The sequence below is a fragment of the Larus michahellis genome, chromosome 4 (assembly GCF_964199755.1).
Source record: "Larus michahellis chromosome 4, bLarMic1.1, whole genome shotgun sequence".
Taxonomy (NCBI): Eukaryota; Metazoa; Chordata; class Aves; order Charadriiformes; family Laridae; genus Larus; species Larus michahellis.
Genome location: NC_133899.1, coordinates 75,409,919 through 75,482,007, shown reverse-complemented (window position 1 = coordinate 75,482,007; position 72,089 = coordinate 75,409,919). Strand labels below are relative to the sequence as shown.

General features: G+C 39.4%; 1 protein-coding gene across 8 annotated transcripts; it reads left to right on the top strand.

Moving 5' to 3' along the window:
• The first annotated feature begins 29,775 nt into the window (after positions 1-29,775).
• Positions 29,776-60,213, top strand: TOLLIP (toll interacting protein). 8 transcript variants are annotated; one of them, XM_074585654.1, is made up of 9 exons: positions 29,877-30,006; positions 31,068-31,137; positions 32,045-32,258; positions 41,674-41,823; positions 45,191-45,373; positions 46,897-47,049; positions 48,444-48,534; positions 52,494-52,514; positions 56,718-60,213. In XM_074585654.1, exons 4-9 carry the CDS (start codon positions 41,785-41,787, stop codon positions 56,930-56,932), a joined length of 702 nt encoding a protein of 233 aa, XP_074441755.1. In that variant the 5' UTR covers positions 29,877-30,006; positions 31,068-31,137; positions 32,045-32,258; positions 41,674-41,784; the 3' UTR covers positions 56,933-60,213. The 8 variants fall into 8 exon arrangements, with proteins under 8 accessions (XP_074441754.1, XP_074441753.1, XP_074441761.1 ...); XM_074585655.1 differs by lacking the exon at positions 29,877-30,006 and adding an exon at positions 30,310-30,562; XM_074585660.1 differs by lacking the exon at positions 52,494-52,514 and having other exon boundaries at positions 29,875-30,006; positions 32,093-32,258.
• Positions 60,214-72,089: the final 11,876 nt, after the last annotated feature.

Genomic DNA, 72,089 nt, shown 5'->3' with positions numbered 1-72,089 from the left:
ACAGACCTGTGGCACAGAGTGATAAAATAATTTACCCAGCATCATTTGAGAGGTCTACAACTGAAACATGGTTGAAAACAAATTCGGAGTTCCAATTCAACAGCCACAACACAGCGTTCTTTCTCTATTTCTTGAAAAAAAACGTGGAATCTTGGGACACTCAAAAGCAAAATAACCCCAAAATTCTTTCTGCTAAAGCTTAGTGACTCAGTATGTGTCATGAAGTCCATCTGATTATCGATGACGTGAAATCAAGCTGACTATCTCAAAGGAGACAAGTAGAAAGAATTTTGCTCCTAAAACAGAGAGAATCATGAAGAACTGAAAACCAAAAGGGTCAAGATACCTTTCCTGTTCCAATTATAGCAAAAATTGTACTATCGGTAACAACAGTTGAAGATAGTTGTTACTCATAGGCACTCTGGATAGGGCTCTAGGTCACATAAACAGGAACAGGGACAGACAGAGTCGGACAGATGAGAATAAGATATTTAAACACAGGAAAAGATTTAGGTCTATGGACAAACTCTACTGAATCCTACTGTTGGAGAGATCCTTCTGCAAAATATACTTGTTTATATATGGCAGAATTTTTGTTAGCTTTTTGACAGCAACTCGGTCCTGTGTGAACCTAAGTCAGATGTTTGAGTACCAAAAAAATTTCTACCCCACCTGTAAAGATATGGATAATTACAAGTCAAAAACTTCTTGCCCTCTCATGCAGAAATCATGCTGGTATCTCTGCCAGCATTAGTAATGGTACAATGCATTTAAGCTATTCCCAGCTATCCATAAAACTGTGGAAAATAATGTAGCATGTTACCTTTGTGTTCTGTATTGTCTAAGGCAAGGTCTTGAAAACAAACGACTGACTTCAAACATGGAATTTCATAGATGGTTCTCCTAGCTGGCCAGTAAATCTTGATCTCACAGATTCGCAGTAGTGAATGATTGTCTATACAGTGACACATGTATGGAGGGCACACTTCCATTGGTGAGGTCTGGCACCTCCTCTCTGTACACCAGATTTCCTTTTTATCTCCTTTCACCTCCTGCTCCGTTCTCCTATTCGTAGGGCACCTAGTGCAAATGTATGTTACCACCCTCTAGTGGTCAAGGCGGCAAAGTTAAAAGTCCTTTTACTAAACACAGCTGGGGTAGGGGGTCCTGAGCTCGGATTGCAGACAGGTTTTGCAGCTAATGTTCTTGGGATCTGCCCTAAAAATGCACTTGTCTGACAGAATAGAAGCCTGTAAGCGTGTGAACAGATCCATTACGCACCTGTGGGTTCTTCTAGCTTGCAGGGTTGGGTCCGGTGGAGTTCCAAGTAACAACTCTAATGCTAAAACAGGCCACAAAGTTCTCTTTGCCTACATCTGTGGCTCCTCAGAGAATGGAGCCCCTGTAAATGGCATCTTAAAAATTCTTCTGGGTCTTCTCTGTGGATTGTTTAGGTGTCTGCATGACAGATCCCTGTGGCTGTATCTAATCATAACTCACTGTCAATCACTTTTCAGCATTGGCAGCATTGATTTTCTATTATCAGTTCTAACTCCTTGAAGTATTAGTTTAATATATAGCATGGCATGAATACTGTAGGGGTCTGTAAGTATAAGGAGACAAGCTCAGATCTTCAGCTAGTGTAAATTAGTATCAGTACCACCAACCTCATGGACCATACTATTTGAAGTGAAATCTTATTAAGCTTCCTGTGCTTTTTCACTGAAAGAACTCTTCTGTCCAGTGAACTTTTAGCTTTCTATTTAAGCAAAGCTACCAGTAAATTGACACACACTTGTTTTCTTCATTTTTAAAAATTTTAATGGCTATTACCTGAAGTTCCTTAAAATACTTAAACAGCACATTTAAGCCTCCTTTGATCATGAATTGGTTAATCACATGAAAACACTCTACAAAAGACTTGAACAGAGCTTTCTTGACTGGACTAATGCCAAAGCTATAAACCAACATCTTGGTGCTGAAAGCTATAAACAGCTACATGAGAGGCTTAGGATTGCATCTTAAGAACAATTTGTATGCATTATTCTGCATAACTGTACATCTGGTGACAATGGAAAACATGGTGCATAAACAGGCACAGCCAGGGATACAGACAATAAATTTGGGTAATCACTGGCCTTTTCTGTATTGAAGCTTTTGTGGTTCCCTCTAACTGTCAGACTACACCAGTACAAAAAAACACTAACAGAGCCTTCTAGGGCAGACAAGGAGTCAAAAGCCGCTAACAAATTGTCTTTGTTACTTTGGGGAGGAATGGGTAAAGGTCATAGGACAGAATAGCATCTGTGGGCTCTCTCACTTCCCTTCAACTCCTGTTATCTGCAAGTAACAAGATTTTAGCTTTCTCTATCACTGTCACCGTGGAGACCATGGATCCCTCAGCTGTGCAATGCAGCCTGGTACCCACCTTTGTGAAACCGAGAGGGAAGTATCCATTTCAGCCTGCCAAAGCCACAGTGTGGTTGGCAGCATGGGACAAAGAACAAAAGTGAGAAATAATCACTGGAAAATGATTGCAGTAAAACGACTTTTATGCTATGGTATCCTTTTCCAGTAGTAGAAAGAGAAGTCTCTCTCCACAGCATGCACTTCATGAGTTCCCATTGCTGACAAAGGTATTTTTTTCCACAGAAATATAGAAGCACCAATTTCTGAGGAACCTGGATTGCTCTGGAACTAAAACATTCTGCTTACAATGCATAAAGGCATTTCACAGCAAGTTCTGTACTGCAGAAATCAGAGTGCAGGATGAAAACACAGAGAAGAATCTTTCTTTTAAAAAAGGTATACCAAGGTGTTTAATTTCTTTTGTTTCTTTTTTTCTCAAGCCAACCTCTAATTTGGGGTAATGAAAATTAGAGTGGTCCTGGGTATTTTCAGTTACTCTCAGGTCTGACATGGCTTTTACCTCAGGACAGAGAGAGGTCCAATTAGCATATGGTGGAGAGTCTGATGTTTGAGCTGTAGGTGGTGGTGTTGCTTTATGGGATTTTAAGTTCAGTGAGGATGGACTACTTAAAAGGACATAAATAGAAGCAAATTGGGGTAGCTAATGAATCAATTGCCTTCAATTGCTTGACAGTAGTCACCTTTCCTTCATCCTCAGTTGGTCACACAGCTTCTTTTAGAAATGTGAATAAATGTGGAAGTCTTGTATTTCAACATGATTTAGAAACAGAGGTAGAATAGCAATGCAAGTATAAGTGGACGTGTGCCAGTCAAATAATGGGAGATGTTATCGTTATCAATTCAGTGCTTAATGACAATTCTTTTCATCATTTTTTCTTTTTGATGTAAACTCATTCTTCAGTTATGTGGTGTCTTAGATTTCAAAATACCTTTCACAGTAGCCTTTGTTTTGTTTTCAGTCAACATATATGCAATTTGTCTTGCAGGCAGAGTCTGATCTAACACCCAATAGAGATAATTGACTCGAGTGAGTTTTGCATACACAGGAATGCTATTGATTCAGTGTTTGTATACAAATTGAGGAATTAAACCTTACACCTCTATAAACCAATGCAGCCACTGTTCCCATTTACAGGAATTTTGACTTACCTCGTGGATTAGAACTTGTCTGTAAAATCATCCATCTCACTTCATTAGTAACTTATTCTGAGTTACAGCACCATATTCCCACAGATTTTTGATGGCAGAAAGGAGACAAGCACCGAGGCCTCTTGTTTTGCTGCATGAAAAAATGATACTTTCAGGTCCAACCTGTAAACTGGGACCAAAGTGGCTTCCTTGTGGGGAATCAAACTGACAGACACACGGGGATATTGTCATTCTCTTCAATGTAGCTGCTGCCAGGTACCTGTCAGTAGAGCTCTCATACCCCACCATCACTTGTGGGCAGACCTGTGGCCAACAAGTCAGGGATAAAGAGGAAGAAAGCTACTTCTCCCCTGCAGCTGTTGATATGAAACCATATATGAGTTCATGTTTTGCAAAAAAAAGGTCTCCAAAACCCAAAATAATGAAAACTGTTATTTGGGACCTCTGACATGTGAACAAAGGACTTTTCCTACAGCCTCTGAGATTTGGCAGTGGGCTGGTGTCTCCCTGCAGCATTGGAGACTGAGGCATAGTCCATCTCTTTGCTCAACACAGTAACTTAACCACAAGGGCATGAGACAGAATGAGTGGAGTCTTTGCAAAGATTTACAGATGGAAGATGCACTATGGAAAGAGTGAAGAGAAAGCAGGAATACATAAAGCAAAATGGAGCTCCCTGTTCTTTCTAGAAAGAATGTCATCTTCACTGTCCTTTTGTCTAAAGGCACCTTAAGGAGCAACAACCTGAGAAGGGCAAAGTTTGACAAAAATTTTGAGGATGAGGAAGTGCTCAGGATCCAGAGAGTCATAGACACAAATTCAGTCACACATTTAAGTGCAAGCTTGGAATTAAGAAGTTGGAGTGCTTATTCAGAGCAATTTTCAGACAAGGACGCTACTTTGATGTCATTCTTGGGACATTCATTTCAGACATAGTGCTTAACCTAGGTTTTTCCTCCTTCAGCGTGCTCTGAGGAAGCCTGCATTGCTCCCAAGTCTTTTGGGGATGCAGAAAAGAGAATATGAGGATATTGGTATAAGGAACTGTCAGTCTCTTAGGCTGTAATTTTGTTTTTCTTCCCTGGTGACAGAGCTTTCTGTGTCCTCCTGGCAGACACTATTCAGCTTAATCATCACTTAAACTGCCAGTTCATTACTCTCATGAGTCTTCACGCCAGCTAACAGTTTTAGAGTTGCTTTTCCCTGATCAGACTAAGACATTCAGACCCCTTCTTCATTTTCCTTTGCTTGATCTCCACAAATGCTGACACATGCTAACTTGACTCAAGCTTGTCGCTAACCTAAATAATCATAACAATTGCTAACCTCCATTTAATGTCTTCAAACAGGGGATATTGGTAGGTTTTTGCTATCTGAGAAGTTTGATGTATCTGTGTTATTTGTCAGGAAGGTCATTCAAATCCAATTCAAAAGTGTCACAGATGACAGACCTCTGGTAGGATGCTGGTTTTAATTAATTTTACTTAATCTGCTTAATGGATTTACTTGTAAGTTATCAGAAAATTCACTCAGTTTATATGCTGTAAGTTTGGGGATGATACATGAAGTCTTTTTACATACTGTATACAAGCTGATTCCTTATTTTTTAAAAAAAACCCAATGTTTTGGAATTGTATCCAGCAGTGTGTTTGTTGTTTTTCATGTGAATAACACTATCTTCATCACTGAGGTTACAGAGCCAGATAGCTTTAAAGTTGGTAAATTCCCAAGTTTAAGCTGATTGTAGAGCAACATAATCACGTCAGGATATTTTTTTTTCAGTTGACCATACCTCTTTTAGTAAGAGTGTTTAATTTTAGCTAACAAAAATTAATTTCATTATCATTGCTGACTGGTTAACAGGTCTTACTTATTTTCTGAATATTAATCAAATCCTTATAAAAAGACCGTTATTAATTTCCCTGTGGGTTTTCTTGTGACAGTCATCACTGTACTATGCTAGTACTTCACACTTTTTTCCCTACGACGTTCTTGTTAGATTAGGGGTTTTTATTCGCATTTTCCAGATGGAAATTGAGACAGAGTGATTTAAATGCAAATTGTTTATTCACTTTGTGTTGGGCAGTATAAATTAAATACTTCTCATTGATGCTAATTTTAGCTGCAAATTCTTAGCACATCTGATCAGATACTTAAGGAGCAGGAAGCAATTAATGAACCCATGTCAAATATGTGACTTCTTATCTTGCAGCATGTTATCTGAGGACTATCACAGAGGCAGGGAAAGAATACAGTTTCCCAGGGTATCAATGATTACCTTAAGCACGAGCCCATCCTGTCCTCTTCTTTAACATCCCCAGCCCCATTTGCTATTCACCTTCCAGCCTAGGCAGCAAATGGGGGAATATCATGTAGAAGCAAGGAACAGCCGTGAAATTTAAACCAGCATATATAAAGAAAATGAAAGAATTGGTATTTAGTTGTAAAGAACCCAGAGCAATTACTTATTAAAGTTACTAAAACCAGACAGACTACTTAACTCCCCAGTTACTTCATATGCTATCCAATAGCTGCATTGCCAAATGGGGCCAAATCTCCGCTTGAACTGGTATAAAATATCCTTTGAAACAGATGCATTGATTTATGCTTCATTTAGGTTTGTGCTGACAGTGAGAACCTGGCCTAGGAATACTCAACTCCTGACTTTGAACACACCCTCTGAGGACTACTGAGCGCACAGGAAGACAATGGCTGGTATTAATGTTCTCTATGGCTAAGTGGAGAAAAAAGATGGAGCAGGGTTGCTGTGTTGCCAAGACAATAGGAACCATAAATCAGTAAAAATTAGGAAAGATGTAACTAAAATAAACATAAATTGAGCTAAATAAAAGAAACAGAAGTAAAGTACTATAACAGTGGAGGGGTGGGGAGCTGCTTGTTTTCTTTTCTATTTTCCCTGTGAATTCACCAAAAAGAATATTGATGAAGAAAGGAACTGTGGCAAAAGCAATAAGGCATAAAAAAATGTGACTCTGTATACTTCTCTGATTGATTATGGTTTACATCAAAACCTAATATTGTTTATACTCAAGTGAGATGTGACTTACTATTCCATGCATTTCTAGTATGACTGTCTTTGTATTTACTTGTTTAGTGAAATACGGATCTTGGGACCTTCACAGTGCTCCTTCTTCTGAAGAAATGCTGTGAAATGGAAGGTGAATATGCTCAACCATGCTCATTTACTTTTGTTTTTAATTAATTTTTTTTTCAGTTTTTAAAAATCAGAAGTATATTACATCCCAAACATTATATGAAAGGTAACATGTGGAGGCGCAAGTAGTCATAATAAAAAGCTCTTCAAATTAAAGTAATAGAAAAATACTGAACAATTATGCAAGGCATTCAAGATTTATCTAATTCATTGCATGGAGATCATACTTCTGTAACTCTGTCTGCTTTACGAAAATATTATTCTATACAGCAGTTGTCAATGTTTAATTAGCTTGGATTTCTTGTAAGGACTTTTGCTATGGGTGTTCCTTTTAATAGGTCTGATCTAGAGCCACTAAAACTAAATGGGAATTTGCCAGGTGCCAATGCTTTGCACCAGAAGAGTATTACTCTGCGTCTTGCCCCAAAGTACATAGCAGTAATTGAACGGATATAAGTTCATAAAAGCCCCTGTGCAGAGGAGACATAGGGTAGGCTCATTCCTACCCTGTGAACTACAGATATATGTAATTTGTAGTAAAATTGCACTAAGCAATTCCTTTCTCTCTTACAAAATACAGATTTCATTCAAGTATCTCTGGCCCTTACGCCATCCCTGTGAAAAGCATTCTGTCTGTGACCTTTGATTTATAGTCAGAGAATTCCCACTGAAGCACCCCTAGAAATCTCAGCCAGGACAGTTGTGAAGGAATCAAGAGGCAGTCCGTCTGGTAGCCATATCCCATAAATTTAGGGATTTACAGGTTGATCCTAGTATTTTAAATTCCATTTAGAAACCTAGTGGCAGCTGCTACAGACACAGAAATATTGGTATAATAATAATTTTGTCATGATGCTGCTTTGAAAATTGGTCATAGAATTGTTCCTCAGCTTGAGTTTCCCAGGGGCATTAAGGTAAAGTAATGCAGCTGAGTAATCTTGAAGTGATAGAAGGAGGGATTACTCTGGCAGGGATTACCTGTGGAAGAGAGAGTCACACTCTTCTCACCAAATGCAGATGAGAATATTGATAATAAATCTGACTGAGAAAAGCCTTAGCATCCTTCTGTTTTACCTAAGCAGTAGAATTCAACTGACATCTTTCCAAGCTAATGAGGCCATCACATAGGACACTTTTGTGATGGCTATGCAGCCCTAGAGAATCTAACCCAGTCTTTAGCTGGTGTAAATCAGTTCTGTTATCTCCTCACTAAATTGGCAAGTACTGTCATTCCCAAAGCCTGCAATAGCTTCAGGAATCAAGCTGCCATCCCTAACTTTATATGTCTGCTTCAGGACAAAATGAAAGTGCTTCTCTTAATGCCTAGAAATCCCCTGTCCTCACTCCGCTCATTATTACAATGTCTTGAAATTCAGCTAGAATGCTTAAGTAACTGAAGAATAATCTCAAGAGATTAAGAGATCTGCAACAAAAACAATAGGCAAGTGATCCCTAGAGTTGGGGGCTTTGTGACTCTTCTTTTGCTTATATAAGTCCAGAGCAGCTTCACAGAAGTTACAGCAGAAGAATGAAATAACAAAAGCATCCAGCCCTACAATTATTGCTAATTACATCTTTAAAAAGGAGGATTTTCCAATGTAAAAGAGGAATTTGAAAGTGAATGGAAAGGCTTGTATGAGTTTTGCCACAAAAGGCTCTTCTCTTTCCTGTTACCTGTTGATCTGTTTTTGCATCAGTTTTTGTGGTTTGGTTTTTTTGGGGGTTTTTTGGTTTTTTACTTTAGTGACCTACTTTCATCCCATATCGGGAAAAGATTTGCGGGCTAACCTTTTTACTAGACCTCTGTAAAAGCTGTAAATGATGGACATACGTTTATAAATCTGGACATAGTGGGCATAGACTTTTCTTCCCTATAGACTGAAAGCTTCTTCACCTGTTCAAGTACAAGTGTTTAACGTACGGCTCCAGAGATATCTGTGCTATCTCTATAGACAGGCAATTGCTTTCCCCTTTCTTGGCAGTCAGTCATTTCACTGTTGTGCTGGGCTGAGCAGACACATAGGTCTTGGATTTGCCCAGGCCAGAGATTAGATCACATTTAAGTGGCACTGCAATTACAACATTTTCTTTTCTTCCCCCTTCTCAGCTTTCATGTTTCCTTCCTGCATGGCCTTCTTCAGCTTCCAAAGTCTGATAATTCCTTGCTTCTGTTTTAAGTAGCCCAGCCCAAAGCATTCTCCTTTTCATAACCTGTTTCTTTCCTAAAATGACAGATATTTTTTCTCCTCTGTATCTTTTCCAGTCTTCGTTTTCTGTCTATCATGACTTTCAGTCAGAACTCCTGACAAATCCTCTCTCACTGTGCTCCCAAAAACCTGGGGTTTGATCCAGTGTTCAGCCATTTTACCTCTGGGCTTCCAGTCCTGTAACTTGGAAGATATAGCAATAAAGCAAGCACAAATAAGACTAATCCCTGAAATGGACTAGGTAATTCTCCTTCCTATTCTCCCCCAAGGAAAACACATTGACATTTTGAGATAAGTTATATTCTGGCTATATAAAAATAAACTGAAGCTTACCTATAAAGTTTCTAATGGCTAGCACTGAGGGCTCAGAGGGCAAAAACTGGGATGGAACTTGCTGCAAATTCATAGTAAATTTCTCTGGGTAATGGCAGGGAAATCATTCTTCCTCTATATAAGCAAATCTTACTGTGCTTAGGTGCTCTGAGGAAAGCTAATCCTGGGCCTGATCCGTGTTATACTAGTGTAAATCAGAAAGAAATCATCTGAAGTCAGAGTTACAAAAATGCATAAAAAAAATCTTTAATTATTACTAAGGCCAGGAACCCTGTTATGAAAATAGGGACTGAGCCTCTGCCTCCACGCATTTGGCATTTCTAAACTTGCTAACGTGAGGAGCAATGTGATCTAGCAGGCAGAGGACAGAAATAAGAGCTGGGAAGCCTTGACTCTGTTCCTGGCTCTGACAGTGACATATTAGGTGACAACGAGCAGATCATTTTACTTTTGCAAACCAACACTTCCCCTTTCCCATTTGGTCTTGTTGGTCTGTAAATTCTTTGGTCTCAACAGGACCTTCGAAGTATTTTCATAATGTTAAGTAATAAACTGACCCTTGCAGAGACTAATTCTAAAAGAAAATTAAATGGGACTTACATACACTGAAGTTACTTAAGAATCATGGAAATAACATATCAAGGTATTGTTATTAGCACTGGGATTACATAACTGCAGAGCAATGAGGCTGTTTTGTTACCCCAAGACCCATTTGTCACCAACAGTCACAATGTTTTATTAAGATGACAAGAGATCAGTCTATCTAACTTGCAATTAGAGATTAAAAAAAAAAGCTTGACAAAAGATCTGACCTTAATTTAAAAAATTAACACTGTGGCAAAAAGCAAACGAAGTGCATTTTCAGTTTAATTAAAATGCCACAATTACAATGTAAATAATTGTGGTTTATTAATCATCAGCATTCAAGCTTGAGACTGGAGCAATACTAAAGATAATTAAGTTGCTGGTGCTGAGTATGGTGCCTTAATAATTACATAGTAGTTAATACAGAATGCTAACTAAAACTGGGAAGTTCTGCATAGCAATTATGTTATCTAAGGCTGCTAATTAGTTATGTTAATTTAGAATTACTTTAGTTTCCTGTGTAGACTGGGCTTGTTAAACTGCAAGTCCCATTGTTACTTCTGCCATATGTAAGACAACTGGTGCTCTCTTTTCCTTTCCATTGAAGTTTACACAACAATGTTTCACATCGTCAAAGTGGTCTCCGAGGGAGACAGATCCTACAGAATCTTTTACTGTATTTATTAGTTATACATCTAGCATGTGCAGGTAGCAGTATGTTTATAGCTCAGGATGCTTAATCATGACAAGGACCCTTCTGATTGTTAATGTCAAGGCAGAGTCCACTTTTTGAAGTCGTTCTTATTAGTCCTATTTTACAGACAGAAAAAACAAGGTTATTTTAAGGGATATGAAGAGAATGAGGACAAGAAACTAAGCTGGTCCAGAGATAGACCAGAGGTAGAGTAAAAAAGACATAGGTAATTCCTGCTTGCAGTCATAATATGGAGGAGTGTATTTTAAGGTGTGGGCTCCTGAGTCAGGATATGGGCAAAGAGCTGTGAAGCCTGAAATGCCGAATCAGTTGAGCTGAATGTAGTCTAAAGTAGACGTTGCAAATAGCTTGAGTGCACAAGGTCTCAAAGGTAAAAAGGAATTGAGAAAATACCCTGCAAGGGAAAGTGAACTGCTCAAAAGGCCCCACTTGTCGATTTAAAATTTTCCAGAAATACAGAAATCAAATGGAGGAAGATTAATGAGTATTTTCCCTGTGTCTTTTCCCAGCTGTCAGAAAAAGGAAGACAGAGGTGCAGCTTTCTTTCAAATAAACCTCAAGTGGCTGGGAGTTAGTAAACTAATGTCCCCATCTCCTTTTACCATCCCATGATAGGGTGGTTGCCCTCCAGTTTGAGAATGGGGGGCATTTCTTCTTTTACACCCTCCCATTAGGTTGTTGCAAATAGCCGTAAGACCTCCTCTCTGCCTTCTCTTCCTAAGACTAAAAAAACCCATTCCCTCAGCCTTTCCTAACAGCTTTTATGCATATATATGCTAAGATCCACAAGGGCTTTGGGGCAACCTCCTCAATTCAATCACCTAAATGCCTTTATGCATCATGGCCTGATTTCTGAACACCAGACAATATCCTCTCTCTCTCTTGGAGAAGTAAAGTGCTTTGCCCTTTTTGTGAAGTACCTTACACAAAACCTTATTCGCCTGATCCTTCCATTCCCTGCCTTTTTGATCTTCGTAGGGATCAGTATCTGTATTGAAAGGGCTCAGTTTTGGGGCCAGTTCTGTTTAATATCTTTATCAATACTTTGGACGAGGGGATCAAGTGCACCCTCAGTAACTTTGCAGATGACATCAGGATAGGCGGGAATGTTGATCTGCTTGAGAGTAGGATGGCTCTAGGGAGGGGTCTGGACAGGCTGGATCGATGGGCCGAGGCCAATGGTCTAAGGTTCAACAAGACCAAGTGCCAGGTCCTGCATTTGGATCACAACAACCCCATGCAACGCTACAGGCTTGGGGAAGAGTGGCTGGAAACCTGCCCGGCAGAAAAGGACCTGAGGGTGTTGGTCGACCTGAATATGTGCCAGCAGTGTGCCCAGGTGGCCAACAAAGCCAGCAGAATCCTGGCTTGTATCGGGAATATTGTGGCCAGCAGGAGTAGGAAAGTGATTGTCCCCCTGTACTTGTCACTGGTGAGGCTGTGCTTCAAATACTATGTTCAGTTTTGGGCCTCTCACTACAAGAAAGACATTGTGGTGCTTGAGTGTGTCCAAAGAAGAGCAAAGAAGCTGGTGAGGGGTATAGAACACAAGTGTTATGAGGAGCAGCTGAGGGAACTGGGGTTGTTTAGTCTGGAGGAAGGGAGGCTCAGGGAAGACCTTATTGGTCTCTACAACTACCTGTTGTAGCGAGGTGGGTGTCAGTCTCTCAAGTAGCAAGTGATGGGACAAGAGGAAATGGCCTCAAGTTGCACTATGGGATGTTTTGATCAGATATTAGGAAAAATTTCTTCACGGAAAAGGTTGTCAAGCACTGGAACAGGCTGCCCAGGAAAGTGGTTGAGTCCCCATCCCTGGAGGTAATTAAAAGATGCGTAGATGTGGTGCTGAGGGACATGGTTTTGTGGTGGACTGGGCAGTGTTAGGTTAACGGTTGGACTCAAATGATCTTAAGGGTCATTTCCAACCTAAATGATTCTATGACACTATGATTCTATTCCTTCATGTCTTTAAAGAAACAATATGAGTGTGGCCAACACGGATTTGCAGGGAATGTGCCTTTTCCTTTTCTCCTTTCTATTGGCAGAGTAAGGGATACGAATCAAGATTTTGTGCTAATGCAGCGGCAACATTAAGAGCTTTAAACCCTGATTTTATGTTTTCTAACACATGTTCATCTTCTGTGTTAACTGCTTCCTTGTATTGTGAGGGTAAGTTTCTAACGTTCAAACATGTTGCTCTGAACTTGTTTGAAAAGGCACTATGGCTACAGGGAATCTCCAGAGACAATGGGACAAAAGAGAACAATGCCTCCCTCTTCACTCAGCCTTTATGCATGCAGGAACTATTTTTAATATTACAAATTAATACATATGGGGACTCAGCAATAGAGTGTCAGCAGCACCTGAGACTGAAAGTTGCAGAGAAGCAGGGCTGGCTGCTCTAAGGTCTCTGTTGCCTCAGGCAAAGCAGCAAATCTGTGTGGCATCACCCACACATCTTTACTGGACAATTAGCCGTCCCTAATGTTTTGCTGCACGTGCTAACCCCATTGGTAGGGCTGGCCTTGCAGAGAAGATAAATACATCAGAATAGCTCAGTAGCACTCTATCCCACAACTGTGAAGCAGTTCCTTCACAGCTCAGAGCCCTGACAGGCATCAGATTTTGAAGGTGTGGCTGCTTTTACTTAGGTTTTGGTTTTTTTTCTTGCGGATGTTACTAGATTTTGATCTAGGCCTGAAGTTCATAATTTGTGTCTGTATATTTTCATAAAACATCTGATTGAGGACCAAGTTCTGTTCCAATTATTCCTATATAATATGATTCAAAAGTGTTACATGGGAAGGGATTAATTTAGTTCCACATAGTTTAGGGCCTCATTATGAACTTTGAAGTCCACCCAGGAAGTCGTCAGAGCTACAAAATAATGTTTTTTACCTTCCTCAGGAAGCTACTTGAGTGGAGATATGAAACTTAATTCTGCCATTATTTTCTTAGATTTCTAAGCTTGTTTTTCACAGAAGCAAAAATGATTTTTCAAGGAGCAAACACTGTTCAGAGAGGCAGAATTTTCTTTTCTGTGGACAACTTTTCACAGTTATCCGTAACTCCAGGGGCATTGAGACCACTCATTCAAGCTGCTCAGTAATTTTTATTACCCCAGTTTTACAGAATACACAGCTTTCAAGACAGACTGAAAAACTCACGTATGCTGTCCTATACAAAAAACACTCCTTGCGTGTAGCCAGTAACATCCCTTGCAGAATGACAAAGCATTTTGTAAACATCAGCTAATTACATCACCCCAGGACGTATCTCAGCTGCAAATTTGCAAACAAGGAAACCAAGACCCAGAAGGTTTAAGTAACTTGGTTAAAGGAAGTTTGTGGTTAAGACATACTCTCTAGGAATCTTTACCAAGTTCCTCATCCTCTAATTACTGAGCTGCGCTTCTGAAGGGATTCTCCCCCAAAACAGTGCTACTTTACAGCCGCTCTCCTGGCTACCTTCTGCAGACCATACGGTCCTTGTCTGAGTTTGGTTATTTTCGTTGTCTGTGGCATGGTCAGCAGAGGCAGTTCATCTCTTTGTTGTGCATGTACGAGCAGGAAGGTCTCTTAGGAAACACTCACATATCACTTGCTATCTGCATGTGTACCACCGCAGATATGAGCACTTCTGTCCAGGAAGTTTTGAGGTGAACCACTTTACAAGTCACTTCTGCATGGGAGCTTTGTCTAGAAAGCAGGAATGCAAAGCACTCCAAGGCCTGAACTGCCTCTGACAGATGAGCCGTTTCCAAATGCTTTTTTATGTACCACAGCGTACGAGCAATTAACACAGTTCAGCTGATGTGCAGCAAGGTCATTCCTAGCTTGTTTCAGTATCTTCAGCCCTAAAGCCCCAGCAGAGCATGCATTGGGCCATTTTGAAAATTTGGGCTTTTGTCTGAAGACAGGTCAGCCTACATCTGCTTCCCCTTCAAATCTCCCCCAAACTACAGACATCTGGACTTTTTCAAAGGCATGGAAGGCAATTTGGCACGCACCTCCAAATATTTCCCAAAATCTTCCCCACAAACCTTTAGAAATACAGACCCTTGTGCTCATGCTGTTCTCCATGTGCTGAAATAAGTGGAATTACACCACTGTAAGATAGAAGTGAGGGGAGGAAATGGCCCCGTGAGAGGCCCTTCTGGATAGCAATGGTGAAAATGAAGCCGTTAATCATCATACTGCATGGTGATGAGACTCTGCTGCCAGGCTAATAAATACTCTGATCCAGCATGGTATGGATGCGCAACCAGATGTGTTCTTGTCTGCAGAGGGAGCAGAGGGATTTCAAGGTCTGCAGTGGGTCTGCTGGAGACAGAGGAATTATTAACAGTGTTAGCAATTTGAATAGTTAAATTGATGAGGGGCTCAGGGAAAATGTCAGTAAATTAGAAATCATTAGAGACATTTTGAAAAGCATTAAGGTTGAGAATTTCGTTAAAGGACGTGTTTATTACAAAGATGACTGAACCCTGTTAGAAATGAAAAGACATTTTGTAATATCACTTGACTGAAAGAACAAGGGCATACATATGTCTGTAAGTACACACACGCACACACACACACATTCACATACAGTGACAAGCTTTTAAAAGAGCAGTTTCAGACAAACAAAATGAGAGCAAGAATTTGAACAGGATGGGGATTTGAAACAGAAGCTTTTAATTGCTTCCTGATTGCTTGGGTCAAGTGTTGAATATGATAAAAGGGAAAGCAGAACAACATGATTTTCTGTTTGATTCTCCCTCCTGCTGTTCTCCGAATGGAAGTGGTGAAGCACTGAGGAGGGCAGTAGGGGAGACAGGGGTCTGGAGAGAGGAGAGAAAGAAAAGGCTTCTCATGACTTTATACTTTTGTGCATGAAAAATTTGAAATATTGTAAAATTATTTTAAGAGAAACGCGCTGCTGTATTGTCTGAATGTCATAAACACTTTTTTTTTTTACCATAATCAGCAGAAATTGCCCGTCTCTATAATGTTTTCTAACCTCTTGATTAGCACAAAGTTAATTTGGTATTTATCAGTCCAAAGCAAGGGGAGCATGAAATTAACTTAGGGCCAAATCTTCTTTTCCTTACTTCAGCAGCTTCCTTTTGACATAAACAGTCATTTTGTTGAATAAGGAATGAGTTTAAAATATATGAGGACTTTATGATATCACCTATTACGGAGTATTTCCATGTTATTCAACATGGCATTCTTCTTTTGTGCATTTTATTCCTCCCTCCCCCAAAACCTTCTGAATACTCTCTTAAATACAATAGGTCCCGTTTGTCTCTGGTGTAACTCTCTGGCTTTCCAACTTCCTGTCAAATAGAAAATTAGAATTTTGGACTTCCATTCTAATAATAACAATAGATGAATTGATGTTGAATGTAGATATTCTTTTCCAGTTTTATGACAAGCCACAGTGGTCCAAGGAGTACCTTCTTTTGGTTTTGAAGTTTGAACATTTTTATCCTCCTCAAATTGTAATATTCCCACACTGTTGTCTACAGGAGTTTGTCTTTCTCTCCTGCATCTAATATAGAACACAGGTAGGGAGGCTGCACTTCCGAAACAGTCACATAGAGTCTTCAAGCGGCAGCCTGAAGCCACCTGAGGAGTCATCAGCAGGGTTTTTCAGTGATTATCACTCTCCTTAGTCTCCCTTGGGAATTGTGCAGCTGGTGGAGTGCTGCTTTCCTGAACGTTAGCTGTGATGAACGCATCCTGTATGGGTTAAAATAAGTTGGGACATAACTTCATATCCTCCTAACAAGGAGGTTTTCTTTCCATAGAAATTCATTGCACATTTCTCCTTCTCTCTTCCCTTTTTGCTTCTTAGTGAAGCGTGTTTTAAAGGGACATTGTTAGAAGATATTTTAATAGAAGTGAGTTGCTCTATACACGTCCCAAACTTAATAAAAACAATAAGGACTTTGCACACTGAAAACGAGGCTAACAAGCCCAAACTTTACAATGCAAAACATACCACAGTCTTTCTTGCTGCTTCTCCCCCTGTTTTCCCTACAAGATTAGTGGATGCTCCCATTCACGAGACATTTTAAAAGGGCAGTTTTTTGAGGCTGCTTGGAATTGCCTTTCTTGATACACCTGATATCCCTACAGAAATCTAATTTGCAGCATGGGGCTTTGTAATTTCATGCTAGAACAGCATAAAATGGAAGAATAACTCATCCAGAAGCAGGGGATTATGTAACAGTAGTGAAGGAGAATAAGCAGAGACAGTGAAGATCCTTTGGAAAGTTGTATTGCTGGCTTTACTGTGCCATACACCTGCTAATTGATTTCAAAGAACAGGGACATACATTGCCAACAGGTGGAAGAAAAGAGAGGGGGAAAAGCTTGGTATTAATACAGCTCACCTAAATGCACTCAGACAAAAAGGTATATTGCAGCTTGAATGAAATCATCCGGTATTGCCCAGGCTCCATCTCATGAATTCCTGCTTTTCCTTCTCCTTTCCTTTCCGTTTCTTTTCCATAGTACTACAGACTGGGACAAAAACAGTATCTTTGGTGTCACTGGTGTACTTCAGCCATTCAGAATGAAGAATGAGACATTTGGTGTAGAGATGCGCACAGCCTGTTACAAGTCACATCAAACAAGAGCCGCCCGGTTGAGTGCTGGGAGAGGCATACCACCCCACATTAGGGATTTGGTATGAAAGTGTGCCGAGCTAATGGAAGCTGTGGGCTCTGCCCCAGAAAGGACACTCACTAGCAAAGCAAAAGAATGGCTGACAGACACACTGAAGAAACTTCGAAAGTTGATGATCTGGACTGGGAAACCTCATTAGCTATTCCAACACATGGATGCTCTAAAGGTGCCACACCACTGGAGAATAGGGTAGCCAGCCATATACAGACCACTTTTCTTGTCCTGGTATCGGAGTACGTGAGGATGGGACTAGAGTGACAATAGCAATGACACTCAGTGCTGTATACAGCTGTTCTACGCTGCTCCTTAACTTTAAAATAGCCACAGTAGAGGCACAGATAAAATATGCTGTCAACCAGGAGAAGAGGGTACACTACCACAGGCTCAGGCTGGAGAAAAACCAAGGAGCAGAATTGCCATGGATAGGAGCAGGAGATGGGTGGGAGACCCAAGTAGATAGGGGAGGAGGAGCTCTGCTGCAAGAATGCCCCCCTAGGTCTTCGTTCACCCTATCATTTTTTTAATCCAGTATGAGTTCCCCCTGCTGCTGCTAATGGTATGGGGATTGTTATTTTATTGATCTATCCACCATGATTTCCATGTTTGCCTCCTAAATTATCTAAGAATCTGGTGTACAATTCAGCTGCAATTGCTCTATATCAAAAATGTTCTTATCACTACATCATCTGTCTAGGTGCCTTTTAAATTTTTTGGTTTTCATGATACTACAGAATACTATGTCATCTCAAAATGGAGTCACTTCACTGTTCATAAGAGTTCTCTGAACATTCATTCAGTAAATATACCAAAAGAATCAGTCCTAGCATGGTACCTTTCACCAGACTCAGTTAATACTTATCTGTTTTGAAAAACGATCTATTTCTACTCACTGTTTAACTCTTAACTAGTTTCCAATGAAGGCGTTTTACCCTAAAGCTCTTAATTTTCTTAATAACACCTTCTGGTATTTTTTTTATCACAACATCTTGCAAGCCATGGCCGCCTAGCCGGGGCAGGCAGCTGGGAGCCATGGGATTGTGACACCTGCACTCTGTCACGCTTGGGCAGGCTGGAAGCTCTCAGAGCACAGCAGTGCCCTGCCACCTTGTCCATGCTTTCTTCCTCCAACATGAAAACCTCTCTGGTTAATAAACTCTCTTTGACAAATGAAAACTTGCAAAATCAAAGATGGAGGCTCAGAGAAACAGTGGCACAGCTGGATATTGGCGATTGGAATTTACTGAAAGAAAGTGCAGATTTGAAGGATGGGTACAGTTGACTACAGTGCAAGCTGTTTGAGGAAATTAGTAGGAGACCTACACAGAGAAGTGGATGATGCCAGGGACACAGTGAAAGACCAACAAAACAAAATCAAACAATTAGAACTGCAGAATAAAAATTTGGATGAAATCAAGGATCAATTGAAGGCAGAGATCATGGAAATGGTCTGCCAGATTTCTGCATAGTGAGATAATAAAATGTGTCAAAAGGTATGTTAGAAGTGAGGAATAAGTTTGAAAATGGGACTCATTTGGAATACTTGCAAATCAGACTGGAATTGAAGGAGAAACAGTTTGAGCAAGAAAAGCTCTGAGCCCACCATTAAAGGTGAATATCAGAAGAACTTGGCAAGCTCAGGGGAGTTCAGAGGAATTGCATTGTGCAGATGAAAGGACAACTAGAAGAATTAGCTGAGGAAGCTGCACTTTTGGCAGTAGTGAATAAGAACAACCCCTGGGCCTTACTGCATAAGTCTGCTGAAGCTGAACTTCTGGACGTCTCTCTCCCTTTGCTTAAAACACGAAATTTCTTCTGTTACATTCAGAATATCTTAAAGCTCTTGCTGTTAGTAACAGCTTGCTTTGGACTTCTCAGTTACTATTTTATCAGCAACAACATTCCGCTATTTTTTAGTGGCAGTATATTTGATATACCGGTGCAAATCTTGTACCCATACTTCATTTTTGAAAACGAAGGGCTATTACCATTTTAAGAATAGCTATAAAGGCTCTGCAGAGCTATCCACACCAATTTGGTGATCTCCCCTTGTACTGGTTTTGGATATGATAAAGTTAAATTTCTTCATAGTAGCTTGTATGGTGCTACATTTTGGATTTGTGATTAAGACAGTGTGGATAACACAGAGATGTTTTCATTATTGCTGAGCAGCGCTTACGCAGCATCAAGGCCTTTTCTGCTTCTCACACCGCCCCACCAGCGAGTAGGCTGGGGGTGCACAAGAAGTCGGGTGGGGACACAGCTGGGACAGCTGAGCACCACTGACCACGGGGATGTCCCATACCATATGATGTCATGCTCAGCAATAAAACGGAGGGGTGGAGGTTGGTATAGGCTGCCGTGGCTCAGGGACTGGCTGGGCATAAGTGGGTTGGTAGTGAGTAATTGTTTTCTTTTGCATTACTTGTTTTTCTTGGTTTTGGGGGTTTTTTGTGCGTTCCCCCCTCCCCCCCCCCCCCGTTGTTTATACTTTCCCTCCCTCCTTTTTTTTTTATTAACTTCTCTTTATCTCAATGTACAAGTTTTCCCACTTTTACCCTTCTGATTCTACCTCTAATCCTGCTGGGGGGGGAAGTGAGCGAGCAGTTGCGTGGTGCTGAGCTGCCTACCAGGGTTAAACCATGACACCCCTTCTGTGCGTTAATACATGGGTTCATGTGTTTTTTTAGAAATCAAGTAAACTTTAGGTTCTGAGCATAGCCTTTTTTTTAAGTTAGATTGTTAACTGTGATTATATTTTATAGTAGATAGCTGCACGTAGTAAAAACTCAACCCAGAACTCACTGCCTCGGGCAAAGGAGACGAAAGAATTGCAGTTTCTGCTAATCTGACGGAAAGTGGGCAATTGGCAGTACTTGATCCTGGAATCCACATCCTTACTAGGTTGCCAACTTCTAAGTTTTTTCACCTATGGGTCACATTGCAAAGCATAGCTTTGCTCCAGACTTTGAGGAAGAGCATGGAAGAATTTAAAAATGTGGGAGGGCTTAGTATGTTAGTTGAGGTTGATTAAGAAGGGCTTTTATTAGTGGACATTAATTCAGACGGTGCATATTTACATTTGGCTAAAACCTTTTGTTTGTGCATCTAGAGACAATAGGCTCAGGAACTTTTTAAACACAAATAAATAAATACACGCCATTTTGTGGATGGAGAGTTAAATCCTAAAGACCAATATGGCAGCTGGCCAACTGGTAGTCATGCAGAGCCCTCGGAATTATCCCTGACATTTATGCACAAAGCAGGTAGACGAAGCTTGCCAGGCAGGAGCTAGCAAACAATCAGTACACTGAACAAATATGATACAGCGAAAAAAATCTTAGACGGTGAAGGGAAAGCTGTGATTCCAGGACATCATTTTCACTGCAGCTTGTAGCAGTGGCAGTGGAGAAAAACTCCAGAGATGAAAAGGCTAGAACAACCCCTTCATCTCCTTGGTGCCTGTCCTGTGTGACAAGTCACCCTTTGAAATCGGAACAGATGCAGTCTAGAAGAGGAAAGTTTGAGCATAAAGAGATCGGGCAATGCTCAGAGGTAAGGTGAAGTCAGAACAAAGAAGGTTTCTATTTAAGATGCTGAACTGTGACTCAGAGGGACTAAATTTTCTTCCTGCATCCTTCCTCCTTTTCCTCTGGCAAATCACTTAATCTCTCCATATCTCAGTTGCCCAACTGAATAATGAGGCAGTAATATTAAATAGCATGTTTCTCTTCATACTTGAGAGAATTTGTTTGTTTGTTTGTTTTAAACTAGAATAATTTTACAGAACTGAAGGAGGGAATGATAAGATAAATAATTGAAGGAGCGAAGTGGAGGGGGCAAAATGGAAGGAGCTGTGGCAAAGGCTGAGGTAGGAATCTCTTACCCTGGATCAACAACATCAGTCAGAACAGTACGCATAAAATGGTTTAATCAGAGAAAATGCCTGGTACAATTAGGACCCAATCTAAATAGAGACCTTTAAGTACTATTGTTATCGGATGCTCCTAGTAATGAGAGGTGAACTGTCTGTAAGGGGGTATTTGTGCCAATACTGTATTGCCAATACCTGAACTGTACTGCCTGGCAATTCATTGACAATTGCAGCTATGCAAAGCCAGATGGATGTTACTTCATTCTTGTTGCCTGGTGCCACAGGGAAAACCATGAAAAAAACAAACGTTCAGTGGGATCAAAGTTAAAAAAGAAACATGGTCACAAAGAAAGGGTTCCAGAAATATGTCGTGAGAAGAGTCACAGAAGATAACTCTGCGATGAGGTAGATAGATAGCTTTGTTGCCCTCATTCTTGAACAGATCTTCTCAGCCAGCTTCAGCTGCTGTCCTGTATGCGTAACACACGTGAAATCTGAGGGTGGCTTACACAGAACTTTAGAGGCTTCTGTAGAAGCCAACAGCAGCATTACAGCTTGCAAAGGTATTTACAAAATACATTTTACAAAATTGTTACTTCGCATAACACATCAATATGTGGTGAATTATGCACAGAGAGAAAACATCTCTTTCTCTGTTTTTGATAAACTGTTTCAATAGCAATATTTACAGGTCATACAAAAATACAGTTCTTCTGTTAAACCAGCAATAAAGAACCAGAATCAGGAACAAAATTGCATATGCAGCACTGTCCTTTCTACAATTTGCAGTCTTTATGAGTGATGTATAAAAGGCTCAGATAATCCTATGATGTTTCTTTCCCATCTTTATTTTAGGGGAAAAAAAAAAAAAAGAAAGAAAAAGAAAATTACGTGCTTGGTTATAACCAAAAAAAGCAAAGTCATATTTTTAATTCACACATTTTTCTTGTTCTTAATACAGCTGTAGGGCTGAATTCCTGCAGGGGAAATCTGTACAATTACAGTCAGATGACAACACCTTTCGGTTGAAGACACCATGTGCCAGAAAGCACTACACAATGCTATAAGCAGAAGGAAAGCTGAGCAAGAAGTCACTTGAAACAGGTATGTGAGCATATGTGTTATACAGATACATTATATCTGTATGTTATACAAAATTTTGCTTTCTTTACAGTGTATTACTACTTCAGTTAAAACCACACTTACAGCAGCAATTCATTGTTTTTAAGCAGCTCTTTTCTTAATCTGAAAACTTCACATGCTAAGATGATGAAAACTGGCTTGTCTTACCTGCCTTATTTCATTTTCACTCTTTGATTCAATTCATTACTTTTTCTGGCTTTTTCTTTCAAAGTGCATTCTTGCAGACAACTTGAAGTGTACGTGAGGTCTCCTGAGGGCTCATATGCACACATACTTCTGCAGTTATCCTAACTAGAAGACCCTTGTGTGTTAACGAGTTAGTGATCTACAGAACAGCTAACCCGAGAAGGTGCAGGCTTGTGCTGTGCTGTACATTCAGCTTGGTATTCGGCCCTGTGGTGTGCTGCACGTATCCTTTGGCCACAGGGGAACCCTGCCCTGCTAATTGCCATGAAGGAGCCTGTTGGCAGCTCCCGTGTGGCACTAGTGAGTACACCGCCCACATGTCCTGTATCTTAAAACACGCTTCCATTTTTCAAAGTTTTTCTCCAGTCTGTCAGATGATAGAAAGGAACGAAGTACACTCCCTAAACATCGGATTTGTAATTTCTTCCCGTAAATTACATATATCTATTACATATTGCAGTAAGTGCTGAAGACCTTGATCAAAATGACCTTTTGTGCTAAACACTCTGTGCATGTTTATTGACACAGAGAGCCTGCCCTTGAGCAGGCAGAACTGTAACACACAACAGGTGTGTTAATATCACCTTGTTTGGGAGTGGAGAGGCAGTGTGGTGAGATCATGATATTGAGATCATAGAGCCTATGGAAACCGAACTTATATCTTCAGCAAGTCTAACAAGATGAATATTGCTCTTGTGTTTAAAGCAATTAGCTTTAAACACAAGACCAATACCTCATTAGAAGTCTCCCTTGTAAGGAGAAAATTCATTTTCTTGTGTGACTGAACACAAAGGTGACACCTTATAAGGTGACACCTAATGATCAGTGAACAGAAGTCGGAGTTGTGAAATGCTTGAAATATTTAGCTACATGTGTAGACTCATCCAGTCCAGATGTTTGAGAACTCTGAAGCTACAGCTGATTCAGTATCTAATTGCTTTTCCTCAGCGCTGTCTCTAGTATCCTAACAACTTTGAGGTTGTTGGAAGAAACCTGCTGGAAAATTGCCAAATGTGCTGCATTTTCAGAGGTGCTATGCTCCTGCAGCTCTTGCTGACTTCCCTGAGGCTGAGGTAAAGCAGCTCTGCAGAGAAGCAAAACGGCTGTCCCTCCCTGGGCAAAGCTCTAGACCCTCTTTGTACATCAGTGCTGACTTCAAAGGAGGCTGAGGATATGTCCACAAAGAAATCAGACCCAGGAGGTATAAGAATCCTTTCACTGGAGGCACCAAGTGTATTTCTGTGCAACTTACCCTGGTCCCCGTAACCTGTCACATTCAGCAAGAAAGGCTCTGGAGGAAAGATGGAAATAGAAAACCAGACTATTGTGTTATTTGAAAATAATCTTTTCCAAAGGGAACGTAGGCTAGGGACTTTTAAGAAGATGGGACTTCAGAGCTGACAAGTGTATCTAGCGTGTCAATGTGGTAATGAAGTTAGTTCTGCACTGTTTGGAAAACAGCAAATTTCCTTGCAAGGTTTGTGATTAAACATCTAACAGAAAATAATTATTTCCTTGCAGGCACTTAGGCACCAAATACAAAGACACAGAGGGAGAGCCAGACAGAAAAAGAACCTGCTAAATATCACTATTGAAAGCCACTATTATTGTAGAGTCCTCATAATATTCACTGTTAATTATAAAAACCAGTATCTATAAAATTGAAGTACCCAGTGGATGAAAGTAGGACATTTAACTCGCTGAATTCCTTCTTCCTTCAATCCTTTTACACACAAAAAGAATTGGTGCTTATTCTGTAAAAAACAGCAGTTGGAGAGAGGAGAGAGAGAGCATATTGGTTTGCACGTATGTCTTCTTGTCATGTTTGCATGTATATCTTGTTATCGTGGAGGAGCAACAAATTAGCTAAATTACAAAAGAGAAAAACTGTTTTTCTGCATATAAGCAAAGATTTCTATAATGAACTTGAGTAAGCAGAAGAGCAATGTTTGCTTGCTTGGGGATCGAGTGGGAGAGAAAGAATTTCTGCCTATTACTATGAGTGTGGGGAATTGTACCTTACCTGAACCAGCGGGAAATGTTTGTTATGTTGAGCAGAAATTCACATTTGCACTACTTGTGCCTACACAAAATATTAGATCAAAGGGAAATGTATGAACGAATTGAGTATGATGTATTTGGAAGAAATCTGAAAAAAAATTGGGCTTGTTAGCATCACTCTAAAATAATATCCTTAACTTCTTGAAGGAAGTTGTCATTTCTTCCTTTGTCATTTCACCCTTATTTTTCATTGTTTCTCTCCTTCTGTGTCTTAATTTATTATACTTATATATATATGCTTATACACTTCATTTTGGTGAGGAGAAGTTTGGTGAGCGAACAAAACCAGTTCCTTCCTCTTCCTACCTATTTATTTTCTTCTCTAAGAAAAAAGAAAAAAGGAAACAGGAAAAAAGAGAGGAGAGGAGAGGAGAGGAGAGGAGAGGAGAGGAGAGGAGAGGAGAGGAGAGGAGAGGAGAGGAGAGGAGAGGAGAGGAGAGGAGAGGAGAGAAACCCAAAACAAATACATGGAAAATCGTACAGCACATGAACAAGATTCCTACAATATCTGCTCACAGACTGGCATGGTACTAGGTACAAATACGGATATCACAACTGAGAATGCTGCATGTCCTCCTTCTGTGAGAGTAGAATGGTAAAATCTAAGTTGCTTTAGTCTTTATTTTCAAACAACGACTTCTGAATTCTGTCTTTTTAAAGATGAGGCGGGAGGGAGTTCTCCTATTTGAAAAATAATCTAGTTAAAAAAGAATAATCTGATTAAATAAAAAAGATGTGAAGATTTAATTTGCTAGACTTCTCTCTAGAGAACAGCTTCTTTTTAAATAAGCAATTGTCAATTCACAATTACTGCAGGCAGGTATTTTTGCCAACCAACCATAACATGTATACATTTGTAGAACAACTTCAGGAGGAGTTAAGAGGATTCAACTCAACAAAAACAAACAGGTCACCACACTTAGGCAAGAATAATGAACTGCAAAAACATAAGGCGGTGAAGGACGAGCTAAGTAACAGCATGTCAGGAAAAGATTTGGATGTTAACACAGATCATAGGCTGAACAGGAGTAAACAATGTTACGCTGCTGTAAAAATGGCAAACCCTTACTGCAATTTATAGCTAGTGTTATCATCTACAAAACATTTAGTAATTCTTCAGCTCTCCTTGGAGCTGTTTTTGCCCCAGCTGGGATGCTGTGTCCAATTTTGGATATGTCAAAGAAGGTGTGGTTCTATTGGGAAAAAAACAGAGGAAGACAACAAAAACTATCAGGCTTCATAAAAGTATACTTATAAGGAAAGGCTGAAGGAATTGGGTAAAGTTTAGACTGACATACATCTGAACAGCTGAACTTCAGAGAAAAGAAAATTAAAAGGTAAAATAGTATCAGTTTTCAAATACAGAAAAGATAATTTCAATGAGAGGAACAAGCTGGTTTCAGTGTCTATTGTGTGCAGGACAGAGACACTTTGCTCTCATTAACTGCTCATCTCTTTTGGAAGTGCTGTCTGGAAATGGACACGTTACCCAAATAACACTGAATACAGTCTTTGCACTACTACAATTTTCCTGGTGCATTAAAAATACACTTAAGAAATACAACTTGGGAAAAGCATGGCGGAACTGGAGAAAAGGGAAAAAAAATCTTCCTATGATTGTAGATTGCTCTCCTCCTCTGAAGCAGCTGCTGTCTGAAATTGTTTTCAAAGAACTTTCTCCTCACGTCTGTGCTGAATGAGCCTATAGAAAAACCTGGCACGAGCTTGATTTGAAATGAAATAACTCCCATTTTGGAGTGGACTGTGTGATGAAGATGTAGTTATAAAATAAATAATGATTCAGCTCTAACTTTCAATTTTGTCCTTATTAAGTTGCTCAACCAGGTGTTGAAGCCAATAGAATTTGCTTTTCCTCTGTTGGAAAGCTATTCTGAGTGCAGCGTGACTGAAGAACAGCCACTTATTAGCTGCTCGGCAGTGCTCTCGGCTTTTCTGCTAGAATCCCCCGCAATTGCTCGAACAACACTTTTGCCAATACTCATCTAGCTCAATCAGTAGCTGTAACGCCGGGGTATGAAATTATGCGGTGGTTGCGATGGTGGTAAGTTGCCTGCTGTTTAACATCTCTGTTTCATGGCCTGGTGTTGGGAGGGATGCAACGCTGATTTTGAGCTTCGGTTTGTATTAAATTCTTTCTCTCTTCAGTCTATCCAGTTGAATTCCCTTGTAGTTTCAGTGCAGTATGCATCCTGGCTGAAATTCCTGGGTAATGTTGTATGCTGTTAGAGTTGCCATGTTTCACGGGAGCTATCTTTCCTTCCTAATGAGGGACGTAATCCTTCTGCAGCCCAACTGCATTGTGAGGATTATTTAAAGTTTGTGGTGCCCTGTTAGTACCTTGCATGCTATTGAAGTGCAAATTATTGTTTGTTACAGCCAGTCTGAATGCCATCTGGGATTTCCATGTTATTGTTTCAGCTCCGTTGTACACCACCAAGCTTGAGCTGGTACCATGAACAAAAGATTAGCGTTGCACTCTGTTGTGTGTTTGGTGCTGTGTCCAGCGCCTGTGTAAGGCCACGTACATCCTGAGAAGCTATGCTCAGCACACCAGGACTCCGGGGGTGTTTCTGTAGTTTGAAGCCTGCAACATCCCTTTCCTTTTTCTGCACTTCTACTCTGGTACCGGCTGGATCCACAGAGCAGTGGATCCCTTTGGCCTTCTCCCCTGGTCACCTTTACTTGCTATTAACTTTAAGTCAGCTTTGGGAGACTGCGTAAGAAATGATGGTGGAACTGGGCTCTACGTTTTGTAAAATATGCTTTCTCCCATGCAAAGGTTCCAGCAAAGGTAACAGTCAACTTTGGCATTTGGCCTGGTATTGAGGAAGCAGCACGGAGAGCTCAGAAACACACGCTGCCTCCTACCCAGCCAGTGGCTGGGAGCAAGGAGATGAGGTTATAAAAAGTGTGAACAGAAAGCTATAGGTGAAATTTGAGGGAATATGGGGCTTACGACAAATCTGTCAGAAACAAAGTTAAATAGAAAACTGTAGGAGAGTGTCAAAGCAAAAGAGGGTGGAGAGGAGAAGCAAAAGAAGTAGAAGCATTTAGGCAAGAACAGATAGGGCAATGGAAAAAAGGGGAAGATTTGGGTAGGGGAGATTCTGGGAGGGACAGATGAAGAATTGGGAAGAACAGAGAAGAGACTGGGAATTAGAGTGAAAGAATGATACAGGAGAAACTGACGTCTAAATTTTTATTACAAGATAAATGCAATTTATTGTCATTATAGCTTCTTTAATTACCTTTCAATCTTTTCTTTAATGATGCCCATATGTTGCAAATAACAGGGTTTTATGAATTTTCTTCTCTCACCTTTCCATGGCTTACATTCCCACTTTAATTACTACATTGACATCAAATGCCTTGCCTAATGTTTTTGCACCAGTGCTCCCTATTTGTGGTGATCTCGCACTCGGGGAAACAAAACCACCTGTCTCTCCAGGTCGAAGGCTACTTGCTGTTCTTGTGGATGTCCACCAGATGGCAAAGCCGCTATTTTTGTAGAATTTCCAGGCCACTTTCGATACTAATTTACCCTAGGCAGAGTGTGGGCTTGTTTAACAACAGATCCTTTACTGCATAGATTAAAAATAAGTAATTAGCTTCTATGTGGATTTCCTGGGAATAATAATAAAACAGGACAATAAAAGATGCAGTTAGAAAATGGTGGTGCTGGCAGGAAGGCACTGTGTTCACTCGTCACTGTGTATCTCTGTATGACGAAAACATGTATCAAGAATCTCTGAGTTAATATTACTAGGTTTTTTGTTGATATAAATTGTATAGAGACAATAATGTTTTCTCATGTCTAATCTCTTTGACATTGTTGTGACTAGACCAGGCCTTAGAATGAAATCCACAGTAAGTAAAACTGTAACTGCCCGTGACTTACCTAAAACTAGTTTCCTAGCTCGTGCGGTTATAAATGTAACAATAGCAATGAGGCTGGTTAACACACTTTTCCCTCCAACTTGCCCCCATGATGTCAAGATTGTAATTATGGAGATATGCACTGACCTTCTTCCCTTACCTCTCTGGGGCTTACTTACTGTTCTAACCATGTTGCTATCATTTAATAATAGAAACTCAGTTGAACATATATACAATATGTAGAAATGGAGATGGAGAGTTTCCTGAAAGAGGCTACACGTGGATAACATTTGTTTCTAACTCTATCAGTACACAAGCTTTGTACAGAGAGGGCACATATCTGACATTGTAAGATGCTGAATGTTCTTAATCACTTAGCTTAATTTTAAATTGCACCGCCCCTTCATACAGTGCACTATCTGTAGTGATGATTTCCTTCTTAAATGGTTTTGTAGGTTGACCTGAATTCTGCTTCCAGCTGAGGAACCGTATGCAGGGGTAAGAGAGCAACGTTACAGTCTTTCTCTTCAGCTGGCTGGCTGACTTACAGCTGGCACCAACTATATATTCGTTCAATGGCTCCCAATCAATTACATCCTGTAGTAGTCATTTTTCCGAGTATCAAGACACAAGTAAAAAGATGAAGCCGTTCTCACTCCAAGTAGATGTCAGGGTAGTGTGGAAAGGAAAAAAAAAAAAAAGCTGGTGCTATATTTGGAGCGTTCCTAATTGCGCTGTTCTATTTCCAGCTGCCGAAATCTGCGCTAGAATTTTAATTAAGGGCTAAATTCGTGCAGCATACCCTAACAACAGGAAACAGTTATGTTATTTAAATAGGCTTTGAAACGATCAGATTTTATCTCCCAAAGCAGCACTCGGCTGAATATTAAAGCTGCTTTTGTTCTTCTTGGAAAGGGCTGCAATGGCTGGGCAAGCTGAAGGAGGTCGCCGTGCCCGCTTTGGAAAAACCATCAACGGCGGGCAGGCCGGGCGAGGCAAAACACCGCTTCCTTACACACGTCGGGGGCGAGGAGCGCTTCACGCCGTCCCACGCGAAACCTCCGCCCCCTTCGTCTTCCAGCGGGGCGGATGCTTCCCCTCAGGCCGGCGGGACGCCTCCGCCACCAAGATGGCGGCCTCGAGGCGTCGTACCCGCCCCGGCTCCTCCTCAGCGCCGCGGCGCCCCCTAGCGGCTGCAGCGGCCACAGCGGAGCACAAGTGCGCATGCGCTTATCGACGGAGGGGGGGCGAGCGGGAGGCGCGGTGCGCCTCCCGCTCGCCCCCCCCTCCGTCGATAAGCGCATGCGCAACAGCGGACGGGTGCGTTGTGTTCCCTCCGCGCATGCGCACGGCGCCGCTTTGGCAACGGCCGGGAGGGGGCGGGGGAAGAATGCGTTGCTGCAGGCACGCCCGGGCGCTGGGGGCGGGGTCGGGGGTCAGCTGACGGGGCTGAGTGACGGTTAGCGGCGGCCGTTGGGATCGGTAACGGTAGCGGCGGCGGCCTGGCGGGGCGGAAGGAAGGGTCTGGGTCCGAGGGAGGCGCCATGGCGACCACCGTCACCACTCAGCGGGGTCCGGTGAGTGCTGCCGGGTGAGGGTTGGTTGAAGGGGCCTCTCCTGTTAGTTCTTGCGGCTGCACCGCCTTGGGGTGGTGAGTCCCGGCTTGGACCCTTCTGGGCTCCGGCTTGTGTCCGTCTGCCCCTCGGGCGGTGGGCCTCGGTGGGAGGGTGACTCACCCTTGTCTCCTTCCCTTCCCCGGCTCGCGGCCCGTGGCGGGAGGGAGAGGAAAGACCTCTCTCCTTCCCCAGGCTGCCGCGATACGGGGGGAGGGGGGCGGGCGCAGGAAAAGTCCTGGTTCTTCTCCTGCTTCTCCGCCTTGCGGAGAGGAAGAGGGGAGGGGAAAATCCCTCCTATCTGCGCGTAGGGCTAGAAGAGGCAATTCTGCTCGTTCTTTGTTTTAGGGCCTTCCAAAGGAGCGAAGGGCTTAAACAAAACCAGAGCTGAATCTCGTTCTCTTTAAAGCAGAGTAGAGCTTTATGTTTTCGTGGTTGGGTTAGGGAGATTCAGGTATCTGTCTCTGCAATTGCCACCTGAAAGCTGGGACGTGAAACGTGCTGAAATACGCATTCACTGGTAGTATGTAGGCGTGTGTGTTGCGGGGGTGGTGGTGGGGAGAGGGCTGAGCAGTCTTAAAACCGATTTAACAGTCTTCTGGGAGTTAATGTTGCTAGCTTATTGGGAATGTGTTATTGTCTAGTTTTGCCCTGGAATAATCTTGCCCCACACCAGGTTGTTCTACAGTGCGGTGTATAACTCTGCAGTATAACGTCAGCTCTCGATTGATGTGTGGTTCCTGTCTGTTCCTCCTATCTGGAAAGATCTGGTAGTAATTGACAATACGATGTTGCTCTGGAGGTGAAGTAAGATTTTCTTAAACAATAAATTTAAAATGTTGTATTTTGCTTCCTAGAAGCAGCTGAATTTTTTGAGTGTCTATGCAGCCTTGATGAAAGACCAGAGGAATGAATAAACTCCTAATCTTGAAAACTGCATCACTGTCTGTTGTTATCTCATGACAGTACTCTTATGTGATCATCGACTTAATTTCTTAAAATGCCTTATTTGTCTGGTCTTTCAGAATAGATTCCTTTTACAATGGATTGTGATGGTTATTCTGTTGGAATAAAACTTCTAAGTGGAGAATTAAGGTAAAAAGAGTGAAATAAGTTTTTTGTTCTATCTTTATGGTATCCTGGAAAGACAAGGACTGCTGTTCTGATTGAATCTGTCACAAATTAGATAGTTGCTATCCCCAAAGGCTTGGCGTTTGAAAGATGACGCCATGATTGCACCCAGATAGAATTCTGTCAATATGTAAGAGGTTGTAATTTAAAAAAGCTCAAAATAATATAAATGCCTGAAAAATAATGAGTTTGTTCAAAAGTAACTTCCAGTCATCCTTTAGTTTATGTTTGGAGAAGGTTGCAGAGATTAAGGGAGTTGATAAAAAACTAAATGGTTTGGCTAAAGCTGAATAGTAGGCCTGATTGCAGTCCTGGTTTGTGGAGAGATGAAATTATGCAAATATTTCTATCTCTGAAATGGAGTAGGGTTTCTTTTTGAGAGGAATCTTAATTGCCTGTGGTACTAAACACCTTGTTGATATTGAGTGGAATACTTTCAATATCTGCTTGTTTTAGCTTGGTGAAATCCTCTTCCTGGGTTTAGATAAGATTTTAGTGAGAACCTTTTTGGATGTAGCTATACTCTTGCAAATGTTTGAATATCGTAACTGCCTAGTCTCTCTTAAATGTTTTAAAGGAACTACATCTCAATGCTTAGAATGTTATTCTTCCACGTCTTATTTTAGAATTATCCAGGTACTCCTGTATAATCCCTTGGCACTATTTTGTTACTTAAAATTGATTTAAGCCTGACAAATGGAAAGGTGTATGATGATTTATCTTGTACCACTTCGGTTTTCTGTTTTTTGGGATTTTTTTCTTATGTGTTCCTAACACTGTTGTGTATACTTTCCTTGTCTTAACCACTTTAGAGATTTGAATGTTCTCAAACGAATGAATAAACTGTGCAATATTAAACTGCCATTCACAGGTGAGGATGCTGATATGGTACATGCCAGCCTTTCTTAATTATCTCTAGAGTGGAAGATAGAATTCTACTTGTTTCTATATATACAACTGCATTACAAATGAATAGCCACTAAACGGTGCTAAAGGATTGGGAAACATTTTCTCTTTAGTGCTGCAGAGAACAGTTCTGTCTGTGTTTCAACAGGCAAGAAAATACTCAAGGTTGTTTCTTGCAGGTAAGAAAATAAAATATACTGCTGTACTGTAGCCAGTCTTGTTCTTATACTTGTACTTTCTAGTTTGTGATGATGCTTATTTGGCAAGTAATTAAAAGTTCCAATTGGTGTTTAGTTTTTCAGATGAAACAGAACTGGAATTCATCCTGTGTGTTACTGGTAAATATTCTGCTAGAATATATAGTTCTCTGACTATTTTCAGGATGTAATGGAATCAGTGTGTTTTCACATTTTGTGATCTTTTTGAGAACAAAACACGTTTTGAAATGTAAACTATGGCTGAATATATAAGGGCTGCTAAATGATACCTTTTCCAAGTGAGAGACATTAATGAACAGTTTAATCAGGCTTCAGGTTAAGTCTGAGAGACCAAAACCTTATATTTGTGATTCCTTAGCTAGCCAGGCGCGCCCAAAATTAATTTCCATGATTATTCACCATGCTGGCAAAATATGTCAGGTCCTCCAAAATTAGATTGAGTACCAAACTAGGACTATTTAAATTTCTACTTCTAATTTCCCTAATAATCACTACTGTGATGATTTGGAAGTGTTCTAATGGGCAGGCTTATGTTTATGATTACTTCTCTCTTTCTGTCCTAATACTGTCATTTGACTATGTAAGTCTTGCTGTCTCTGATTTTACTTGAAGTTTTATTTTGAGACTCTTCAAAACTTTGGTATCTTTTTCTGAATGATGGTGACAAAGAAGCAATTAGTGTTTGCATTGTTCAGTATCAATATGTTATGCTGTCACATAAGCAATTTTTAATACAAAATCCTATCACCAGAAGAATTGTGTTGATAATTCTGGATATAATTGAATATTTTAATAGATATTTTGTTTCTTATTAGAACGTCGATATATGTAGTATTAAAATCCTGATCCGTGAAGGTGGAAATTTCATAAAGACACATTGTTGCAATCAGTTTGGATTTCAGAATTTGTTTAAAAAGTTGGGGGAGTAAGATGTCATTGAGTCGTTATAAGCAAAATGTGAATTAATTTTTAAGTGCTGTGATCTGATCTTTGGAGCATGTTCCTTTATCAGAAAATGTTGAGAGCAGCATTGGTAATGCTTTGAAGTTCTTGCTTTCTAGCAGATGAGAGCAGTGCCTTAAGGCACTAAATGGCTTATTTTCTGTTGCATCCAAAGACATTTTCTTTTAACCAAGACTTGGAGGAAAGAAAGATCTGTATTGGTATGTCTAGTAGTAGTGTAGAAAAAGGAGGAAGCCTGTTCTTGGCATTGATGGCAATTCTCTTCCTCCTTAATACTTATCCCAATGTGAATTCATGGATTCACTTATTTTGAGCTGTTTCTATGGCTTTTCCACATGTTATTCCTCTGTTACATTGAATAACAATGTACCAAATCACATAGATCAAATATGCTATAAATGCTTCTTGAATTTGAGATGTCTATGGGCACTCATTCTATCTTTTATTTTTAACTCGTGTTTGAATATAATAGTTACTGCCACACGTAGCAGGAATCCAAATTACTGTTTTAGCGAAGAAGGGAATCTTTTTATTGTAGTTAGTGGTTCTTATTGATTTCTTCTTTGGTAAAACTAAACTTTTGGGTTTTGTTATTAACAGTTGTGCTTTTGCACTGTGGAATGTATTTTGCACATATTTAAATGTTAATGTCTTGGACAAATTTATATTTGCTGGGAAAATCCAGAGGCAGCAACTTATGGCAAAATGGTTAGTCAAGACTAAATATAGATGCTGTATTTGGGGGAAAGGGAAAATAATATTACAGTGGTGTCTACCGGTAAAGGCTTTATTATACTGTAGTCATATGGAAGCAACAGAAGTGATAAAGTAGATGGGAAATATCTGACAAAAAGAAAAAAATCATGAGAATGGGAGAAAAAATGTCTGGTACCTTGCAGTCCATGACACTTTTATTTTGGTGACATTTTAAAAAAACAGCACACAACAAAAAAACCTCCCAAAACAAAAAAGCAAAAATCTGTAAAATTAATGAACTTAATTGCTATTATAGTCTTTCCTTTGTCCATCTCTAAATTCAAATTCTGAAGTAGGGCCTTTGACTACAATTCTACTAGAGTTTTACTGGGAATGTGTCATGCTGTAGCCTGAGTTCTGTAGAATCATTCAGGTTAGAAAGGATGTCAGGAGGCCATGTAGTCCAATCTCTTACTAAATACATGGTCAGTTTTTAATTCAGACAAGGTTGCTCAGGGCTTTGTCCATCAGGATCTTCCAAACCTCTAAGGTGAGAGTTTTTGCAGCCTTCCTGTGCAATTTTTAGTTGTCCCTGCAATTACTTATTTTTTTTCCTCCTTATTTCATGTCAAACCTCCCCTGTTTCAGCTTTACAGTTGAGGTCTCATTTCTTCTTGCCTTGCATCTCGGAAAAGAACCTGTCTCTGTTTTTTTTAAAAACCTCCTCAGCGATAGCGTAAAGCTGCTATGAGATGCATCCTAAGTTTCTTCTATTCTAAACAAATCCTCAGCCTGTCCTCACAAGTCTTGTGCTATAGTCCTTTTCATGGGCTGTCTTGGTGGATCTTTGCTGGGCTCCCTCAAGTTTATAATTTTTCATGTACTGCTGGGCCCTAAACGGGTTGCAGTATTCCAGCTGTGGTCTAATGAGTGCTGAGTTAAGGGGAACAATCGCTTTCCTCAGCCTACTGGCTAGGCTTTTGTCGATCCAGTATAGTATGCTGTTAGGCTTCATTGTTGGGAGAGTGCTCTGTTCATTGATGTTTAGCTTGCTCTGCACCAGGACCCGTATGTTTTTCTCTGTAGAGCTGCAGCCCTGCCAGTTTTCTCTAGTCTGTACCAGTGCCAGGGGATTTTTCTCTCCAAAGTACAGGACTTTGCACTTGTTGAATTTCCTGAGATTCCTGACAGTGAATTCTTACAGCTCTCTGGTCCGTTGTCCTGTCCTCAAGTATGCTAGTCATTCCCCCCCCAAATTTGGTGTCATCCTCAGAACTGATGAGGGTACATTCTGTCTTCTCCTCTGGTCACTGATAAGGAAAAATATTAGATGCATAAGTTAGTCTCAGTGTAGACCTCTGAGAAACTTTTTACTTTTAACCAATCCCTACTGTCATTAACCATGGAACTTCAACATCTGAGCTCAATGATCCAGCCAGTCTTTCATCCATCCAGTGGTCCACCCATTTGGATTGTAATGACCCAGCTTTGATACCTACCACTCCCTCCTTATTCACAGATTCTAATAATTTTATTGTAAAAGGCAGTTGGACTCATTAGGCTTTGTTTTGGTGGGTGTTTTTTTTGTTGTTTTTTGTTTTTATTTTAACTCTTGGTAAAGGCTGGCTATTCCTAGCCCCTGGTTTTTCCTTTGTGTGTCCGGAAATGGCTTCCAGAAGGGCTTACTCTATGAATTTCTTGGCAACTGGAGTGAAGCTGACCTGCCTGTTCCTCAGGTCATCCTTCTTACCCTTTTGAAAGCTGGGTATGACATTAGTCTTTCTCGAGTTAAAGGGGACTTCCCCTAATCTCCATGACCTGTTAAACAAGATAGAGAGTAGCCCTGAAAAGAATACCGGCTATCTTTTTCAGGACCTCTGGATGCATCCTGTCTGGTCCCAATTTCTTCTTTAGCGTTCAGAACATAGTTCAAAATTCTCTCTCATTCATTCACTTATTCCTTCTTAAAAACAGTAAATCCATTTAAAGGAGAATGTTTAGAACTCTTTTGAGTAGCTAGGTGTTTAAAGCTCTTTAACATGAAACTTCTCTGAAACCTAATATCAGAGTTTCTTGGTAATTGCTACTGTGAAAACTTGAGTAATGATTCCCTGGATGTATCATGTCTCAGTGTATGATAAGTCAAGGCAGTTGTGGTTGTCTTTGGCTCTGTGGTCCCTTTCCCTCCCTTATCTAGGTACCAGTACTCACATGATCAGTTAGAGAGGTAAGGGGTCCTGATGGCTTCCCCTCCTCTTCACTTTACCACCAACCCTGTTTAATTTTCTTCTGATCAGCCCCCTGCACTAGTGTACTTTACAAATGCCTTGGCACCATTTAGCGTTGCACAAGAAATGGGGGAGATGAAACAGGAGGATGAGACTGAGACAGCCCAGTCCTAAACTAGCTCGAATACCTGTAGAACATCATGTAGAATCACAGAATTGTTTTGGTTGTAAGAGACTTTTAAGATCATCAAGTCCAACTGTTTTGCATTGCCAAGTTGCCACTAAACCATGTCCCTCAGCGATACATCTACCTGTCTTTTAAATACCTCCAGGGATAGTGACTCAACCACTTCCCTAGGCAGCCTGTTCTAATGCTTGATAATGCTTTCAGTGAGGAATTTTTTTCCCAATATCCAATTGAAACCTCCCCTGGCGCAATTTGATGCCATTTTCTCTTGTCCTATCACTTCTTACTTGGGAGAAGAAGCTGATACTCACCTTGCTACAACTTTCAGGTAGTTACAGAGAGTTATAAGGTCTCCCCTGAGCCTCCTTTTGTCCAGGCTTAACAAGCCTAAGAGGAGCCCTCAGCTGCTCCTCATAAGACTTGTGCTCTAGACCCACCACCAGCTTTGTTGCCCTCCTGTGGACACACTCCAGTACTTCAGTGTCTTTCTTCTAGTGGGGGGCCCAAAACTGAACACAGTATTTGAGGTGGGGCCTCACCAGTGCTGAGTACTGGGAGACAATCACTTCCCTAGTCCTGCTGGCCACACTATTTCTGATACAAGCCAGGATGCTGTTGGGCACCTGGGCACGCTGCTGGCTAACATTCAGGTGGCTGTCAAGCAACACCCTCAGGTCCTTTTCCACCGGGCAGCTTTCCAGCCACTCTTCCCCAAGCCTGTAGCATTGCATGGGGTTTTTGTGACCCAAGTGCAGGACCCGGCACTTGGCCTTGTTGAACCTCATGCCATTGGCCTCGGACCATTAATACAGTCTGTCCAGATCCGTCTGTAGAGCCTTCCTACACTCAAGCAGATCAACACTCCTGCCTGACTTGGTGTCATCTGCAAAGTTACTGAGGGTGCATTTGATCCCCTTGTCCAGGTCGTTGGTAAAGATATTAAACAGAACTGCCCCCATACTGAGCCCTGGAGAACACCACTTGTGAACTCTTTGGCCCCAGCCATCGAGTCAGTTTTTCACCCAGTGAAAAATATGTCTGTCCAGGCCGTGAGCAGCCAGTTTCTCTGGGAGAATGGTGTGGGAAATGGTGTCAAAGGCTTTTTTTTAGTCCAGGTAAACATCCACAGCCTTTCCCTATCAGGTTAGTGAAGCAGGACTGCCTTTCCTAAACCCATGCTGACTGGGCCTGATCACCTGGTTGTCCTGTACGTGCTGTGTGATGGCACTCAAGATGATCTGCGCCATAACCTTCCCTGGCACTGAGGTCAGACTGACAGGCCTGTAGTTCCCTGGATCCTCCTCCTTCCTGCCCTTGTTGTAGATAGGTGTTACATTTGCTAACCTCCGGTCAACTGGGACCTCCCTGGTTAGCCAGGCCGGCTGATAGATGATGATGTTCACACCACCTTCAATTTGAAGAAGTTGAGATGCAGTTTTTGTTTGTGCAGTGTTTTGCTTTGAAGATCCTCAAAACTAGCTCTAGGGGGGTTTTAGGAGTTAGGAGGGGCAATATTACTCTGTTTCTAGATAATTAATATTTTTGATGTGCAATGCTGTCAAAGTTCATTAGGAATTAATTACAAGGCAGACTCATTTTTATGAACGCCTGCTGAACGTTTGTCTTCCAAAGTGTAGTTCTATCATAGCACTGTCATTGCGGTCTTGCTTGAGAAGTGAGTTCTAGTAAAATTCAAATATTAAATGGAATTAATTTCTTGTTCTACATGTAATGGCAGAGTGGGATCTTTCCATTCTTCCTTAAATGTTGTTGTAGTAGTGGGAAGTGCTTTTGTTGTAAAGTGGGTGTTGAGTTAGTTGTTGTAAAGTGGGTGTAGTGATACAAGCTTGTCACTTATGTTCTCCTTCCTTAAAAAACAAAAACTGTGGTTGAACTCTGGGTATGTCACTCTGTATTTTTGAATCAGGTTTGGAGGTGGCTTGCTTTTAATGCTTTGAGGAAGATGTAAATTAGCCTGTTTTCCTACAGATAAAAAGACTGCACGCTACTGATTTGTCTCCATCAATATGGAATCAACTGATATTTAGCATAAGAACGAATAGTGTATTTTCCTCAATAAGCATCTCTCCTACATATTTTAGTGAGTATATCACCAGGACTTGTGTACCACCTCTCAGTCAGAACTATGCATTTAGGATGGGAGCATGTGCATCTCCTGTTCCCCACCCTTCCTTTTGGGGAGGGGTTTACCACTCTGATCTTCTGAGAATTTAGTTACACTAGTGGTTTTCAGTTTCTGTGTATGTCTGCTTTGCAGTTCCAGGGTAAGACTGTAGCTTTGTGTGAGATAATGGAATGACCTAAAATCTGCTTAGATGCTGTAAGAAAACTTTGGTCTCCCTTACAGATTTTGTATGTCTGTTTTGGACCTCAGTCCAGAGACTAGTTTATATATTTTATTTTGGAGAAGTATTTGGGTGATTTAAATAAAATAGAAGTGAAAGATACTATTAGACTTCTCACTTGTAAATGAATTAAGATTTCCAGTGTCCATGTAATTTCAGGGCTGCAGCCACTACTTCTGACTCTGGTAAATTTTTATGATGTCTATTCTTAGCGATGCTAATAACACCAGATTTGAAACTTCCTGGTGGTCAAGGGTTGGAGGGGACCTGCTATGTTGTAAATGCCATTGCCTTGCTAATTCTTGTGCCATTTCAAATCTTTCCTAAATGGATTATGTTTTATTTTAAAACTAGCTCCTTTTTTATAACATTCATTCTAATGAAAAGGCTGTTACAAGACCTTGTCTAATTTGCAGCCTAACTTAAATAAGCTTTCTTTTAATATTAGCGTTATCTTTTAGGTTAGTCTTCTCCATTGCCACCACTATTTCCACCCTACCAACCCTTTTTAAAACTTAAGCTACTAAAGGTCTTAATCATAAAATTTTAAGATGCTTGTAAGCAAAACCGATTGCCTTTTTTTTTTTTTTTTTTTTTTTCCCTCCCTCCCAATAGCCTAGCAGCAGGCATCCAGTACTTCCTCCTTAGCTTTTTGATAACTTTCTTTCTGGCACGTAGCACCTACTGTTGCCAGGATCCTGAGTCTCTAGACAGAAATTGCAGCTCTTGCCAAATCACACTTTGTATGACTATTGCTATCTCCAAGATGCAATCTTGGCATGTAAGTGCTGTCTAATCTTCAAAAGCTATGTCCTAGAGGCCTGTTAATGTCTTGAAATATGTTCTGTAGGCATGCATCTGCCAGATACAAATGAATAATCTTGCCTGGGATAGCAACATAAGAAATTGTACTGTCTTTTGTCTCGATGCGGTGGACAGTCCTGTATTAAATATGTAAGCAACTCTGTAGACAACAGAAATGAGTACAGCTTAATTATAAATTTTCTATGCAACTCTATTTGCCTTTTAAAATGTATTTTTATAGCATGCTTGTTATTTTAATGTGACTACCTCTCTAAATGTGTTATTGATAATGTTTGCTTAGCATTTAAAACCTAGAAACAACCTGAGTTGTTGAATTGACAATAATAGAATATAGAATTGACAGGTAATAGGTAGAAACTTTTTTTTCTTTTACCATAAAGCTAATAGAAAATACATGATGACTGCTGATTCATATTGGCACGTGTGGCTGAGTTCCTCTAAGATTTTTCTTTGAATTTTTCGTCATGGTTCTTTCTCCATTATTGTTTTGAGTATGGTGGGATTTTTGTCCCCAGATTGTTCCCATGGTTAGTTGCAGGCCAGCCATGCTTAACACTGGAAAAGCATTAGGGCATCTTTGGATTGTTGCACTCAGAGTTGTGATCAACAGCTCGATATCCAAGTGATAAGCAGTGATGAGTGGTGTTCCTCAGGGGTCAGTACTGGGACTGGTGCTGTTTAACCTGTGTTGGCAACATGGACAGTGGGATTTAGTGCACCCTCAGCAAGTTTGCAGATGACAGCAAGCTGTGTGGTGCAGTCAACATGCTGGAAGGAAGGGATGCCATGCAGAGGGACCTGGAAAAGCTCAAGAAGTGGGCCTGTGTGAACCTCATGAAGTTCAACAAGGTCAAATGCAAGGTGCTGCACCTGGGTCAGGGCAATCCCAAGCATAAATACAGGCTGGGTGGAGACTGAATTGAGAGAAGCTCTGAGGAGAAGGACTTGTGGGTGCTGGTGGATGAAAAGCTGGACATGAGCTGGCAATGTGCGCTTGCAGCCCAGAAAGAAAACCACATATTGGGCTGCATCAAAAGAAGTGTGGCCAGCAGGTTGAGGGAAGTGATTCTGCCCCTCTACTCTGCTCTGGTGAGACCCCACCTGGAGTACTGTGTCCAGCTCTGGGGCCCCCAACATAAGAAGGACATGGACCTGTTGGAGTGAATCCAGAGGAGGGCCATGAAGATGATGAGAGGGCTGGAGCACCTCTCCTGTGAAGACAGGCTGAGAGAGTTGCGGGTTGTTCAGCCTTGAAAAGAGAAGGCTCCAGGGAGATCTTATTGCAGCCTTTCAGTATGTAAAAGGGGGCTACAGGAAAGGCGGAAAGGGACTCTTCATGAGGGAGTGTAGTGATAGGACAAGGGCTAATGGTTTTAAACTGAAAAGAGGGTAGATTTAGATTAGATGTTAGGAAGAAATTCTTTACTGTGAGGGTGGTGAGACACTGGAACAGGTTGCCCAGGGAAGTAGTGGATGCCCCATCCCTGGAGGTGTTCGAGGCCAGGCTGGATGAGGCTTTGAGCAACGTTGTCTAGTGGAAGATGTCCCTGCTCGCGGCAGTGGGGTTGAAACTAGATGATCTTTAAGGTCCCTTCCAACTCTAACGGTTCTATGATCTTTGTGATGTTGAAGGATTCTTAGTTGTGTTGAAGGATTTGGTTCATAGGAGACATTGTCTTTATGATCCATCTTGAAGGTGACTGTGAAAGTGACTCAAATGAGAGCAGGGTGCTGTGTCTTGTCATGGGAATGACTGGAAGCAACATGAGTGAAGAAGTGAAAGAGCTGGGTGCCATCAGATGTCATATGTGAATGGAATATATAACTTGGTAGCTCTGACTTTTATATGGACTACTTAAATGTTTAGTTGCAGAGCAGCCTTGGCTCTGTATACTCTACTATCTTTCAGAGGCTTATGTTGGAAATCAGTGTTTTTGAAAGTAAGTCTACGAGTTGGCAGTTTTGTCATTGAATTAGTTCTTTGTTCATGCTGTCAAGACTAAATTCTGCTGAATGTTTTTGCTAAGCTTTTCTTTGATTTATATTCTTCTGTCTTTTTCATTATGAAAGTGGGAGACTTAAGTTAGAATGTTTTTCTTTTCATTTTTAAGGTATACGTTGGTGAGCTTCCTCAAGATTTTCTTCGCATTACCCCAACGCAGCAGCAACAGCAAATCCAGCTGGATGCCCAGGCAGCTCAGCAGCTACAGTATGGAGGCCCAATGGGTACAGTTGGCAGACTCAGCATTACTGTAGTACAGGTATAAATAGTACCATCTTTGTACAATTAAGTAACTGTAATTATTAATACAGTTAGTATTTTTTGATTGGTGGCCACAAAAAGATTTTGTGTTGGAATTTGAGTTACTAAATTACTTGTATAGATGGAATGAGGAATTTTTAAAGTTTTTGTAGCTTCATGTTTCTGTACATCAGCATTTTTTTCCACTTTCATGCTTCATAGCTCCATGACGCATGCTGCAGCAATTTCCTGTAAAACATGCTATTATAGCACATAATCAAATAAACTCATGAGTGTTTTTTTTTCACAGTGAACAGTTTTCTCTGAAAACTTTTAATAAGAAGGCTTCCGGTGAAGCACTTAATATCAGAAGGCATTAGCAATTTTCAGAATATTGTAGGGAACTGCAGTTGCCTTATATGTTTTCCGTTAAGTGACTGCTCTGTTCCATCCCCATTTCCTGGTGCTGTTTTTCCTGGTGCTTCCAGAGGGTTTTCTTACTAATCACAAGTGTATAGTCCTAGCACTTTATTTTCTGCTTCCTCTTTTCCCTTATTATCCTTTCTTTTATCACTTGGCAGTTCTGTATTCCTGCATTCATTATGCATAAGATTTCAGGTTTTAAAAGTTGTCTGTCTTAACACAATTCTGTTTATCTACATTGGCATACCAGATGTCCTTCATATTAACTTAACACACCCCATCTTTTACAAGTGCTGTTTTCAAGTCATTCTCTAAAAACATACATAGAGATATTTAGCACCAAGCCTGGAGCAGTACGCATACGGTTACAGCTTCCATGATGAGGTCCTTATTGGGGAGTAAACCTATATAGGGTCTCTCAGGAAAAGAGGCAGTGATCATTCCTTTCTGTTTCTTTCATTGGTTAGCTTGCTCCTTCACAGCCAGTATCCTTACTTTGAAAACTGGGGGTAATGCTGTTTCAAAATTTATTACTTCTAAGGTCTAAACACTTGAACTCATTCATTGCATTCAGTTGCAGCCCTCTTTCTAGTTGTGAGGAGTTTACTAATCTGTGTTCAGAAAGTATAAGATTGGAAGCTTCTTCTGCAACTTTGAACAGCAGAAAATTGTTACTACTTTTAGAGCATAGTGGTAGAAGCTTTAGTATAATTTTTTCCAGAGCTAAGAGTACATACATAAATCTTGAGTGATTCTGTTGATATCATGACAGAGATTTCAATGTTGTTATTTACCGTACTCTAGACTTACACCAAATGACAAAAAAACTTCTCTTAAGGACAAAAGATAATGTTTCAGTTGAAGTAGAAACTATGCAAGCTTTTGATTTATTTATTTTGCTACATGGAATACTAAAACAAAAAAATATAAGGACCTGTCACTCTTTAACACAATAGATTCATGTTTCAAATTCACTCTGTAGTAAGATGTTAGGAACTGTGATTACTGTTGCATGGACTCAGGTGTTACACCAGAATAATCCCAACATTTCAAGTGAAGTTACTCTAATTTTATCACGGTGGAAAAGCAGAAAGAATTTGGTCTGGAAACTCAGTGTTTCAAGCCAAAGGAAGATAAAATGTTTTGTGCCTTTCATGGTACTTTTATACTGATAGATTTATTATTTTTCTTTTTTTTCCTCAAGGCTAAATAGTGTATGCGGAGGCAGTAAGAGCTTTTAAAATTCTGAGTGGAACCCATTTTAGGTCTTTCTACTACATAATTTTATGGCAATAGGTGTGATGGTTTTCCTAATGCAGTGTCTTTGCTGCAAGAGTACATTGCTGGCTTATTTCCAACTTGGTATCCACCAAGACCCCCAGGTCCTTCTCTGCAAAGCTGCTCTCCAACCAGTTGGCCCACAGTCTGTAGTGGTGCCTGTGGTTATTCTTCCTCAGGGGCAGAACGGTTTCATTTGTTGAACTTTCAGATTCCTGTCTGCGCACCTCTCCAGTCTGTCAAGGTCCTTCTGAATGGCAGCACAACCCTGCGGTGTCTCAAGAGATAGTCTTCTGTGCCTGTCTGAGAGTTTATGCAAGAGTGCTGTGGGAATCTTGGATGCATATTGAGGCATGTGGCATTCTGGATAGGAGACTTGGCACAATTAACCTGGGGAACATGAAACACTAGTTGAAGTATTTTGTATTTAAATAAGGGTTGATAAAGTATACAGAGCAGCTTGCCTTAATTCTGTTACTAATAAACTGGTGGAAGATCAGAAAATGTTTTTGAGAAGGTAATTTACTGCTTTTTTTCCCTTGCAGATACGTAGGAATGGTGGTGAGTTTGTCTAAGCACAGTTGATTGAGCCCTATTAAATTACTAGAGAGGCAATTTATATGCACTTGTTCCTTTTGGTGATGTTGTATGATAAGCTGCTTAGTATGAGGACTTCAGAGTCTGGAGAATGCATAATTTAGGTGCTAACTTTCCTGCTTTAGTTGTTAGTCCACTTTTACAAGGAACAGTTTGAGACATTTTTCTCTAGCTGTATTGTATGAATTACTGAACCAGCGTGTGCCCTGAAGCAGGCCAGAGCTGCAGCCATTGTGAGTAAATCTTATGCAGGTCTCAACTATTCTAGTAGGTGGGAGGCATCCTAGGCACCATATTTTGTCACTTGTCTTACTGTAAAAAGAACTATGGGCTTCTTCGTACAGGTCAGAGAAACAGCTCTTCCAAAAAGTCTGATTTCTGCTTTGGCATAGCTATGCAACAGTACCCAGCATTGTCTTCAACAACTTCATTCATTCTATTCCTCTGATGTTACAGAACAAGTATGTTGGATATCTTCTGATTCTGTACAGCATCTGTTTTTATAGTAATGTAGATCTTAAGATGCCCACCGAATTAAGTAACATCAAATGCACAGTCTGAATTAAGTTTTTTAATCATTTCGAAAAGTATGATCTACCAGATTTTTGCCTTAGTTGAACTGCTTTTGCAGTTTATGCTTTTGTATTGTGTGATATTCTTGAAGCTACTGGGTTTCTGTATTTCATCATTTAAAAGTACTTCAGTGGAAGAGGACAGGCTGTCTATCACCTTAAGTTTATGATTGTATATTGGAGAGGAGATACCTAGGCAAAAATTGAACTTATTACTATTTCCTTGTAATGATGTATCTTTTGGTTTGGTACGGAGTGACTTATTTTAGCTATGGAGAAGATGTGTGTTTTCTACAACAGACAGGTTAAAAAGAGGTTCCCTTTTCAAGGTCTCCCAGACATTTAATGGTGTTATTGACTGCTCTGTGTTTTAATGCTGTCTTTTTTTTTTTCTTTTTGTCTACCTCATAATTGAATCTAGTCCATTGTTTAATACCTGATTCTCTTTGTGAATAATAATTAACTTCTCAAGTTAATGTAAATATTGTACACTTACAGGCTTTCTTTTCTTTCCAGGCAAAACTGGCAAAGAACTATGGAATGACCCGCATGGATCCATATTGTCGAATACGGCTGGGTTATGCTGTGTATGAAACTCCAACAGCACATAATGGAGCTAAGAACCCCCGCTGGAACAAAGTTATTCAGTGCACTGTTCCCCCGGGTGTGGACTCCTTTTATCTAGAGATATTTGATGAGGTCAGAACTACTGTTTTTTCAGCCTTTCCCCATCTCCTGGTTGGACTGAGGATTGGGTGGAATTTTGCAAAAAAGGATTGAGTTACCAATGGCTGTTTCTTAGCTATGCTCTCTGGGAGATAATGAAAAATTTTCGGAATCCCAAGAGCAGCAAAGCATAAGGCTTCACTCTTCCCCAAAAATGTCAGAGCTGTTACTTTTCCTTCGGTAGCTGATAAGGGGCATTAGCAGGGCTCCCTGCAAAGGAGGAGAAGCAAAATATATGAGTGGTGTTAAAGCTTCTCTTCGCTGTCAAAATACCCTGCAGCCTTATATTCTATACTATTAAAAATAGCTTGTTTATACAATGCTGTTTTACTCAGAAATTCTTCAGTATTATTCTAACCTAGGAGGAGCTTGGAAACTTTCCTAAGCTCAGAAATGCTAAAACTGTCAAACAAAGGCTGTGTAGTCGCTAGGTTTTATTAGCAGAACTATAACTTAATCTATCCTTACCTGAATTTCATTCCAAGTGGGCATGTAGGCACTTGTCTGTGCTTCACTTAGACACAGTGGTAATAAATACCTAACCTCTGAATAATTTAGTTTTCTTAGAAATTGAATCAGTCTAATTAACAGCTCTGGTAGGTAGTCTGCTCTGCAAAGCATTTCTAGATGAGTACTACCTTAAATTCTAGAATGTTGTTCTAGATATTGTGATGTTGGCAGCAGGGAATATGTGTCTGCATCTCAGCTGTTCCAGTTCAGAATATTGACTTTGACGTAGCACAAACATTCCTTCTTGAACAATTTAGAACCATAGAATGGTTAGAGTTGGAAGGGACCTTGAGAATCATCTACTTCCAGCCCTCCTGCCCTGGGCAGGAACACCTTCCACTAGACCAGGTTACTCAAAGCCCCATCCAGCCTGGCCTTTAAAATAGGAGGCTACAACTGAAACTAAAGCCTGTGGTTTGCCTTTTTTTGCTGCCTCTCTTCCTATGTGCAGTAAAACTTGTCACTGCATCAGCTGTGTGGTCATTACACAAGTGAGGCTTTTGGATGCCATTTTGTGGGCTTAGTTGATTGCTTGAACTGTCTGTTCTGTTGATGCAGCATGGATGGCAGATCAGTACTTGTATCTGTTCTTGAATTACTGGAGTTCACAGCCTGTCGTAGTAGTGTAAACAGAAGCTGTTTACAGTAATTTTATGGCTTCTGATATGAAGTCGCTAGATTCACAGTCTATGCTGATATTAGTATGTTGTATTTCTAGATAGATGTGTTCTGCTTCAGGTTTTCAGTTTATTATTATTAAATATATGCTGTCAACCTATAATCCCACTTAAAGCATCATTCATCCTTGTTGGAAGAGAGATGGCCAAAATATTTATTGACACTTCAGTAATTTCAAAAGAAATAACTTTAAAAATAAAATTGGCAAAATTAAATAGCAAAGAACTGAAGGAAGTGTTAGTAAAAAATAATTTTAATTTTTTTTTCAGGATAATTAACTTGATAATATTTTTTTAATTATATTCCAGCGGGCCTTTTCAATGGATGACCGCATTGCTTGGACACACATTACAATTCCCGAGTCTCTGAAACAAGGAAACGTGGAGGATGAATGGTATAGCCTGAGTGGAAGGCAGGGTGATGACAAGGAAGGGATGATTAATCTGGTTATGTCATACACGGTAAGCCAAGTTTGGGTTGGGACGAGGAAGGGAGAGAAGCTTCTTGGGCAGTGGGAGGAGAGATATTTTAGGTTGAAGTAGAAATAGTTCCATTGTACCACACCTGTGACTGTGTGTGTTAGTATTTAAAATAATTATACTTAACTTGGAGATTAGCAGTCAAAAGTATTAGTAAAGGCAGAAAATACTTTTTGGTGAGGTGGTAAATGGGTATTTATTTATCTGGTTTTGCAATTACAAAAATTCAGCTTATTCTTGTGCTAATAGAAGCATTAAAAAAATCCTCAGTCAATGGTCCATTGTTATTTCTAATTTAATAATAAAAATAATTATTATTTTAAAAAGCTTCATAGAATCTAACAATAACTTATTTTTTCCCCGTAAACCTTTAGAAAGTCTTGTAAATTTAAAAGCAAAAATAATGGGAACTCTCTTCTGTCTCGGGTCTTTCTTGGATAGTTTGAATATCTCTTGGATAGGCTGTTTCTGATGACTTTGTTTTTTACTTCCATTCTTGTTCATTTGGTGATCCTGGTCATGAACTGCTGACTTACACTGGTCCATTTAGCAGCTCATGGACTGCTGTCTCATCTGTCACCTTTGTCATAAGATGGTGTTGGATAGCATGTGTAACATGTGCTATGCTGAATGCTTCCTGCTACCCTTGTACATGATCAAAAGTTCTGAGTTGCTTTTGTGTGCACACCTGGGAAGAGATGTGCCCTGCTGTTTTGAAATCCACATTCTGCCCCATGTGTGAACAGTTATTCCATTAGCTCTAGGAGAAATGAGTTTGTGATTAACCTTTAAAACTGTCTGCCCATGAATGTACTGTACATAGCATCTGCCTCTTCTAATATTTTCCAGGATCAAACTGAACAGGAATTGCGGTAATAAAAGTGTTAAATTGATGTTGTGTTTAAAGTACTGATTTACGTAAAAAAACCAATTGATTTGAACTAAAACTTGCTTTTAGGAGCAGTATACTACTTCTAATAAAATGTACGCTTGCTCAAAGTTTTAATTTTCAATGAGTATGTTGTATATTCATTTCACAAGAATAAGGCATGAAAGCTGATTAAACCTATATTTTAAAATAGTTTGTTTCAGTAACAAAATTTCAGTCTCAAACTTTATCAAACTGTTGCAAAAGGCTAGTTTGATACAACGTGTTTATATTGATTTACAGCCAAATAAATTGTCATTTAAAAGGATGATAGTTCAGTTAATTTGCCAGAGATTTTGCTTAATATAGGTTAGCACTTAGTATAGTCATATTGTAATACTGAATATGGATGTACAACATGATGATTTTTTTGCATATACTGTTTTAAATGCTGGTTTAGTTTTTTTCTATTTCTTGAGTAGTTCTAATCTGTGCACTTTGTGTCAAGTCTTTGCCAGCTGCCATGATGATGCAGCCCCAGCCAGTGGTCCTGATGCCCACTGTATATCAGCAAGGAGTTGGATATGTGCCTATAGCAGGTATGTTTTCTCTCCTTGAAGACCCTTAAAACTTCCAGATGAAGGGTTTTGCAGAAATAACTACCAAGTTTTTCATGTTTTTTTGAATGCAAAGGAAGCTATAAATGATTTTGTCTGTGACCACTTTTCCTATGATACATTCTCAGTAGGAGAAGTGTTGAGCAAATTAAGCGTAGGTCTGCTTTCAGCTTTGTACCCTGTTGAAGGAAGATGCGCAAATTTGATTAAATGGACTAAAATGATTATCAAGTTGGAACAAGTAGCTTGAAGGCTTCTCTTCTTGAGTGTTTATTTTAGACTTATGTCTAAAATCTATCAGACTGCACGCTAATATAATGTGTGCTTATTTAAATGGTGGCAAACCAGGTGTGAAACTCTTCAGGCATCAGAAATTGCACCAAATGACTTGTGCTGTCCGAATTGCAGCTTAAATAGCCTGTAAAGGGATTGACTCTTCTGTAGTCTTTGAAGATGCTTTGTTGGAAACGTGCTACACAGCACGTGAAGCGTGTAGCTAAGTGAATGAAAAATGTTAGGGAGCTCTGAGATAGTTATGTAAATACATCAAGAAGAGGTAAAGCAGGTATTGTCAGTTCTCTTAGTCTGTGCGAAGTAAGTTTTGGAGTTCTGTAGAAAGATGTGTTAACTTAGGTTTTGTAATTTTTCTATCAAAAATAAAAAGCCTGAAGTATGTAAATAAGCATGAATTTGTCCTCCTTAGATAACTGATAAGTAAAGTTGGGGATTTTTTTGTGTGGTTCACTTCAAGCTCTTAAAAGCTCCAGTTTGTTGTATGGACATTTATTCAGTAATATGTGTGTGTTTTTTAGGGAAAATAGGATATAAATTTACATATTTTGAATTTCATTACGTACAGTTGTATGAATGAGTAATAGAGCATGTGGGATGTAATTGCAGTGCTAAGGGCTGACACAACAAATTTTTAATTTTTTTTTTAAAGACTCATTCCTGATTGAATTTAAAATTTCACTCTCTGTAAAAACAAAGCTCCTCAACAGAAGACTGGATGTATAACTTAACGAGTTGTACCTCTTGTTTCATTTTTATAGAGTTAAGTTAGAGCAAAACATGGAAAAGTTTGGTTACATACTTTTATTCTCTAAGAATATGCAGTTTTCTTCTACTGAAGTGCTGTTATCTCTATAGCTTAATTCTCAGGATTTAAGTCTTCCTTGCTTTGCCCTTGAATTAGTTTCAACTTTTGAGTGCATCCTGAAGTGTGATTCCATTGTGTCAGCCAGACTTCTGTGTAGCTTTCTGTGTTTGAATAGATGCCATATCTATTTTTGCTTGTAGGTTCTTGCATCCCTGTATACTAAAGCAGTTAGTGAACTTCAAACATAGTTACCTTGTGTGTAGTTAAAAGAAAAACAATAGCTGGGGTGGTACATATAGCAACGTATTAGAAGGTGCTATAGAATTTCTTGAACAGATCAAAATGAGAATATTCGTATTACAAAATTGCTATGCAAGTCAGAGTACGAACAGTAGAAGTGAAGAAGAGATTGGTTTCCAGTGTAGTTGAAACTAGACGTAGAACTGAACAGATAAAACTGATGCTAGACCTTGAAAGTTGAAAAACAAGTACAGTGGTGTATCTTGATATTCAGACCTTGATGTTCAGTAAAATATGTATTTATCGTGACAATATTTTCAGTAATACTTATTTCTTCACTTGTCCAAGTAGATTTAATAACTAATACTTAGTAAGTGATAGTAATGCCTGACATTTTAGCATATAAGAATTTGCCTTTGTGTAAAAACTTTCTTGATCTGTGTGTTGGAGCATTGCCCTTCTGCAAAGATCCAGCATATTTCTTTTAATTAATGCTATGATAATTTTCTGTATTAAAATTCTTCCTGATTCTATGACTTATATTTTTAAAGTCCCACCCCATGATTTGAACTTTTCTTTTGTTCTGTGAAGGCTTAAATATGCTTCCTTGATGTTATAAATGCCAAACTTATTACCAGCCACCTTTGATGTATTTAGATTTTTGTATATTTTTGAGGTTTGTGGGGTTTTTTTTTAATAGTATTGTGCTGTGTGTTTGCTGTTCTAGAATTTCTGTGGGGACCATCAGAATTTCTCAAAGCACTGAGTTTTAAAACTTTTGCCTAGTCACTAATCAGTGACCCACTCATAATAGTTAGGTGGATGGTTAGGTTTGGACTCTGAAAGTGACATCTACTGTTTCATACATTCAGTTGTATGGCTTAATAAAAGTAATTTCAAATTATAAAAGCAACCAATAGTGCATCTTGGAAGACATGGAGTATTGTCAGAACGTTTTCTATATACTGAACTAGATGCTCCTCCTGGATTCTGTAAACTCCTTCAGAAAGGTGCATGCAAACTACCGGCCTTCGCTGCCCACCTGAATTGATTGTATCGTCTAGGGAAACTGTTGGTACACTTTCCTTGGAATACTGTACAGGGTTTTCTCTCTTTTTGAGACTGGTAGGACATCAGTATGTTCCACAGGAATATGTTTACCTTCTTCCCATCTTCTTAGTTCAGGTTTTTTACCTATCCAGCTAAATGACTGTAGTCAATAAGCAAGTTCTATTTGTTGCCTTCAGAAGAATGGAAGAGCAGCGCTGAATAGTTTATTGCATCTGAAATGGAGGACATTCTGCTGTTGGGCAAGGCTGTTAGAATCTAAGTCTTATCTATGATGGAATTTAGTGGGCGGACTAAAATGCTTATCCAGACAATTTAACAGTTATTTAACTGTCCAAAATAGCTGCGCTTTAAAGAGATATGGTGCTAAGTCAAATTTAGCTGTGTCACGAAGGCCAAGCTTATCTTTTCTGGAGGAGAAAATTTCTGTTCAAAACTTAATATACATAACTAACCTTCTAATTAAGGTTGAAGCAACTAATTCCTCTCACATGTATCTCTATCATACAGAAGTGAATAGTAGTAGCAAGCAGTTAGTCACTGTGGTAAGCAGATGAAGCTTGAAATGCTAACACAAGTAATGCTATTTTTCCCCTACGCTTGATGGTAGATGTTACAGAGCTGTGACGAAAGCAGAAATGGCCATAAAGTATTCTTGCACCTTGTTAATTCATTTCAGAAGTCTTAAAAATTAAAAACTTTGGACAGTGTCACTAGTTGCTACAAACCATAGTTGCCATAGATGATGTCTATGGATTGCCTTTGGGAAAATTTGAACTTGTCAATCCTGTTGCTCTTCTAAAAGTTGAGTTTATCTACCATCTCTTCCCATTTCTTTTTCTAAAGATTACTTAATTTAGGCTGTAGAATTTTGTAGTATGCTGGTTGCTTACACTCGAAGCTGATCTTGTTAGTGTATCAACAAGTAAGCTAAAAGAAGTTAGTTAAATGAAGCAAGCTATATTTCTTATTAGTTAAGTATTTGTGGGATAAATAGGAAATATATTTGTACTTAGCTTATAAACACCTGTGTATAAAGTAGGTTAAAACCATGTGTTTCAAGGCTCTGTCAGAGTCCAGAATATCATTTTTCATCAATGTAAAGTTGTGTGTATTTGTACGTTACTCCTTTAGGTGTCTGTATTGAGTTTCATGGGTTAGCACGTGATGTTGTTGGTATTTGTTCAGAAAACCATGGATCTACGTTGTCCTTTCTGGGCTATAAAATGTAATCCTAGCTGCAAACACATGGTGGCTTACTTACTTTAAAAACACTTCCTATAATTGTTACTTATGTAAAAGCAGCACATTTAGGAAACTTGTTCAGACTTCTGAAGCAAATTAGTTGGGAGACTGAATCCTAGCAGCATTTAGGTTTTGATATTAGGTAGTTTAAGTTTTACCCAATTGCCTCAGTTTATCCAACTTTCACCTTTAGAAGCTAAATGGTTCATTTCCTTTTAAAAATAGATTAATGTTTCTTTCCGATGTCTTATTCCTTTTCCCTTGCCCCTTCATTTTCACCTATCTTTAGGGCTTGAGTACTTTGCTCTCGGTAAGTTTCCAAGCTCTTTTCTCACTCCCATGCTCATTGACTCAAGAGTCTTTGCATGAACTCATCTAAACTGAGCTTTATTTGTTACAGCTGACTGTATCACAAGGTATTGCCACTTGGATGTCACAATAGAACAATTTAATGCATCTCCTGTAAATTGTGAAAGCCCCTCTAACCTGTAGGAAAGTCTTTAAAGGCATCTGCACAGCTTCAAGCTGTAATGACTAAAGTAATTGGTGTTAGTGGTGTTGATGGATAAAATGCGATATTAGTATTCTCAAATCGTCATACGACAGTGAGGTGTCCTAGGTGATAGTACTGGTTTCCTAGAAGAGAAACCTCAGTCTTGCAGTTGTTCTACTGCAAGGTTTGGGGAGGAGCAGGTAATGTTATGACTTTCTGTAAACTCAAAAGCAAAGAACTCCATTCTGCAATGACAGAGAAGACAGCCTGCCAACTGCCTTCTGTTAATCTTCAAACAAGCCTTTTTTCAAAAAGATAACACTTTTTTCATCGCTGTGTATCTTTCACGAACATTTGGTTTAGATCCGTGTCAACTTCTGTATCTGACTTGAACTCTAAAGGCAAATTATGTTACAGGAAATCAATTTTCCTTCAATTAGACTTATTTGACTATGAGACCTTTGATTTTGAATGTGCAAAGATCCTGCGACATCCTTAACTTTGATAAAAACATTGGCCTTTTAGTGATAGGATGATAGTGATAGGACAAGGGATAACAGTTTTAAACTGAACGAGAGTAGATTTAGATTAGATATTAGGAAGAAATTCTTTACTGTGAGGGTAGTGAGACACTGGAACAGGTTGCTCAGAGAAGTAGTGTCTGCCCCATCCTTGGAAGTGTTCAAGGCCAGGTTGGATGGGGCTTTGAGCAACCTGGTCTAGTGGGAGGTGTCTCTCCCCATGGCAGGGGATGGGACTAGATGACCTTTAAGGTCCTTCCAATTCTAATCATTCTGTGATTCTAAAATAACTGAGGATTATGAAGCATGTGGACAGTGCAGAAACAGGTCACTTTGAAGACCATGTATTACTTCGTATCATTCAGACTTTGGTCATCACAAAAAATGGCTCAGCCTTTCAATCAAGTATTTTCAGAAAATTCTAGAATTACTTCTTTTGAAATAAAATGTAATTTCTTGATGCTCTGAATTTTGGAAAGATGCTGTATATAAAACTGATGTGGTCGTTGTGACATATTTGGTTTATTCAGAGCAGTGTAATTGCAGAATTTTTCTCTGGGTCCATATGCTTCACTTCTCTAGTAGTTTGCAAAGTAGCAACATTTTATAAAACTTGAGATGACTGCATGCATGAAGTTTTTTTGGAAGCAAATATCATTAAGACCTATTTGTATTTTTAGAAAAGTTGACACTGATTTCTTCCTTTAAATGAAAGAATTTGTGCTGAGAGGGTTCCTGAATTTACTCTGAAAGCGTCTGTGCGTAGGATAGAATGAGTTAAGAAATTAAGTATATAGGGTACTTGACTAAATAAGAAAATTAAAGTGTGTAATGCCTTGTGTGCAGTTAGTAGTTTGCCCTGTTAATACAGCTTTGATGCTTCCATTGCTGCTCCTAGCAATTGACTTGCTATTGTATGTACTCATTTCATGTATTGGAATGTCACAGCTTCTGCCAGCATGTTTGCCATTGTCATGTCACTGAATTGGAAAACAGTGCTCCATTCTTCTGATGTATAACACTTACCTAATATCTGAGAGCAACACGGGAGTGTGCAATTCCATTTGTAGTGGATTCTTAGTGGTTTAGTTTCAGTTTTTACCTGTTAGTAAAATGAGGTTCTTAATAAGTAAAGCAGCTTTTTACTGAACATGGATCATTTTGATGCTTATTATAACTTTCTCTAATGACTGTGTATAAATATATGTATATTTGCCAAATTTTAGTGCATAGTTCTTTAAGTTTGTGCTTAAGTCTTGATTACTGTTTTGTAAATCAGAAGTTATGGATGCTTTTAGCCTGGGTGTGGAAGAAAGCAAAAAATCAAGGTACTCTTTAAATTGGTATTTGTATAGCTTGAGCGTTGAGTTTCCTGAAGAGTAAGCATTTATCATGGAAATACTTATTAAAAATCACTGTGATCCTAACTTCCGTTTCTATACAGTGTCATTGTAGACTGCATAAACTAATTCTAGAGCTGTAAGCTGAGAAAATTGATTTTGAAAAGCAATACTATCAAGAAATTTCTTGTCTCTAAAACAGAATATTTAGATTGAAAATACTTCTTGAATACTGCTTGTGCAGATATCTGGCGTCATAATTATCTTGTTTCGATGAAAGCAGTAAGAAAAACTGTGTTCTGGTCTTGATTTTTTTTGACACTGATATGACACTCAAATTTTATTGGTAAGCTGTAGAATGCAGTAGTGCTCGATAAGTGAGCCTCGTGTTTTATTTGGATTAACATTTTAAACTGACTTCTCATATGCACAGTTCCTACACAATTTAGGCTGATAACTGGATGATCTTAGGGTGCTGGTGAATTACTGAAGAGTATTAGGAAGCTTGTGTTAGAAGTAAAACATTACTTCTATTGCTCAGTTCTTTCAGGTAGTTTGCAACTTTATTTTTTAGGCCGTGCGTCTTTGTTCACCTCTTGTAAATGCCTAGATCGCTTGTGGGAAGTGTGAGGAATTGAGGCTTGTTGAAGCTATAGAAAAGGCAATCTGAAATGCTGTTGGATGTGATTATTGTGTAAAGTGCATTTGCAGTGTAGGTGAGGACTGTGCAGTGGTTTGCCTCCAGGGTGCACACGTGGTCTGGTTTGCCACATGTTCAAACACACAGTACCAGCCAGAATTCCAGGGACTGTGGTCCAAATGGCATAAGAAGCTCTAGAGCTAAAGTTTAGGCTGTTGTGGAAGAGATGAGAGGGATGTTTCTTTAGTTGTCAGGATAAACCTTTAAAAATAGATGTAGCCTGTACATTAGACTTGAAGCATCTATGTTCCTTTTTTTGCTTCTAATAAAACTTAAGATGATTACAAGGGGAATTTTAAAATAAAAATTAGAGAGCATTGATCAGTATGGATGTGCTTGATTTAGTGTTTGATTTTTGTCCTTCTTAGGAAGGAATGTTGTGGTTTTTTGTTTTTTTTTCTTATGGAGTGGGAGCCTCAGATCATAATTTTAGAGCTTAACACTAATTGTTAATATGATTAGTATGAAAATGCAGGTAAGAGAACATTTATTTCCAGTCTTGTGTTTTGGATGTTTTTACCAAATGTAGCATGTAACCTATTGTTTAATTAGTCTTGCTTTCAGAGTCCTGGAGGATAACAGATGGGGTTTTTTTAAAAAAACAGTTCTGAAGTTAACTGTTTTCCCTATTGCATAAGCTAATTAAATGGAGATTAGAATGAGCTGATTTAAAACAACTAACTAGGTAAACTTTAGGAGGAGGTGACATGGTTATGTAGGGAAAGCTCATTCATACCTTAGAAATTATAGGTGTTTGAGTATGTGGGTAAGAGTGGTGTGGTCTGTGTATATCACTTTTGTCAGCTCCATTTTGAAAATGTTATTTGCTATGGATTCTTCCTGTTGTATGATATTCTGGTACAATAAAAGTCCTCTTGTGGTTTAATAGCTATTTTGAAAAGTTGAAGAACAGATAAAAATAAGTGATGAATCATCCCCTAATGGAGGGAGGACTTAGGTAGGGTGCATCACATTTTTTAAAATCAATTGAGGGAAAGTGACTAATACAGTCTTTCTGACTCCAACAGGTTGCAGAAGGATCTAATTATATTAAATGGGAAGTAAAATCTCATATTAAGGCTGGTGTTAAAGTATTGTGTGTAAAGAAAAATTTTAACTAATACATCTTTAGTAGTGATTTCTTGATTGGTTATTGCTACACATAAAGATCTTTGAATTACTGTGGACCAATACCACTTCTGGAACATAACTTGGGCAGAGAACCTGTTCCAGAAAGATGTATTCTGATTGTAACAGTCTAGGTATAATTTCCACAATCTTCCGCTCCACCCCCCCACCCCCGCTGCCGTGTACATGTTAAAAAAATAAAGTGCTGAAGAAATGGGGTTGGGGTGAGTCATGAGCTGCTTTCTTCTTCAAAATCATTGACTTTTTTTTTTTAATTTCCCCTCCCCCTCACATATGTTTTGGGTTTTTTTCTTCTGTTTTTTGCCTGCAGGGATGCCTGCAGTCTGTAATCCAGGCATGGTACCAGTGGCAATACCACCTCCTGCAGTCAACCCTCAGCACCTGTGTAACGAAGAGGACCTGAAATCAATCCAGGACATGTTTCCCAACATGGACAGGGAAGTAATCCGCTCAGTGCTAGAAGCTCAGAGGGGCAACAAGGATGCAGCTATCAACTCCCTGCTTCAGATGGCTGAAGAATCATAGGTCCCCACTTCTTGCATAGTCCCCGTCCTTGATGCCACTTATTTTTACTTGCCAAGCCAGGGATTTAGCTAGAGGAAGAATTTCCCAGCAGCTTTCTGTTAGCTCATCCTGTGTGAAAGATTAAACCCTTTTTCTCAGTGGACATTTGGATCTTTTTCACTTTCTTTCTCAATCTGTACATACTCAGTTTAGCTTATGTGCTACAATATAGCATTGAAGCATCTTTACTATCAGCTGTGCCCTGTGTGGCTATATTCTGATGGGGTGGGGAGTGATGCTGCTTTTTTTGTCTTTCTCTCCCCCTTTTCATAAACTTGTTCTTACAAAGTAACTCTATGCAGTACGGGATTTACTACTGTTTGTTAGATTGAATTTTTTTTCCCCATGGAGGGTTAGCTCTTTAAATGTAACTGATTTGTTGGAAGTATTCAGGTTTCATCAAGCAGCCTATTTCAGCCAGAAATTAAAACAAAGACCTTTTCCTTATCCTGTAGTGCTGTGATATATTCAACTATTTCTGATTGAAAATTTTTAATTTAATAAGCTAAATTTGTTAGGTTGCGCTGTTAGTATTTGTAATGAGCATAATCTACTCAATCTAGTCATCGGGCACCAAAGCAATATGTTATCTGGCATGCATTTGGGGCTTTATCCTCCCATATAGTATTGTTATGTATCTGTAAAACCTTAACAGGTAACTTTTAACTCATACAGTATGTATTGCTGTAGCAGAGAACAGGACTGAGCCCTAATGTATTCCCACAGTTAATTGCACTCTTAACTACTACTTCTGCACTCCCATGGCTATTTCAAAGGATAAGTGCAGAAGGAAAGATTTTTATACCTGGAAAATTACTGAAGCCGTACACAATTATTTAAGGTGTTGTCTTACATTAAAGAAGCAGAAATCTATGATCTGGTTATAAGGCTTCTTTCTTTACACATATTTCAGCAAAATTATTCTGTTACATTAGTGGAAAAACTATTGTGTTTTTTCCTGTAATCTGAAATAAGAAACATGAAAAGTAGCTTTGGAATCTTTGAATGGCATTATGAGTTGCTCAGTGACTTGTTAGACTACAGTTGCTGTAGTAAATTCATTATTATTTGTTGCAGATGGGAATAAATTCTTTGAGAGAAAATTTAACATATCCGAGTTGCAGTCTGATCCTCAGAGGAGGTTGGAGGTTGCTTGTATTTATTGTTAGTGTTATTTTTTCAGATAACTGTTCATCTTGGAGCTGCAGAATCTTACAGTATGCACCAGTAACACCTGTTGGATAAATTTCTGCAGTGTCTGTTTTTGTAGATGGTAAAGTAATGCACTTTAAATAATATGCACCAGTTTATTTTTCCAGTGATGTGCAATGTTGCTGTTGTATCTTTTTAATGTTTAATTTCAAGTACTTTCTACAATAGCCATAGACCTTTATATTTTGAAGCGTTGGAATGAATGTACACTTGAAATCTAGACTCTTGAGTGATTCATGAGAACATTAAAGCCAGGTTTGGAACAGGGAAAAGGGACCCATATTCTATTTTTCCCCATTCTTTGTTTCATGTCCCCTGCTTAAAATACTTTCTTTATGATCTGCTGAAAAGCTGAATTTATTCCCCGCCCCCAGCTACATTCAAGAAGCCTTTGGGTAGGACTGTCAGTAGAGCATGAATATTTATTTTTTTATGATTAAAAGTGATACTGAAACTTTTGAAATACAGCACCAAAAATCATCCCAGTTTCTGACCTTTTAAAGCTGTCTTTTCAGAATGTATGATTTACAAGTTCTATGAATTCCTTACCATCTTAAATTTACCATTGAAAGAATAAGTGTCTTTATGCATCCTCCAATTGGCTTTTCAATAATGAGATTCAAGGCTATAGTTTCTGTGTCTTTTAGTTACGGAGTCACCACATTCTTATTTTCTAAAGTAAAACGGGTGTTCATCAAGAAACTAATCTTGCCCCTTCCCTACAATCATGGTAAACTTTGTGATTGGGTAGGCGTAGAGGCATTTGGTCTTTATAGCACAGTGATTTGTGACATTGTCACCCAAAAGGGTAACACTTTGTAAGGATTTAATGCTTGGATGGATATCTCCAGGAAGAGTCTTGCTCTAACTTTTACACAGATAGCATGAATTGCTATGGATGGAACAATTCAGGGAAAATGTATATATTTAAATTTTTATATTAAAACGTTGGGATCCATAATACAGCTTTTTATAAAAGCAAGTGGTCATGGTTCAACTTAACAGCTGGTAAATTGTACTGCATCCTATTACAGCTCAATTTCAAGCACAGAATAAACACCTTTCAATCCTAACCACCAGGAGGGGTAAGTGCAAATGTTAGGTTAGCCAGGTTTGTTCAAAACTAGGCTCTGGTCTTCTGAGGGAGGCTCCTGTTCTTAGAATTTTTTGTTTGTTTGTTTTGTTCTAGGTGAATGTTACGCAAAGCAGGATAGATGTATGAGTTGAAGATGGGATATGTAGGAGCAGTATGGCCAGTAGGTGGATTTCAGCGTGTTACACTATACTTAAATATTGTTCCAGGGATTTTTTTTGTCTTGATTTAATTAAGCATTATAGCTGAAACACTTATGTCAAGATGTGCTACTTTATCTCCTTAAAAGGAACAAAACACTGATCATAAGCCTGCTCAGCTTTTCAGCATGCATATCCTCTCAGCCAAACTGTTTGTTGTCAGGTTTGAATTGGAGGGAGATGAAAAAAGGCAGGGAGTGTTTAGTTATTCTAGGGTCTGTGAAATGAAGGCATTGGAACTGAAAGTCTGTTTCTTGATTTTAAAACAAATAAATTGTCACTCATTATGATTGTAGCTTTTGACAAAATGCTAATGGGATAATACTGTGTTTGATGCTGCTTTTTTCTGCACAACAGCTTCAAGCAGCTTGGAGACAAAGCCAGCTGTGTAAGACTGGCATCTGCTAAAAGTTAGTGCTCTTAGTACTAGTTTAAGTCCTGCCAAGAGCCTAAACTTGCTAAAGGTAGGAAAATTTTTTGTCTAGCTAGATCCTTGCTACTTTCTTCTCTACTGTCTTTGCATCTGCTGATGGTACTGAATGTTTTTTCCCCTTACAAATGTTATTGCTTGTTTGGTTGATATGTAATACAGTACAGAGGATGTTTTTTGCTGTAATAATTCTGAAGACATTGTTTCTCTGTATTGAGGTCCAGTATCCAAGTGTGTTTCTTGCACTCTAAAGTACATTAAGTTTTTCATTCTAATTTAATAAATGTATCATCTAAATGAAAGTGTATTACGTCTCTGATCTAGAATTCAAGTATCAGTCTTGCTCGTTAGTTAACAAGTTACACTGGTTCTGAATGTGATCATCTGGTTGGACTAGTACAGTAAATGCTCAAAAGTATTTTAAGCATTCATCTCTAGGTAGATGCCTTTTTCTAACTCTTCTGTGTGTTACTTTCTCAAGAGAATGTTGCGGTATTGCAGGTCTAGAAGTCAAAATGAAGTGAGGTTGCATTGTTCGAAGGACAATGTTGGAGGGCAAGGGAGGAGGGAAGAACAGTGTATGGATGTGGAGAAAATGCTCTGCAGTGTGACGGGATTGAGAAATCTCTAGATGAGAGGGTTGTCCAAGTGGAGAGTTATGAAATAGACCTTCTTATGTGCTATTTTAGCTACAGTAAGAGCTGGCCTTTAGCTGGCCTGCTAAAATATAATCAATGAAATTTAAAGATTTGGTTTACGTAGCTCTGCAGTCAATCATAGAATTAAAAAGAGATGATATCCAAGGTCCTCTTTCTCATTTAACATCATTGCTTTGCTCAGTGATTATTAATCAACTGCTAAGCTTGATAACACACTGATACTATAGACAACATTTTGGGGTTACTGTCCAGTTCATGATGTGTTTTTTATCAGGAGTTAATTTTTATTAACAAATTATAGTTGAGAGGAGTCTTTCACAATTGAATTTCCTCTGATTTATGTCCCTAATGTACTTAGTACCTACTATGTAACTGTGTTCAAATTGTGCTTTCTTCTAGCCCTTGAGTACCAGTTTCTATCACAATTTATGTTCTAAAGCTTACGGTTTGCTTTCATATTTCTCCAGTGCACTGTAAGAGATAAGAAAAGTGAGAATTAATTTACTTAAACAAATGTTGACATTCTTGTGGCTGCTAAAGCATCTATTTAGCATTTTAATATTTATTAGCTTTTCATTTCAGTGCTAATCAACCAGCGATAATGTGTGTGGGGTGTACAGAAAAATCAGTGTATTTTGAAGTATTAAAGCATTTAAGTACGTGAATGAGAGCAGGGCCTCTAGGAAGAAATGCAAACGTGTTTTCTTAGAATAAGTAGGAAAAATGAAAACCCATATTACCAGTCTTCTCTGCTGCGGTTTTAAGTTGTAGCCTACTGAAGACTTCAGCTTTCGTTCCTGTTTCTTCAGGAAGGTTGTTTAGAAACCCATGTTATTCTGTTTTTGTACTACAGTATATTTTAGAAAGATTGTTTACTATCTTGCTGAAAAGCCTTATTAATTTTGTAAGAACAAATAGGCTTGTATACTCATTATGTACCATAACTTCTGAAGTAAAATTTGCACATAGATGGGAAAAATTAATTTGTGGAAAGCAAGTAGATTGAAATTGATCTTAGCTGTGTCTGTGTTTCCACGTGTGAGAGAACTATGAAAGTACTGCCTTTTGGAGTATTCAAAGAATTCACTTGGAACAGGTTTTTAAAACATTGTGTGCTAATCTGGAATATGAAACAGACTACATACAAATGGACAACCTTGATAATTTTAATGCATTTATCATTGGAAGAGAAAGAAGGATGATTCAATCTATTTTAAAATTATCTCCAATTTTAAAATAACTACAGTGAGCGAAAAAGTACACTGAGCTTGTTTTCCATGTCTGTGCTGTCCACGTTTCTTTATGGATTAGATTCAGGAGTTTGTCACTGTGTCACAGGATAATGTTTTTCCACCTTGAATGTATAATTTCTGTAATAGTAATCGGCTTAATGTGGGGCATTCAGGTTGATTTGAAATGCTTAAGGCTTTTTTAAAAAAGTATGACCAAGTAATTATAGAAATGCACATAGTGGGGGAATGGCAACAAATTCCCGCCCAGCATGGCAGGCAAATCTCCTCCATGACTATTCCACCTTCCCAGGTGCCCTTTTATAATAGGTGTAAGACTCTGCAAGTGGAACCAAGCAAGGATGAGGACAATGATTCATCTAGGGTGGAGGTGTCACCATGGTTAAGTCGTCCTAGGCCCTACATCAAAACCGCTTCCATAAAGAAAAAAGACAGGTCACTGTTGTAGGAGAGTCTTTTCTGAGGGGGACAGTAGGCCTGATTTGCTGACCTGACCCACTTCTTGGGGAAGGCTGCTGTCTCACTAAGGCCCAGGTTAACTTCCTACCGTGTTACAGCCCTTGGATTATTGTCCATTATTGCTTTTTCATGTAGGCAGTGATGAAGTTGCAATAAGAAGACCATGGGTGATCAAAACAGACTTCAGGGCCTTGGGACCAACTGGTTAAGAGATTAGGAGCACAAGTAGTGTTTTCCTCTATCCTTACAGTTGCAGGGAATGATGAGGGCAGAAACAAGAAGACCCAACTGATCAATACCTGTCTCTGAGACTGGTGTCATCCGCAAAATTTCAAGTTCTTTTTCCTCTAAGCCTGCTAATGACACATGGCATACACCTGCCTCAAAGGGAGGAAAAGATGTTTGTGCAAGTGTTAGCAGGGCTCATTGAAAGAGCTTTAAAGTAGATTTGAAGGGAGAGAGGGATAAAACCAGGCTTGCCAGAGATAAGTCTGGGGGTGGCACACCAGTGTTTGAGGGATGGTGTGCTAGCAAGGTCCTTTAGTCTGCTCCATGATGTTCTGGGTACGTTGGAGCACACTTGAAATGTCTTTATACTAATACACGCAGTATGAGGAATAAACAAGAAAAGCCAGAAACTTTGACCCAGTCCTGGAGCTATGACATCAGTGGCTTAAGGAAAAACTGGTGGGGTATGTCCTGTGACTGGGGTGTCATGATGGACGGTTACAGGCTCCTCAGGAGGGATAGGCAGAGCAGGTGAAGCAGGGTGGTGGTGCCATCTGTAAGGGAAGAATTGGTTTGTATGGTGCTTACAGTTGGCAGTGACATGATTGAGAGCATCTGGGTAAGGATGCAGGGGAAAAGCTTGTTGTTGTGGGAGTCTGCTATCAATCACCCAGCTAGGATGATGATATTGATGAATTATTCTACAAGGAATTAAGGGGTATCTGTAGATAAACTGCCCTTGTCCTTATGGATGACTTTAGCTTCCCAGGTGTCAACTGGGAATATCATACAGCAGACAAAAACAGGCACAGGAAATTCCTGAAGTACATTGACGATAACTTCATGCAGGTACTAAGGGAGCTAACTAGGAAAGGTGCCCTCTTAGATTTGTTGTTTGTAAATAGAGAGGAACTCATGGGAAAAGTGGTGATTGGTGGCTGTCTTGATCACAGTGACCATGAAGTAGTTGAGTTTCAAATCGTTGGCAATAGGAGAAAAAACTGCCAATAAAACTTTGACCCTGGATATGGGGAGAGCGGACTTCAGGCTGCTGAAGGAGCTAGTTAGTAAGGTCCCCAGGGAATCTGCTTTTGAAGGTATTGGGGTCCATGAATGCTGGTCACGTTTTAAGAGCGGTCTCTTCAGAGTGCAGGAGCGGGCAATTCCAAAGTGTTGGAAGTCAAGCAAGTGGGGCAGAAGGCCAGCTTGGCTGAGTAGAACTCTTCTAGAACTTAGTCAGAAAAGGAAAGTGTGCGGACATTGGAAGTAAGGACAGGCAACACGTGAGGACTACAGAGATGCTATTTGCCACTGCAGGGAGAAAATTCGTGTGGCCAAAGCTTGATTAGAGTTCAAGCAGGCCAGCACTGTAAAGGACAACAAAAATGCTTTTTTAAATATGTTAACAGCAAAAGGAGAAGGAGGATCAGAGATGATAACATTGGTCTGTTGCTTGATGAAGTTGGTCATGTCACAAATAGGGATGTAGACAAAGGGGAGATGTCTAATGCTGTCTTTCCCTCTGTCTTTAACACCAATGATGGATTCTGAGGCCCTCAGAGCCTTATGCTGGAAGACTGGGGGGATGAGAAACTCACAGCTGACTCTGAACTTGTTCGAGACTTGCTGCTCCACCTGGGGGCACATGAGTCTGTGGGGCCTAATGGGTGGGATTCATCCCAGGGTACTAAAAGAGCTGTCTGATGTTATTGCAGAACCTCTATCCATTATTTTTGGGAGTCTGGAGAGGTCCTAGTCAACTGGAAGCTGGAAAATGTTGTTCCTGTTATCAAGAAGGGAAAGGTGGAAGACTGTGGTAGTTACAGTCCTGTCAGTCTCATTTCAGAGCCTGGTAAAATTATAGAGAAGTTTATTTTGTGAGTTACTGAAAAACACTCGAGAGACCATGCAGTCATTGGTCATAGCCGGTATGGGTTCAGGAGGGGAAAGTCCTGCTTAACTAACTTAATTTCCTTTTATGACAAAGTCACCCATCTGGTTGACCGAGGGAAGCCAGTAGATGTGGTGGGTTTGGATTTCAGCAAAGCTTTTGATACTGTCTCTTAGAGTATCCTTCTGGACAAAATCTCCAGCGTACAGCAAGACAAGTCCATAATACATTGGGTGAGTAGCTGTCTGACGGGTCGGGCTCAGAGAGTTATAATAAATGGGCTTACATCAGGCTGGCAGCCAGTCACCAGTGGGGCTCCCCAGGGCTCAATTATAGGGCCAGTGCTCTTTAGTGTGTTTATAAATGGTCTGGATGCCGGAGTCAAATGTGAAGTTGGACTTGATGGTCCTTATGGGCCCCTTCAATATATCCCTTGATATATTTTATGATAGTAGCTTTTATTTAGAGCCAGGTCACTAAATGTAATTCCCTTTATAAAATGGAATTTATTCTATTCTCAAATGGTACAGTATGAATTAACAAGTTTGCTTGTTATCACGAGATTACTTTTTTAAAGTTTTAATCTGATATGTAAATAAACTGGCAACAATTTTAATTTAATTTCATGGCTGGCTGGTAACTCTGAGTCCAGAAGATGCTTCGTATAGTTCCAAACACTACAGCTGTGCTTGGAATAAATCTTTGGGAAGCTAGCAATCCAGATAGCTGAGAGTGGTATCAGTTCAGCTCCCCAGCTGTAAGGTGTCTATGTTTTTATAAAGGCATCTTTATAAAGGGAGATTGATTTATATATTTGTCCTACTTCTAATGATTTTGCAATGCAGACTTTTGTAGTAACTTCCTATCTGGGCTTGATCATTTCATTTTCTATCATTTTGAAGAATGAAAATATGACTCTGCTTGTTCTAGTAGATGTTTCCAAGCTTCAAACCTTTTGTAGTCAGCCAGTTGTTAATCAGCCTGTCTCATGTTTTTTGGTTGTTACAAATAATGATTTGTTTGTTCGCAGACAGTAATGCATGGAAGAACATTAAACACCGGAAATCAGATGTGCAGTTCCAGCACAGCCATAGCACTACTGAAGAAAATACAAAACGTAAAAGGCTGTAAAAGCATGGTTTTAATGGCATAGAATTTTGTAGTAAGTTCAAAATTCCTGTTAACTTACAAATGGTGTTAGAAAACATGGAGAAACTCTTAAATAATTGGATGGGGGTGTGTGCACACTATTTTTTTGTCTTTTCACTTCAAGTGTTTTCTACAGTGGTGAAATGTTAAAATGTTTAGGTTTCTTCCAGTAATAATTTTCTTCATCCCAAATAGCCTAAATACTATGAAGAAAACTACTACTTGAGTTACTTTTATTTTTTTTAACAGAGTGTAAATTTGAATCTTATTGAATACTATTAAAATTTCTAATTGCTTAGAAAGGGCAGCTTCATGTACAGCTTAGAAGTTCTTACGTTGTGTCCCCCATTTTGAGTTGTTACAGTGCACAATAGGCAAGGGATTTCTCATGTCGTCCTGTTTCATGTTACCTTGCCCTTAGCCCACTCTTGGTACCATACCTATCTCACCGCACAAATGTTCTCCACTTGCATCTTGAGGCATGGGGCAAGTAGTACATTCTCTTGGAAAAACACGCTTAGCCTAGTTGGAGAGAAGAGGGAAACAGGTTTCCATGTTCTGTAATGTGCACTTGAACCTTCTTTTATGAAGAGAAGTATCTGCAGGCAAGAAATAAGTAACCATTGGTGATGCTTCTGGCAAGTGTGAGAAGTGTTTAAAAAGAAACTTTCTCATGGCAGGTAATGAACAAACCTAATCATTACAGCCATAAGAATAAGGCTGCAGTTTCCTGAGCAAGGTACCTAACATAATTTAGACAACATTATCCGCCTTTTTCCATAAATGTGGGGTTTGATTCAAAGCCTCCTCATATCAGCAGGAATATCTTCACTGAATTCAGTGGTTTAGATCAGGCTCCGTTTCGTTACAGGTCACACAGTAAGCACTGGAGTGTGAGAGGCTTTGGGTTATTGTCATATTTTCACATGTCTTTGTTATTCATCCACTCTGCATTTCCTTGATTGTGAATTGGTCACATATAGAAAGCTATAATAAACACTCATTTGGATGCTTCAATTTGATTCAAATCCTACTAACAGGAATAGGCTATCAATTAGTCTAACCTGTGTGTGCTGCTGCTGGCAGAAACTGGTACTGAGATTGTCGCACAGAAAATCACCCTCCAAGGTACCTACTTCGGTATTTTTACAGTACTGGTAAGAAGTTGTGAAGGGAGATTTTGTTATTTTTTTTCAGCTCAAATTAAGAATCAGCATATGGCCTGTAGCAGGAGGTCTGAGAACTCTTTCCCTCTTCATCCTAAATAATGTATTTTCAAGTGCTATTTTTGTCCATGTGAAAAAGATCACTTGAAACTACCGAAATGTGGGTATCTGAATAAGAAGACCTTAGCAGGATGATGCCAAAGGAAATTATGATTTCATTTTTTTACTTTAAAAAATTATGAATACTTTAAAATGATGAATTTTAAACAGCTGGTAAGAGAAATCTGATAACCTCTCCGGAGCACATTTCTTTTCAAAAGAAATGGAAGGAGGTTTTGTGTCTCTTACGTTTTCAGCGTGTTCATACAGCATGGAAGCAAGAAGCAGCTAAATACTTTCTGGCATACTTCAGGACTTAAATTCACATGATACAGAGCCTCACTACCTCAGGACCGGGACTCAGCCTTCATGTCAAGTGAGTGTTTCAAAAGATTTTAACATGATCTGTCTCTTTACTGTTGAAATATAGCAGAAGTGGTAAAAAGTACCTCAGAAATGGCTCAGCCTGTTGTTATCTGAATATTTTTATATTGAAGGTGATCCATTACTGCTGTCTTCAGTGGGGGGAACAAAGCAAACAGTGAAAGCAGCTGGGAACATCAGAGGAACTCAATTACTTTAGCGTTGTGGTATAGTCAGCTGTCAGCAAACAGCATGACCATAAGGACTAGCTTGTGACTATCGCTGTACAAACAACCACAAAGTTGCTGTGATACTAGATGTTAGAACACAGCCGTTTTGTTTCCTCGATTGTCGCTTTTATGTTTTAAATAAAAATGCCTGTTTGTGCTATTATGTGAGTTGGGTTGGATGGGGTGGAGAAATATATGCAAAAGAAATTCTCAGTCCTTTTCTGCTGGAGGCAAAAGCCAATTAAGAATCTTTTACTTCTCTAGAGAGGAAAATCCAGAGGCTTTAGAAAGAGGAATAAGTAAAAGTTGATTTAAGGTCTGCAATATCTTGTTTTTTAGATTCCAAGCTGGTGTATCTATGACTTCTGTAACAAAAAAATAAATGGAGTATGAGTGGTTATGAGGGTCAGCATGGCATGTTTTAATGGTCCCTTCTGACACTGTGTAGAGGGGAGGTATTCTTTAATTTGTAGCCAACTCCTTAAAAGTTCTAGATCCCCAAAATCAAGAAAATGTCAGTATCGTACATCTGGCAAGCCCTTTTGCATGTACCTCCTATTTTCAGGATTACAGTAAGCGAACTCTCTATACTTCTGGTAGCAGCTCACACAGAATTTGCAGAGCCTAATAAACCAAATCAGTGACTTATCCTCCTGTTGGCAACGTAATCTTGAGCATCAGAAAATGAAAGTGTGAAGACAGAAGATACAAAAGTTAAAGTTATCCATCCATAGGAATGTTCTGGTATAACTCATTGCCAAGAAGCACATTGCGTCTCTGAGAACAGAATCTCTGCTCTTTCAACAGACGGAATTTCGTTATGTGCAGTGGCAAAATTGACAATGCAGGAACTCCGTGGGTAGTTGGGAGACAAGTGAGTGACATGAATTAATACATTAAACTTCTTAAACATAATGCTATTGTATTAAAACCATGGGAGATGCTACCAAATATCAATAGAGGAAGGGGGGGTAAAGGAGGCAAATGAAAGTTGGAAGCCAAAATCAATTAAATAGCTCCTTAAGTCACTACCTTGAGGTGGTGTTTCAAAAGAAGGGGAAACGGGAAAAGTTAACACTGAAAGGTGAGGAGGAAAGAGAAATGATGGTGTAAAAGGAGAAATATTTATCTTGCTATTTAGTATTTCTATATCATGCACATTTTTCAAAATATGCTTTAAGACTTGGGGAAAGAAAGAGTAATCAATAGGTACCTACTGTTCTTTATTAACCAAAATAATTTGGAGCTATTGTTTCCCAGTGTATAGGGTAGTTGGTTTCATCTAATCTTTCAAATTATTTTTAGTCTATTTTGCTATTTTCCAGTCTTCCACCTGATTGAATGTTGTTGGTACTTTCTGTTTTGGAAAGCCTAGAGCAAGCATAAGTCATTAATTTGAATTGGGAGGTAAAGGGCCCTGCATATGAATGTTGTACAAATATCTTACCCAATTTAGTTTGTTCATTGGTATTAAATTCTGTCCTCCAACTGATGAACTCTGGGTGTATATATATTATAGATATTAACACTTAACAAATGTGTTTCATGCGGTTAAGTATTACAGTTCCACAAATGCACTGACTTTTACAGAACCTTCATATTCCCCCAGTTTAGATCATCAGACAATAAAACCTGTGAATGGTTTTATTTACAGGGCACGCTTTATTCGATGGCTGTTTAAGAGTCTTGGTAGGCTTGACAGATTTCTTTAAAAGACATTATGTCGATACATCAATAAAATGCACTAACTGGGTAGTTTCACCATATATATGCATATATACATTCCCTAATGCAGTAGTCCCTGTAACTGACTAGTTAGTGGAATAGAAAAATGAGTGGTTTATTTCCTGATGTAGGTAAATGCTTTTCTATGGTGATTTTCAGTGAAGCATCAGTATATTTGATGATGGTAAATGTCACAGGATGAAAAGTCAGCACTTTCTGTTTAATTTGATACTGCGTGGAAATGACAGGAAAGAGTTCACAATTCATTTTTTATTAATAATGTTTCTTGTTTAAGTTTTATTAATCTGTAGTTCTATAACTGGAACTATTTTGCTGCTATGATTGTACACTTAACATATTTGGAAATTTTGCTATAAAACTAAAGCATACATGCATTTTTATCACTTCAAGTTCTAAGGAGCTTGATATAGTACACAATAGCTAGATACATTTTAACATAAATGGTAACTTCTTGTATATCAAACAAATGTATATCTTCATGTTTTCCTATTTAGCTAATTGCTTTGCTTTAAAGAAATTACTAGAGATCCCTTAGACTTGCAATTGTAGTATAGCATTTGCTCCAAAGAGGAATCTACATGTTTGTCTCCTCCTGAATCCTGTTTACAAAGTGCAGATTCCCTGGGTTTTCTTCTGTGTAGGCTTGAGAGAAAAAAGGTACAAAAATAGATTTCCCTTAAAATTGGAACCTGTATTTTAAGGAGAACTGAGAAAATCCAGTGGTTTCTAGCATTTTGCAGTGGGCTGGTTTTCAAAGAAAACCAAACAAAACAATGCAACCCCCCGAAAATTTACTAATCGAGATTCTCTCTCCTAAACAGTGATATGTGTTCAGCTTTGAGAAATAGACTCTACATCGTCTATAATTTGGGAATTTAAAATAAAGTAATTTTACATGCAAATATAATTGACCTCTGATGGATGAACATGCTCTGCAAGGCTTAATATTTCCAGTAGAATTAAGGGACTGGTTTAGTTTTTCTTTAGAGAAGCGAATAATGACCATTAGAGGGCAGCTTAAGCCTTAAAGTGGAATGGACTGCTACAGTTAATATAATACTTAAAACGGTTGAGGAAGACCTGCAGACCAGAAAATATCAGGGAAGCTTTGTAACTGGTGAACATGGCACTAAATACACAGAATTTAGGGACTAGAGAGTTAGGGGGGAGAAAGCACGCAGATTTCATTGGCTTCAGTCTGCACTCAAAGCCAACTTCAGAAGTATTTATAGATGTTTGTTTTTCTATGTTATGTGAGTGTCACTGGGATTTTGCACTCTGTACCCTGACCTATCAGCTCTGCAGGCATCAATTTGGCTAGCTTGGATTAACATTGCTAGCTCTGCACTATAATGCCAGGCCTAACGTGGCTGGCACATGTGAAAATCTATCACATAGGAAGCCCTCCTACAGCCAGCAGTGCTGGTTTTTCCCTGCAGTACAGTTCTACAACATTATTTTTCATTGTGGTACAGTTCTAGATCCCATCAGACACGGTCTCTGTTCTCATGGTGCTATGTCCAAAGTGCTAAACCTGTGGAAGCCAGAAACCTGGGAAGCTGTGCTGAAGCTGGCAAACTGCTTGACCCACTGGTCACTCTGTTCAGGACTGTTCAGATGTCTCCTCATAGCGATAGCTGGTGTTCAGGGTCTGAGGATGCAGTGGCGAAATTTTAAAACTGGTGGTACTTCAGCCCAGGTTACCAATGAAAAGTGTCTTATTATCGCATCAGAGAAGGTGCAGGGACACTGGAACGCGTATCTGCTCCACTGTCATAGCTAGTAACTGCCTAGTTCTCCCCACTGCTTAATCCTAACGTGGTATCAGGTCATGCCTGTGAAGGCCAATAGCTAGGGCTCTACTGATTTCATTCAGGGATTGAATTTCACTTCTAAATAAGCATGTATAAAATGTGCAATTATTTGATCAAACAGTTCCTCCTTTACTTTTCAGCTGAGCCTTGAGGGCAGATTTCAGGCTTTGTATTATAACAGTTACTGATAAGGTAAATGCTCCAAACAGTTCAGGTAAACATGATGAACTACTGTGGGAAAAGGCAGCCAATTTTCTCACTAGTGCAAATCCGTTCTGAATCTCAGATAGCACAGGAAACAAATGCACAGTTTGAAAACATATCCTGAACTTCTTTGCAAATGCTGTGAAAATTATGGGCAGGAGAGTTTTCTGATTTTACTAACTTCATTGACTTCACTTTAAGTATTCTTCACCTAATTGGAGCTTTCATTCATATATAGGTTTGTTTCTTCAACTGAAGAAGCAAGTGGTGATTTCTACACACAGATACATTTTGATCAAGAACATGAAAGGCTAGTGATGAATAAAGTTTTCCCTTCCTCTTTTTTTTATACTTGTCTTCTGGACCTCTCCACTAATTATAGGGAAAGCAAACTACAGCCTGCCTGTTATCCCACCAGCTTGGCAACTAGAATACAGTGAGAAAACGAGGCGGTGGTTTGTCTCTACCTTTTACGCCAACAAGCAGAGCTATTTAGACTTGGCTGAGAGAATTTAACCTCATCCAGAAAAGGGGGTTTGAGAGTGTCTTCATTCCCAGAGGCTGTTAGAGAATATACCTGTCTGAGTTAGAAAACTCCCTGATGCCAGTGGACCCTCTGTCATTTAGGTAATAAAGATGGATATCAAATAGTCACCAGTCACAGAAATTGAAAAATGCTGAAAGCTTTATTGATCAAATAAGAGACAAAATGAACAAGAAAACAGTCTTTTCCCTGTCACTGTGATGTCTGTTAGGACTATTACATCCATAAAAATGACATGCAATAAAGCTTTCTCTAGGCACAAGAGTTAAGTGCAATAGAGCTACAATGGTTTCTGGTTTTGTTTTCTAGAGACCCCCTAAACCTTTTTTTTCCAAAACATGTTATATACCTTTTCCAAAAGGTTGTAACAGAAACTGATGT

Bases quoted from the DNA above. Each gene is read 5' to 3' on its own strand.
- TOLLIP (XM_074585652.1), top strand. From the start codon at position 29,974: ATGGCGACCACCGTCACCACTCAGCGGGGTCCG. The intron at 45,374-46,896 runs GTCAGAACTACT...ATTATATTCCAG, and splicing joins ATCTAGAGATATTTGATGAG to CGGGCCTTTTCAATGGATGA. The intron at 47,050-48,443 runs GTAAGCCAAGTT...CTTTGTGTCAAG, and splicing joins ATCTGGTTATGTCATACACG to TCTTTGCCAGCTGCCATGAT.